General features: G+C 44.1%; 4 protein-coding genes and 1 non-coding gene across 9 annotated transcripts; all 5 read left to right on the plus strand.

Moving 5' to 3' along the window:
* Window positions 1-744: 744 nt before the first annotated feature.
* On the plus strand, window positions 745-9,933 carry LOC124998366. Of its 2 annotated transcripts, XM_047572714.1 has the most exons (4): window positions 745-989; window positions 6,860-6,884; window positions 7,966-8,053; window positions 8,518-9,933. In XM_047572714.1, the coding sequence occupies exons 3-4, from the start codon at window positions 8,008-8,010 to the stop codon at window positions 9,354-9,356; spliced, it is 885 nt and encodes a 294-aa protein (XP_047428670.1). In that variant the 5' UTR covers window positions 745-989; window positions 6,860-6,884; window positions 7,966-8,007; the 3' UTR covers window positions 9,357-9,933. The 2 variants fall into 2 exon arrangements, with proteins under 2 accessions (XP_047428670.1, XP_047428671.1); XM_047572715.1 differs by lacking the exon at window positions 6,860-6,884.
* Window positions 9,934-11,045: 1,112 nt separating this feature from the next.
* Window positions 11,046-18,981, plus strand: LOC124997383. Of its 3 annotated transcripts, XM_047571045.1 has the most exons (4): window positions 11,047-11,490; window positions 13,437-15,966; window positions 17,255-17,340; window positions 17,509-18,981. In XM_047571045.1, the coding sequence occupies exons 2-4, from the start codon at window positions 13,482-13,484 to the stop codon at window positions 17,611-17,613; spliced, it is 2,676 nt and encodes an 891-aa protein (XP_047427001.1). In that variant the 5' UTR covers window positions 11,047-11,490; window positions 13,437-13,481; the 3' UTR covers window positions 17,614-18,981. The 3 variants fall into 3 exon arrangements, with proteins under 3 accessions (XP_047427002.1, XP_047427001.1, XP_047427000.1); XM_047571046.1 differs by having other exon boundaries at window positions 11,046-15,966; window positions 17,512-18,981; XM_047571044.1 differs by having other exon boundaries at window positions 11,047-15,966.
* Window positions 18,982-23,827: 4,846 nt separating this feature from the next.
* On the plus strand, window positions 23,828-23,899 carry trnat-ugu. The gene has a single exon. It is a non-coding gene; the product is annotated as a tRNA-Thr (tRNA).
* Window positions 23,900-38,963: 15,064 nt separating this feature from the next.
* On the plus strand, window positions 38,964-41,980 carry nfil3-6 (nuclear factor, interleukin 3 regulated, member 6). Its single transcript, XM_047571602.1, has 2 exons — window positions 38,964-39,271; window positions 40,042-41,980. Exon 2 carries the CDS (start codon window positions 40,130-40,132, stop codon window positions 41,267-41,269), a length of 1,140 nt encoding a protein of 379 aa, XP_047427558.1. The 5' UTR covers window positions 38,964-39,271; window positions 40,042-40,129; the 3' UTR covers window positions 41,270-41,980.
* A 4,779-nt stretch (window positions 41,981-46,759) lies between these two features.
* Window positions 46,760-57,427, plus strand: LOC124997684 (nuclear factor interleukin-3-regulated protein-like). Of its 2 annotated transcripts, none has more exons than XM_047571599.1 (2): window positions 46,760-47,099; window positions 53,125-57,427. In XM_047571599.1, the coding sequence occupies exon 2, from the start codon at window positions 53,630-53,632 to the stop codon at window positions 55,454-55,456; it is 1,827 nt and encodes a 608-aa protein (XP_047427555.1). In that variant the 5' UTR covers window positions 46,760-47,099; window positions 53,125-53,629; the 3' UTR covers window positions 55,457-57,427. The 2 variants fall into 2 exon arrangements, with proteins under 2 accessions (XP_047427555.1, XP_047427557.1); XM_047571601.1 differs by lacking the exon at window positions 46,760-47,099 and adding an exon at window positions 47,106-48,138.
* Window positions 57,428-71,220: the final 13,793 nt, after the last annotated feature.

The raw sequence follows: 71,220 nt of genomic DNA on the forward strand, positions 1-71,220 counted from the left end.
AGCATCCACACTAATGAATATCAGGCTCAGAAGTTTCCCAGCAGAACATTGAATGGCGAGTGTTATTTACTTCTTCTGTCGTGGTTTTAATTTTGTGGCTGATCGGTGCAATTCATCCCCCTCATATTCTCTTGAATCATCATTTTCCGACAAATCAGGGATGGGTCAGGGCCACAGCAGTGAGTGTTTTTTTTCTCTATCTGTCCGCTCCAATCTGCTTTAAACCAACATGACCTTTCACCCCATGTCAAAACAACCTCGGTGCACCAACATTGTTTAATGTCACTTCAGCCGAACGCTCTCACTTGATCTGAATCGCCCCAAGAGATCACACACCCACACACACACACACACACACACACTCACAAAACAAAACAAAACAAAAAAAACATTCCCCGGTTAACGTTCTGCCTGATGATCACTGGTCTGTGAAATGAAATGTTTTTTTTGGGGGGGCCCCCGAGTGGAGCCCGAACACCAAGTGACCCACTTCACCGGAGACAGAGAACGGGCCGGGAGTGGACCTCAGCTCATCTACAGCCTCCTTTAACAGTTCAGATACAGTGTCAGCCTGCATGCAATGCACTGTGTCACTGAACTATTTCTTTCGGCATCCCTGCACCCTGCCCAGCTGTACTTTAATCTCTAGGTCGCGTATCCTAAAAATACCACCCCCCCTCCTTCTCTTTCTCTCTGACAGTCCCACTCTCTCTGTAGTACACGTTCATACAGAAGAAGTACTTATCTGTCGGGGCCATGACAGCAAAGAAGGCGTTACCAAAACAAATATATTAAAAAAAATGGGTGTAACCCACGGTCATGAGTGCAGCGCTCTCGGATCAAGTACTCTTTTGGCGTTAGAAGAAAGTACAGGCAGTTCCTGGTGGACACAATAACCAGCTTTATTTGGACTAATTTTTTTTTAGTTTTAGGACATTTGGCTGTTGAAGAAACTATCAGGAGTTTTTCTTTTCAAGAGTATGTGAGGGGTAAGTCATGCATGTTTAAACCTACAGGAATTGTCTATACGTTTCAGAGTATTTACATTTCTTTGATAGCTCGGCAGAGAAAAGTGATCAGAGTTACGGCTACAAATTCGTTTTCCTGAAGATGCGCAAGCAAATAGAGTGTTTGAAACACTTTAAAACACTTCAACATCCAGGAAAAGACAGAGCAGAGCAGACGCTTTTCTTTCAAACTTCTGTTTGCTTTCAAAGACTTGACCTGTCACCAGCAGGGACGTTGGCAGCGGGAGGAGAGGGAGGAAGACTGAGGAGGAGTGTTGGAAGACAGTTCAGAAAAAAAAAGAAAAAAGAAAAACATGTCTTCATCTATCACACCTCAGATAAGATAGAACAGGCCACGGAGAAATGTGAGATGTTACACATCTCTCGTATTTGTACGTCATGTAACATGGCTCAGATGGAGCTAATTTAAACCACCTTTGTCTTATCTGAAATTGGAGAATCCCTCCGTTTACATTATTTTGAACTTAGTGTCTGTGAAGAATTTCCCACCCAAATCAAAAACAGTGCAAAGTTGGTGTCGCATGCGACCGGCAGTTATCCTTTTGTTCAACATTCAAGTGAAACCAACACAGGTGGCACTCGAAAACTGCAGTTACCACTTTCTGCCATAGGTGTCGCCAAAGAGAACAGAAGCAAGATCCTACGTATTGCTATTTTTTAATGTCTGGGAGGACAAATATTCCTACAGGTTATCGAGAAAATAGTCATAAAAGTGGTCAATTGGGTGAAATTAGCTTTGAAATAGACTAAGATGAGACACATACCCCAAATAATTATTATGCCAAATGTGTTCTTCGAACCGAAAAACATGTAAAACAGTTTTAACTGTGTTGCAAAATGTTCTTATTAACACTGATAAGAAAGCTTTATCATTTCATATTAACAATAAAAACACAAGAACGGCATCTATCCTTCCACCTCGAAGTGGATCTCCGCAAAATGAACTATCCCTCGAGAGATTTCACTCAAAACGCGATGGAAAGTATGTGCAGGGCTGCACAGCTCTTGTTTTCACTGGCCTCCCTCCCTTCCAGCTGCTTCATGTTAAAAAGTGACCACCCCTCACTTCATGTGTTGTGGCTGCCAAGAGTAGCTGCTCGCGTGCTGACGTACAGCTCAGATGTTTTGGGTGGGGTCCCTTCATCACGGCTCTGATTTAATCCCAGCAGCACACTAGGAAGGAGGTCACATGGTGCATGTCATTTCCTTGTTTCTGTGTTAACTCGGCCAAAGAGGAGGAAACGCGTTGCACTAAAGCTGAGAAAAACAGAAAAATGAAAAGAGTTTTGGCACTGAACTGGAATTCTTTGCTCTGAGCTGCGGCGCATACCATTAACTACTTGAGCGTTGCCTGTGGGATAAGCCCTTCTGAAAATACACAACACATAACAACCTACATTATCTATGCCGCCAGTATTCCCCCGCTGCATCACGAACGCTGTCAAAAGCCTCGCACATTTCTGCTTTCTCCAACCATCCGCTGCCTCAGGCGTGTGCGCTGCCAGCGGCATGGACACCCCATCCCCTCTGCAGTTGAATGAGTTTACCCTGAAGGTGCAACAGCGGCTCCCTTCATCGTCATGGCAGCTAAATGTGAGGCAGGATTTGCCTTTTTTCTATTATTTACCACAAGAAGATGAAGGTGTTTTATACTTTTACTATATATATATTTTTTTTCTTTTCTGAAACGCCCGGAGAGTTGAATCAATGAATCATGTCGTTTACTGATAAATTTTGGAGTAACTTAAATCAAGAGTCAGACATTTTAGGAAATGCTTTTCTTTGTTTTCTTGCCAAGGGCTAGAGAAGAGGATCAACATGACTCTAATATCTGCACAGTAAATGTGAAGCTATACAGCCTGCAGTTAGTTAGCTTAAGTTAGATTAGCTGTCCTGGATGTCACAAAGAAACATGCATACCAGCCGATCTGTAGTAATTACATACCACAGCATGTTAATTTTACCCTTCAATTAAATCGAATATCGCATGTCAGTGACATGCTAAGACAAACTAGCAAGTTGTTGTACTGTACATTAAACATATTAATCATGCAAGTATTTCCCAAATCCTTGGCATTTCTAAAATAACATTTTAATTATTACAGGTACTTAAAGGTCCCACGACACTCCCAATAGCTGGCGTAAGAGCTAAGTAGGCCGTCCCCTCATGAAAAGTCCAGTCCGGTCTAATGGACTTAGGAGGCAATGGGCACGCATTAGTGCACGCCCCCAAGTACAGGATGAGTCATCAACATTTTCAAAGCAAAAACCTGGATTGAACTAAGCAAATAGGCAGGAGCCGATTACCGCATGGGTGATTATCTTTCAGCTGACCCCAGCTAATGCAATGAGTAGCTTCTCATTTCTTAAACAACCATGAGGAAAGACACATCCTGGCGTCGTGGAGAATGTGTTAGTCTGTTTGAGAAGGGTTAAATCATAGGCGTGCATCAAGCAGAGAAAACAGCTAAGGAGACTGAAGCAGAAATTACTAAAACTTGAGTTAAGAGCTTATAAGAAATATTAGAGTGTGTGACTTCTTCTTTGGTGGAAGAAGGCAGTGCATGAACTTTAATAAACCATTACAAATACTTTAAAGCTGACTTTTTCTTACTCTTGGGACACATAGTGGTAGTGTTCATATAATGTCACTTAAATATCAAATTTGATCCCATGTGGATGTTGTGCTTGACAACAGGTGTTTCGGGCTGTCGCTCCCACCGCAGCCTTGAAAGAGTGACAGGTCGCATTGAGCGAGATGTCTGGTTCAAAGCGATACCTTTTCACTCTGTCACTCTCAGACAACAAGCAGTCTGTTGGACTTACTCATCCTCAGAGAGATTCAAAATGGCAGCGCCATGGCAGCACCAGTGAGCATAAATCAGTCTGAAACAGAGCAAAAATGGCAGGGGACTGCTGCCAGGTGGCTGACTGTTTGTCTTGATCCCTTGAACGAATGTTTGTCTGGTCTGTGAACGCAGACAGACGGTCTCATTGTGCAACGTGTTTGTTTTGGTCAAAACAGAAGTGACCAGTGAACCCCTTCATCCAACCACAAATTGTCCAGTCGTAGGTTTGCAGCCACAACTAGAATACAGAAGAAGCATGAAGCCTGGCTTAAAATTAACCTGTTGTTAGGTGCATCTGGCGGTTTCAGCCACCTGCAGCTAACGTTAGCTTAAGTTAGCTAGCACGCTGCAGCTGCCATTTCTGCAGTGAGGTTCTAGAAATAGTAGAAAATGCCAGACATGCGTTCTACTTTTGGATGTCTAATGAAAGAGCTGCCCAAAAAAACAAGAAACAGAGAGTAGCATTTCACACGTGGGAGGAGTTCTTGGGATATTTTGCCATTTAAAATATGTTGAGGCCAACATGGAGGAATGAAAGTGACTCTTAATACGTTTAGCCAATTTAGGAAGTAAGAAAAAAGAAAAACATTTTTATTTTTAAGTAACATTTAATTTCTTTGGGGGTTTTATGTTCAGTGGTACTATATAATTAAAAACTGAATTGTGATTTAAAAAAAATGCATGATGCCAGAACACTGACTTTAATCTTTTGGCATCGAAACTAAAGTTTGTTTAGTTTCACTGGTTTTTGGTTTCTATATTTGTTTTTTTCAGTTTCAGTGTTTTGTTTTTCAGTTTCAACTTAGTGGCAGGATTTTGGCACGGAGGGGAGGGGACGAGTGAAAGCGCCTCCAGGTTATAAAACGGGGCTGAGACCGATGACCGTGGCCTCTGCTGCTGCTGCTGCTGCCTGTTCCTACTGAAAGATGATATGGATGCCAATGCCAAATTCTTCTTTCAATGCCAAATTCTTCTTTCAGTGCCAAAGATTAAAGTCGGAACTCTGGCCCCGTAAAAGCGGAATTCATTTGCAAAATGCACGGAAAACAAATCCGCTATATGCTTTAACTGCATGGTAAAAGCCCATGTTAAAAATCCAATTACTTTCAAACATTATTAATTGTGCGCCATTATTACATGCAATACAAAGTGCGCCCCACCTTCATCAATATGGCAGTTGTGCTGATGCATCACTGCTGTGAATGGCTAATGAGATATATATCTAATTTATGGCTCCAATTGGCACCAACAGCGGCCATTTAACTGTGAAAATCAATGTCCACCGATTACTTAAGCAACGCCCGTATATTATATAAAGCTTGTCCCTCATCGTTCCAGGCTCTGAGTTCATGATACCCTTCTAGTATAGTTCTCACCACTCCAAGTATTTCCAAGTGAAACAAGCTGAGCATAAAAATATTGCCAGCTGAAGGAGCTCTAGTATCTTTGTATTTTTCCTTTGCGTTTAGTGCTCAAAGTAAAGGTCTGGGGAACATTTCCCTACATTTTATGTCAGTTAACCGCACCAGTCGCTCCTGCTGGACGTCAACTCGGTCCGAGTTCAGATTTTGTGCCAACTCTCCGCAACTGCATTAAGACTCACTTTCATTCCTTGTCACGACATCGCATCCAGTCCCCTTCTTGTGTTTACGCCCCTTTAGCGCACAGTCTGTTGAGATGGCAAGAAGACGAGGTCACGCATTTAGAATTTAGCCCAGAGCGCTAAAACATCACTTTATGAATAATGTCGTCCTCTTGGGTGAAAAGAAAAAAAGAAAAGAAAAAAGAAAAACATTCCGTCTGGTCTCTTGTCAGACACCGCCCTCGCTGTGTCTCTCCCGGCTGTCTGTCCCTCTGTATCGTCCTCTTGAACTTTTCTTGACTCGCCTTTTAAAATGCAGCCTCAGACACATTTCAACAGCTCCTTTTATGATGATTTAATAACAGATTTTACAGAGACATCCATAACATTATGACCACTGCTAGTTGAAGTAAATGGCTTTGACCACATCAGGACAATCCAATGTTCTCTTGGGAAATTTTTGGACCTGGCATTCATTCATGTGGAAGTTACTTAGACATGTAGCAGCCACCTAGACCAGACCAGGCACCCCCACCCCATAGCAATGATACCCCTTGACCCTTGACCTTAACCCTAACCACTCAAAAAACAACCCTAACAGCACCTGGACTCCAAATTCACTAGATCCCAAACTGATTAAATATCTGTGGTCCACAGAGGCCCCTCCCCTCAACCCATAGGACCCAAAGCCCCTCACCCCCCACTAACAACATCCTGTTATCCTGTCAAAATCTCATGCGTAATACTCACAGGAAGTACAGTATCCCCGTCACAGACTTTACCGTAACAAGTCGATGTGATGCAGCCTATACGTCTAAGACATAAACGCTGCTCTGAACCATTTCTGTCACGAGCTCTGACGTGCGTCTCGTTGCGTTGACACACATTATTTCGGCGTGTGTGTGCGTGTGTGTGTCGGGGAACAAACCAAAAGTCAAAAGACGCCTGAGGAGGAGACAGAGGAGGCAGCTGCTGCCAGAAAAGAGGCCTCTCAAGAAGAACAACACAAAGCGAATCAACTGTGCAGCTGCAGCCAGAGCACGATCTGTAATGTAAACCCAAAGACAAACCAGACGTAGGACACGTGTTATTGAAACCAAATTTGAAAGCACACCAGAACTAAGGTGAATAACTGATGCTTATTTGTCCCAGACATGTATTGCACAGACAGTACAGGCCACATTCAGCTGAAAATAATCTCAGTGCCTCTTAACATGATGACTAAACTCAGTTCAACTCATCTCTGATGTTGACACTGAAATATTCATAGCAGAGCAGAGGAAAAAAAAAATAAAAAAAACGGGCTAGAAATTAGTTAAATGTTACAGGCTCTGTGTCGGTTTTAAGTGTCCGACCGTGGAGAGCACTTCAAAATCTTCCTCTTTTCATTTTCCCCACAGGCCGGCACTGACAAGGACGTACAAGGTAAGAAGTCAGCTGCACAGTAGTCGACATTAGCTCGACGTCGGCCTCCGTCCCCACATTGTCACTCTCATCACTACGCCTGGTTTGAATATATTCTCTCATGGCTGAGGATAATTTGCCATAACTAAGTCTTTGCTGCAAGAATAATCATTTAAAATCGCTGTGACAGAATGGAGCCGTGGCTGGGAAACAGCTTTTCTTTGACTGTAAGGACATTACTGAGACTGTTCCTGCATGCATGCATGCATGCATGTGACCCTCTCTGATTATCACCACCCTGACCACAAGCATCTGATTGCATCCCCTAAATAAAGTATTTGCTTTGTGTCAAACATTTCAATAAACAGACTTACATTCAATTAAAGAAAACTAAGGCAAGGTCTTCAGGAAATCTGAAAAAGTCCTTTGTTTTAGCTTTTTGTTTAAGAAATGCCATTGTGTTTTTAAAAGAGATGGTCCTCTTGTTGTCATCAAGCAGCTCTTCAGGCTCTTTGTCTGTAGAGACATCTAGTGGCCACTAAGAAGTATGACAAGGTTATTGCCCACTCATCAAAAGAGATGTCAAACATCCCTCGTCTTAACCTATTATCTGTTATACCAATCGGCCACAACATTAAATCCAGTGACAGTAAATAGCATTGACTAATTGAGTATCTGTGGGATGATCCACAGAGGTCCCTCCCTGACATTGTATAATATAAAACACTCTTCTTCTCATGGTAGAAGTGAATTTGCTAGGAGGTACTAGCATCGGTTTACGTACCATTAGCATTAGCAGTAAACGTCCACTGGTCATTTAACTTTTTTGAGGTTTGTTTTACACTGAAAAGCTAAATCTGGCTTAGAAATCTGGTCAAACTCACCTCAGCATGGCACCTTGTCACCTTTGCACTCTGTTAGTTATGTTTTAAATCGTAAGAGGCAGTAAGGTGCATCTTATACAGAACTGAGGAAGAGGAATGTACAAGGCGCTATCATGGAATAAGAATCCATAACTGGCCTACAATTAGGCTCAAGTGTCCTGTGATCATATGAATCTTTCTCCTCATCCTAATTTCAACTGATGTGTTTTCTTTTTCAGTGAATTAAAAAAAGAAAAGCTGTGGATCACTTCTCCTTACAAATGGCACAAAGGACGTTTCATGAAACTGGCCAAGATGGCCGATCAGGTGAGACGCATGAATAGATTTTGTCACGAGTAGCCATACATTTGTAGATTTATGTGCTATTGTAGGCCTTTAGCAATGGCCAAAATGTTCATAGCTAAATACAAGTTGACAAACAGAAACGTAGGCAAAAGACTAGTCTCAGTTATTTGCATTAGTCTCCGTTCAAGTTCGCCCCCTCGGGGTCCGACTTAACGACGGGGCCTGACAACGTTGTTATATTTAGCCCACTTGTTATTTCTGTTCGTTAATTTTTCAAGCTCACTGGAGGGCTGTGTTAGGAGAAAGCATTTTGTTCACTTTATTCCTGTAATTTTTGTTGTGTGGGGTCACATTAGTCACACAAAGCTCTGTTTCTGACCTGGCATTAACCTATGGACCTTTCCACTTTTAATTATACCGATGCTAGCCATGGTATCGATGCTATCGATACGCCCGTCCTTATTCTTTGCCTCTTTTGATTGCAGTCCTGGGAATGTTGGCGGTGCAGGTGGAGAGAGACCCCAAGACGGGCGCCACCGTTGTCAGGTCAGTGGCCCCCGTGTCCACGCCGACCAGCGGGCCACAGGCCACCACCATCTTTGATGACGGCAGGAAGAGCATCCACACATTCGGCGGATCGCCAGGTCAACCTTCAAGCGAGGAACTCGGTCAGATCTTGAGCGCAATCGACGGGGTCGGCCTGAAAGTTCTGCTGGATGAGGCCTCGGTCGTACCAAAGACGCCAGAGACGAAGACACACAGTGTAGAAGCCGGGAGAGCTCCAGAGGAAATAATCCTGACTTCCACCTCCCACTACGCCGTGTCAAAGGATGACGGGCTCTTAGACGGGTTTAGAAGCAGCCCCTCGGAAGTTACCGTGGAGAAGTGCGCTGTAAGCGTGGGAAACACCGATGATAAAACCATGCAGGCGGTTCCAGACGTAGCAGAAAACGTCGATGAAATAGACGCTGAAAGGTTGGAGGACGGTCCCGTCACGCTCATGTTCCTGGGATACGCCGACGCTTCGACCGACCAAGACGACCAAGACGGCATGATCACGGTGGAGCGAGTGATAATCACTGAGGACGGGGAAGAGCACGTCGTGGGACCTGAGACGCCTGCTTCGCTTCAGTCACCGTTGGGTCAGGTAGTGGAGCGAGAGGATGGGAAAGACCCCGGAGCGTTTCAGGACATTCCCCTAAATGAAAGTGCAGTTAAAGCCCAGGGAGCGGAAGGTGATAACGGGCAGCACAATACATCTTCACCCACTACAGAAAAGGAAAAAGGCAAGCGTAAGACCTGCCAGTGTTGCTCCGTCATGTAAGAAATGACTGAAGAAGGAGACTCTTTAATTTCATGTTCTAAATTTGCATCATTTGTTTCATACGGTGATTTTCATTAGATGTTAGAACACCTGCTTCACTGCCGCCTTAGTGACTGGTTTGAGAGCACACCACATGGCTGTTAGCTCCACCACTTGACCTCACTTTGGCAAAGACAGCGACATTTATTGAGCTGTGTGTCTTTTACAGCAACTGAGACTGCCGGTAGCTCTTAAAGGCTATTAAACTCCACTTCTACCCCCTGGTGGACAAAGCTGAGAGCTTCAACATGCCCCCGCCCAAGCATTCATCTCATTCTCGTCTTTCTCTCGATACTGTATGTTTAGCAGTGTGTTATCCTACAGGAACACAATGAACCAAATACCTAAAGAGGCTCATTATCCAGCTTTGGTGTGATTCATTGTGTCTACTTCAGTTTTTATTTGGAAGAGTACACGAAAATGAGTTAGAACTGTAACAGCTTTGGATAATTTTTTAAATTCTTCCCAATTTGGCTGTAGCTACCACTCAGGACAATGAGGACTTTGTATTGGACAATTAAACACAAGTTTTACATGGCTCTGGTGTGAAAATATTTTTACATTCGATAATTAAAATACATTTGGGGAATTATCCCTGTGAATTTGGTGTAGCCAGTGAATACCTATTATACATGTTGTATATTAAACTCTGTACTTTTTGCATTCAGTATTAAGTGATTCAAATAATACAGGTTCAAATTGCAACAGTAGAGTGGCTGTGCAACTACTGTAAACATAAACATACCTGAAATAAATATAACGATAAGCGGCTTTAACATATAAAGATAATGTCTTCTGTGCATTCTCAGAGCACTTTTAAATATTTTAAAGAAGCACATTAAATCGATACGCTTACAAATAAACACAAACCTGATATAAAGATGATGTAAATTCTGCTCGGGGCTAGCCAGATATTCAATCAGTTCATTTCAATTCAATTTAAGCAAAAGCAATAATATCGAAGAAACAAATTTAATTGGCTTTTTCCTTTTAACCTCCTGAGACCCCGTGTCCTCATATGGGGACACTAAGTGTTATGTTTTATCGCAGCTTGTTCTGCTTCATTTAAGCCCGTTGTCCTCATTAGTGGATGCTCTAGTCTGCCATCTAGTGGTAGTAAAGCGTCAATACACTACTCAGTGTAAAAACGTAATAGCGGATTCATTCTACAGATGATCATCACTGAAATTTACGGTATTTATTAAGGTTTCTATTTTGATATGACGTGCAAATTTACCAAGTTTTATCAACAGCAACGAGCTACAACTTCGCTAATTGGCAAGTACGTCGTTTGAGGACGTTGGAACTTCATTTTGTTCTGTTCTGTCTTTGCTCAGCCATGTTCAGGTATTAAAATAAACTGTTTTTTATTACACATTAGGTGACTTTATTATAATACAAATAATGAAATAATCCCAGTATCCACATGAGGATTTTTCCTTCAAAAACTACTAATCCTGTTCAGAAATGGTGCTTAGTTTTTATACATCTTAGGTCCTACTAATACCAAATACTGTGGCGAAATTAAAAACACAGAATACAATAAAGGCTCGGGTCTCAGGAGGTTAGGGTTAGGGTTAGGGTTAGGGTTAGGGTTAACCCTAACCCTAACCCTAACACAACCAAAACCCAAAAATCAAATCAAATGATTTGGCGGCCCACTTGCAGTACTCCCCAGTGGGCCCCGGCCCACAGGTTGGGAATCACTGGTCTATACATATCTGAAGCTCACATACTGTAGTACATGTGCATATGTATTAAGGTCAAGAATATAGATTTCAGTGTTGCAAAGCATCACTTTCTACTGTTTATTAGTGACGTCATCAGACACTCACATTTGTTAGAAACTGACTATTCATCATGTCAAACCAAGTTTTTAAAGTACATCACTCTTTAGGCTCGTTCTCTTATTTATGTTTTATTTTACTTTGGTCGTGTTGCAAGTTATCACAGCGGAGGAGGATTTTGTTTTGCTCACGTGACACGGAGGACAGGACGTGAGGATACAGGTGCTAAGCAGATCATCTGTTTGGTTTATATTTCCATTGAGGTTCGTACGATCACGCACAGGTGATGACCGCAGCGCTGCAATCAGGTGGGTGCCGTCCTTAAAAGCTCCTGCATGATGCATAAACCTTTACGCTTCTTTTTGTGCTTGTTTTTGTAGACAAAGACAGAGACTCCTCAAAACTTATTAGATATGAGTGAGAATGATGCAGCGTGTTTGTAAACTATTAGCACACAAACGTTTATAACATGTGTTCACAAGTATAGGACAGTAGCATGCTAAAAGTACATTTAAATATCTTTTTATGCATTTTCTGAGTAGAGATACATGACTATAATATATATTTATCATATATCTATAATAGTAAAGCATTGAAATAACAATACAATAATCTTGAAAGCTGTGTGTAGCAGAGTAAACAGGTTTAAGCTCATTAAGACATATTAATATGTCCTGTTGCTTGAGCTCTATATACAGTGTGATGCTACTGCTGCTGTTGATAATCCGTCATTGTGACTGGCATTAAGCCTCTGAATGCATGTGTAAATATAGACTAACAGATTTTAAACCTCGCAGCTCAGGAAACCAGATTTTGCACGGGCAACATTTCCATTAGGGAGAACGTATCTGTAAAAAGTATTCACTGACACAGCAGAGTTGCTACAGGGGTAATTATTTCGAACAGGGGCCCGTAGAGGATAGTCTGGTGAGGCTGTTATATCAATAAGAATGACAGAAAATCATAATTCTCAGCAGGCAAACTGGTGATGTGATAAGAGTCTCTGATCGGGCTGGTGAACACTGTACACAGTGGCAGGACAGACAGAGGAAAGCCGATTACTCTTTCCCTTTGTCAGCAGAACTGACTGCTCTAGCAGTGGGAGGGAACAGTCACCAGAACAACATAGCAGCTACATAGTCTGATTAAAATAATAATAAAAAAAAAAAGAGCTGCAGTTACAGACTGCTTTCGTGCTTTAAACCATACATATTCTATTTTTATCTCCATATTCTACCATTATGATCACTTCAAGCCGGAGACGGGCATCTTGAGATATCTCGCAGGATATCGTAAAACGATCCAGTTTTACTGGTTTGTCTTTACTAATTTAAAATACTATTTCTTCATAAATGTAAATGACATGTAAAGTATTTCTTTTTCATTTGAAACTAGCATGACATGTTTACGTGCGGTTTTCCGTTTTGTGTGTTTCGTGTTTATCATGTCACCTACCTACACATGTGGGAGCACACACCATGCTGTACCCTGCCCAACCGGACGCGTCTTTGAGCAGAGCGTCTACTGAGGATTCAAAAATCGCGCAATAATCGATGTTAATCGGCATCATGGGTATTTAAAAAGAACGCAGGAACCTGACCTGACTGGCAAGTGTGAAGAGCAATAAAGAAATAGATGGAGAAAAAAAGAACTACCTGCAGGAGCCATTTAGTTCCTTTTAGTTTAAGATGTTTGCTTTAATATTTGGAAGCCAAGTTAAACCGAGTTGAAGTCAACACGTCATATTGACGTTTCAAAGTGAAAATCGCCCGGATCCATTATGTTTTTCAACAATAGATTTCCTCCCTGAATGATTCGATCTACTCGTATTGATGCGGTTTCCCAGAGTCAAGTGGGAAAAATAGAACAGCTGCATATTTTTAGCAGCGCGGCGTGGAACCACGCTTCTGGGAACACTGGTTGGTAACACTCACATTGATATGAATTGCTGCAATCTACTGTGGAGCTGTGACCACGCTGCGTACGCACCACAGACGCGTCCGGTGGAAATCCGACCTTATTGTCTGGCATACATGGGGGTAGATAGTGATAGAGCATAGACAGGCTCTAGACACTGGACATGCGAGGTTATCAGAAACCCAACTGATTGTTTTTGCCAGAATAGAAGTAAATCATAACCTTTATCTCCTTGTTTTGTAACAGTGACATTCTAAATGTACTACTTCACTTTTAAAAAGACAGAGTAGTAAGATTGTTAACCTCAGTGACACTTTCTAATGTGTTTTCTATTTAGGGACTTGAGGACAATACACAAGAAATACATCAAAAGCCTGTAAGCATGGAAACAAGAGATCTTAGACCCAACTCTGAAAGTCTGGTCTCCCAGGATGAAGGTGATCTGCCGGTGAATATGAACTCCCACCATGTGAGCAGCCACACAGAGAGTCCACCAGCGGCCTCTGGTGAGAGGCTCCGAGATGAAACCAAAGTTATCCCCGCCGCTCCTGCCGCGGTCAAAAAGTACTACGGCGTGATGGACGATGAAGGTGCAGATGATGTCTTCATCCCACACCTACTTCGCCCTCCTCCATGCGCTGTGAGTCCTTTGTCGCCGGCAGAGGAAAGCACAGGTGCAACAGCCAGTAATTCTGGTGTGACCCCTTCAAACGGGGCCGCTGACGCCACAGAGGCTAAAGCTAATCCCAGCAGCTTAGACCGGCATCATAGCGAGAAGCAGTTAATGGCAGCGCGGACTGAGAGGGATGAAGTGAAAGCAGGTATAGTGCAGACCTCAAAAGAGTCTTTGGATAACGTATTACTGTCCGATGAAAAGGATGCTGCTCCAACAACTTGCGAGGACCAAACCCACGTGGATGAAACAAGCCGTCTGAGGGAAATATGCCAAGAAGAAACTGGAATACAATGTCACGATGAATCAAATGCAAAACCTGAGGATACCACAATCTTAAGTGAGGGACGAGGAAACTACGGAGAAACGCATGCAGAGAAGGACAACTATCCAAAACAAATACATTCAAACTACGAGGACACTTCTGAAAATGAGACATGTTTGAGTGAAAAGGTGCACAAATCAAAATACGAAGACATACCTGGTCTCAATTTGAGAGACTCAAGCATGGCAGAAAATCTGGACAGAGAAAGTCTGGAGACAAACGCTCCACCACAGCCTGGTCTCAGTGCGAATGATGATGATTCTGAATCCTCCGACTCGTCAGAGCTCTGCAAATACAACCAAATCAGGATGGAAGAAGAAACCAATCAGCCACAGGTACCTGACTTCTCAGCGGGTGTGACCGGTGACGACGAAGAGCACGTCGACAGCAGATCTTTAGACTATAACCTCACGAGGCATGACTGGGTGAGGAGGGAGAGTGGCTCTGCAGACATGCAGGTGGCACAGGTGACAGGCGAAGAGGTGGAAGACAGAAGCAGGAGAATATCTAATGACATCCTACAAGGAGAGCAACTGCTTCAGCGTCTGCAGCTACTGCAGCAAAGGCAAGATGTACATTTGCCGGAGGACTCTCAAACCACCGAGCAGGTTGTCAAAGAGACGAGAGGTGAGGGAATGGGTGGGATTGAAGTGGAAGATTTGACAGTGAGAGGAAGGAATTCAACAGATGAAGAAGGAAAGGAAGAACATAGATTTCACACTGTTGAGAAAGAGAAAGAAAATCTGACAGAAAAGGAAGAGAATGAGTTTAAAGATATTCAAACTAAAGTAAGAATGTCTTCCTCCTCAACACTAGGGCAGTCAGAGCACCAGAGAAAAGCTAGGACAGAAATAAGTGACTCTGATGAAGAGGAGCGGGACAGATGGATACCTGCAGATTTGTCTCTCAATAAACCCCTTGAAAAAGCGTCTTCTGAAATTGAATTTCTGCCCAGCGGGCACAGATTCTCAACTGCTGAGACCTCCATTGAGAAGCAGATGCATGAGGCAGTGCAGCCAAAGCAGAACTTGCAGAGAGCTGGTGGGGTTTTCAATCTCACGGAGAATCCAGATGTGCTGGAGATTCCCTTCAGGATAAACGTCTCTCTTGAATCCCTCACTAATAAGGATGGAGCCAGCCAGAGCACTGATCGACAGTTCTCAGAACAGAAGATGAAAAAGGAGATAAGTCAGGAGGCTCAGAGAGAGCTGGTGCTGGTCAACCAGGGTAAGATCCCAGGAGGGTACAGCAAAGGGGAGATCCGCGAGTTAAAGGAGACAAAACTGCTGTTTGAAGCTTTCCAGCTGGATAACGCTGAAGGTCTGACAAGGCCCTCGAAACTCCCAACACCAGTGGTGAAAGGTCCGGTTTACCCCTCAGTGTTGGAACGCACCCGGAGCCTCGAGATGCTAACTCTCAAGAGTTGTCCTGTTTCCAGGGCACATTCCTTCAGGCAGTACAAATCCCCAACCCCAGAGAGGGAGAAAAGTCCTGAAAACTTCAGATCTAAAAGCCCAATTGTTCCCTCACGGGACAAAACGCGCTTATCCCCTTACTCCAAGCAAGACAAACACCTGCGTCTGCACAGAAGCATGGACTCTATAAGCGGCAACATGTCCACGTTAGCTGTGGACGTCAGGGGCAAAGTAAGGGACGGGAAAGCAAGCAAGGAATCGCCCATCCTCCAACACAACCCCTTCTTTAAGTTGCGTCCAGCTCTGGCACTGCAGCCGGAGGTGGAGAAGGACATCCGGGAGGCCAAGGAAAGAGAGGACGAGCTACGCCAACAGAGATGCACTCTGTATGGACTCAGCACTCAGCAGAGTGAAGACGAAGACAAGACATGGTGCACGCAAACACTCATGCCAGGTTAGTACGGAGGGATGGACTCAGTCTCAGGTACATTTAAGCTTATTAATCATTTCCATTCCACCGATCAGCCACAACATTAAAACCACTACCATTGACCATCTATTCACAACCCAATGCTCTGCTGAGCATTGCTGTACCACCCACCTAGACCAGACCAGGCACCCCCACCCCTTAGCAATGGCGATACCTTGATGGGACAGCCATTCCCAACAGGATGCATCCTGCACCTGCACACACATGATTTAGGAACAACTAAAAAACATGAAAAAGGTGTTGACCTGGCCTTTAAAGTCACTAGATTCCAAACTGATCAAGTACCTGTGGGATGATCCTCAGAAGGACCATGTCCATTCTCTGATGAGTCACAACTGTCTTGGAGACACAAGGGAGACTTAGACAATATCAGGAAGGTGGTCATAATGTTATGTATGATCGGTGTATGTTTGCACCTTTAAATATTTCTGTGCTTTTATTAAGATACGACAAGCGTTCACGGCTTTTACATTCTGTGCACGAACCATTTTCCAAAATATGAATATTTGAGTGAAAACAAATTAAGATGAAACATTATTATTGACCATTTTACATGACAAAGCCTGAAAGGGGTCTAAAATATTTCCTCAAAAGGCCGCCATGACTCTAAATATTAACGTGTCTGAAAGCCTGTTAAAGTGAACCGCATAAATAAGACTCACTTATTAGATCCTTATTCATTCCACATCCCGGCCCTCCGACTCTCAGTCTGTGCACTTTAATGAATGCCTCTCTACATTAGCATCACATAGCGTTATCCAACGAGTCTTATCGACAACTTAGTGTCATGCCTGTCACCGGCGGTTAAGGGCACATCATTCCAACGGCTGCCTGATCCGAGTCAGCGGTTGCCAGCGGGCTGAGTGACAACATGAAGGCTACTATCTGCACTTGAGTTTGAGCCGTTGGGGGGGGCAGGGCTGGTTTTGTTTGTTGTGTAAACACCAACGGCTTCAGACAGTTGATATGTCTGGTTGAAAGAAATACTGTTATGTGTGCATTTTTTAAATATTTTTTAGGCCTATGCATGGCAGCTAGGAAGGTGGTGTGACTAAGTAGCACCATGTTCGCATTTTCAGCCAAACTTGCTGGATGAGTTTTTGGATTTAAGACGTAACTAATGATACAACGCTGGTCTTGGATGTTACTAGTGTTTTAAGTAAGCCGGTTCAGTCCAGTTTAACGCTTGTCCGTAATAAATTCATGGAAATGCTGCATACGATCCTGCTCTTTTCTTCCTCCTGACCTTTAGACGTCAGGAAGCTGTCACGGGGGAAACTGGAACGTGTTTGGCCGCCGCCCTCCAAGAAAGATCAGATGAAATCGGAGCAGACGCAGGTGATGCAAAAAGAGTGACTAAAAAAACTGGATGTACTTTTTTCGGTGTCTGCAAATGCTTGGATTAGCACAATTGGTTCTGAGAGTGATCTCAAATTGAGAGGATCTCGCAAGGAGTAGCTAATCTCCCTTTGTAAATCCCGTTCTTTTGTCCGTCTTATCTCGCAGCAGGAGGCAAAAGTTCACAGAGCGGGAGGTCAGAAGGCTGCGCTGTGGCAACGCTGGGAGTCTGGTCAGATCAACGGGCAGCCGTCGAAGGAGAAGCCTTCCTAACTCTTCAACGAACGGAATATCAACCGTCTGCTAACGCTAGAATCACAAGCAAAGATTAATCCTGTGCGACAGAAATCCTTGTGTTAGTTCCAGCTTGTAACTCTGCTTTTCTCTGTGTGAAATATGCTTATTTTTGATATCTTCAAAAACTAGTTTCATCTAGCCGACTAATAAAGCAAAGGGATCCCTTCAATGATTCGCTTTATCTTTATCAATATTTATGTATTTAAACAATAATTTCTTAAGTAAAATTTCTTTAGTAAAATTAGTATCTGTGTAGTGCACTGTTTGGTTTGGAAACGTTTACCATTTCAATATACAGTTTAACAAAAGTTGATCTTGTGTTTTTGAAAGAATAGTAATTTTTGCTCAAAAGGTTGATTTCAAGTTTTTCTTGCTTTTTTTCATTTTTTAAACTTAATTTTTGTATAGTGTTTTCTAAAGTGTTGACAATGTCGGAGTTATTTCAGAGACTGCAGATTTATAACATAAATTCATCTTTATAAGGCAGGAATGATCTAACGCCTCTGAAGATTACACTGACTCACAAATATAATTATTTGTCATATAAATTAGGGTTCAATGTAAATTCTCTGACAAATCAAAAAGGTCACCCAGGGCAAACTAGAAGTCAAATGGAGATGAGTGACAGGCATACAGAAATACCAAGAGTTGTTTTGGTGCCCTCTACAGGCCATGCCATCACTGAGTTGATCGCATTTTGCAGTAACAGCAGAAATCTGTCTTGCACAAATGAAACAGTAAGTCCATAATGAAAAAGAAAAGATATGTTTCCCCTACTAGACCTGCAGCTACATTTACTAGAGTGCACTTTCTAATCTCCACAGACAGAAGTGCAACAGATTAACCCGTCTAAGAACCATCTGTTGGCCCCATTGACTGTGCCAAGAGGAGCAAGACTTTCACTTAGCCTGTCCTGGCTTGGATGTCCCAATGTCAATTGGCTGCAGTTGTCACAGCTTTAGCTTCAGCTGTGGACATTTTAAAGTGTCTTCGTTAAAAGCTTTTAGAGCAGACCCACACTGTCAGACGTTGGTGGTTGGACAGTTCAACCAGGACGTTCACATGAGCTCTTTGTGATCAAGGATAGGCTGCTCTTGTATGTTTGCATCGGCACTAAAATATGGCACAACTTCTCAATTTGAGCATCAGCGTTTGGTGGTCAGGGCTTCATCCTACAGTACGATAATGACCCAAAACTTAAGTCCAAGATAAACCAGAACTACCTCAGGATAAAAACAAAATTTAAAGCTTGAAAACACGACCGGAGTGCACCATGGCCCAGTCTCTAGACTTTGACCTTATGGAGCTGGTTTGCGATGAACTGGACAGAAGAGTGAAAGCAAAGCACCCTACAAGTGAGACACATTTCTGGGAACGTCTACAACAAATATTGGGAAGAACTCTCTGAAAAATATTTGATTTTCATTTTAGAAAGTGTTTTTTTTTTTTTAAACTTCAGTTGTTTATTTGGTCTATGCTTTCATTTCAGAATAAAATGAGATAATAAACCGCATACATTTCAATAAAAAAAAGTAAGGGAAGTAAAGGGAAGCTCTCTGGCCATACTTTTTAAGCAACTACGGAGAAATTTCACCTCCAGCTGCACCTTTTGGTAAGTGGATATTAAACCTTCTTCTTCAGGTGAAGGCTGAGGATCTTGAGAAACCAAAAGTTGCTTCCATTCTCAACATCATATTTCTCAAACTAGTCCAGTTGCCTTCGTTTTAGCTTTATATTTTTATACACCATGACCTGCTTGAGCAAAACCTTTAAATATTTGCATGCTTTTCTATAGGTCTGTATATTAGATTTTATCAAGGGAAGATTGTTATGTCATGTAATTAATTACTTTCGATGTTCCTATCAGGGGGCAGTGGATTCTTTGTTCAGTTCTTCATCTTGAGTACGAGCTACATTTGTTTCAGTTTGTGCAGAATTGTAGGTGCATCATTCACCAAAGCCTGTAGAGGGCAGTAAAGCCTTAATAAACAGGGGATGACGACGTCAACGTTCAGTCATGAGTCTAGCCATGACGCCGGTTTTTAAATGAAAGTAATGCAACAATTTAAATTGCAAATACATGTAAATGAAGACTTTAAGATGTTAAATAACATCTTACTTCAATGAGACAGATGATGCATTGACAGAAACCTGTCAGAACAGTTTATCCAGACATATATCTGTAGATTTGTTCAAGTTGACGCCTGCACAACAACTTGTGCATTAGTTACGTAACCACCAGCTATCATATTATTATTCTGTGCACATAAATGCCAAGAAAAAAAGTTGCTCAATGGAACATCTGCGTCATTTTCTGCAGCAGCGTGTGGGTGGTCATGTCTTAGGATGTTTGGCTGAGTCATTCACGAGGGCCGTTACAGGCGACTCGTTCCAGAAAAGAAACGAACTGTGAAAACACGCGTCAGTTGGATGAATCTCACAGCCATTTTCGTGTTTTTCAAAGTGCACTCAACTCATCAGGGTGACGACTCCTTCGGAGGAACACGTGGCAGAAACTTTTTCTGAGAATAAACGATTTTGGGAAGAACCGGGCTATTCAGGGGGTGCTCTATTTCCGTTGTAGGGCTGATGCAATCTTCCCACTTTTCTTGTAAACCTAAATTTAATTTTTATACCTCGTTCAGTCCATCTTTAGGCAGTGATGACATGCAAGCCTCCATCCAAGCCAAGAAGAGATCCTAACATAGAGACAGAGACGGGAGGCTAAATGAAGACAGAACACTCGGTGCTATAATTGTACGCCTCCCTGGCCTCGGTGCACAAATGCCAAGTGCTTTGTGAGAGGGTGCTGATGAGAGAGTAGAACAGTGACGGCTCTGACATCACCGCGAGACGGTGCTCGACTCGGATCTGCACCAGCGGCGGCGACCTAACGCGGCGGGCCGGCGAGAGATGACTCATCTTCGCCACCCACGCCACTTCCCACCGTCAGGATCCATCATCAAGGAACTCTCGCTTGGCTCCACGCAGCACTCAGTCTCCCTCAGGAGAGGAGTTTGGAGGCTATAGTAGATGAGAAACTTATATCCAGGAGGCCAAACCATGGGAGGAATTGACATCTCCTTTTATTTTTAACACAGCTGTCCAGTCAGCTGTTCAGACACCGGGACACCCACATTGTATTTGAGAGGATATATATATATATAAAAAATTGTTGCAACAGCAGTGGTAGTAGTAACTAGTATAAAGGAGAAAGAAAGGCTAAAATCGTGCAAATTGTGCAAAACATGATGCGTAAATTACTAAATAAAACTACTGTTAAGAAAGTAAGGGTTGTAGAGACTAGTCCACTAGTCAGTTGTTCCTCTTCACTGCTGTGTCATGACGCTTTAAGCATCAAGTCCACTAGTCACTGATCTTGTGCCATAGCAACATGGACGCCTCTGAGAAGACAGGAAGAGCCCAGTGTTGCAGCAAACTAACAGTGGTTCATGGAGTGTGTGGAAATTAGTGACATTTGATACCAGCATTTCCCTTTCCGATCCAATTCCGAGTAAAATTCAGGCTGGTATCGGTGATACCGATCCGATATCGATACTTTGTGTAAATCTGCCCTAATGTGTCTGGTAAACCTCAAAAAGTAGTGCATTTCAAATCATAGCTCCATAAAGAATAACATATATAAAGACATCAGAGTAATTTATTTATTCATTTTAAACTCAGAAGTATATTGAGGTAGTGGCCTTGTTTACTATACAGCTCAGCCAATACAACAGAAAACCATACGAAAGACACAAATTATATGAAAATGGTGTTTCAAACACTACAAAAGGGAATAAGTAAAATAATAACACTATTAAAATAAATTATTGTTTAACTATATAAATGATTGTTTAAATAACTATGTAAAACTATTATATGTTGTGGTTTAACCTGAAGTCACAAGGTTTGTTGTGTTGCAACAACTCAATAATTTAGTTACTTAACACAGTATTACTACATTGCCTCCAATGACTGAAGTATCGAAAGTATCGATATTTCATCACTAGTTCGCTAAAGACAAAGCCCATACTAGCATGACATGTCAGTCCTGAAATACAGCACAAGTACTAATGCAATGCATCTGAAACAACCTCCGCTAACACTAGCAGAGGAACGGTCCAAATCCTCTTGACCAAAAGCCCTGGTTAACAGAGAAAAGGAGGTTGCTTATCTACAACTATAAAGTTACTATAAAGTTAGTTAAAGTTACTCATGTTAAAATGAACAAAAACATAAAAAAGAGATGAGGTGTGGTATTTGTGGATTTTTACATATTTATTGTTCTCGTAAAATACACATAAATGTTATATCTAAATGTTAAATCTTACATAACACCTAGATACAACATTTACATTTAGATTTAGCATTTAGTTAAATCATTTAACATTTAAATTAAAATTTTAACATTTAGATTTAACACTAAATATTTGGTTATAATATTTAACTTTTACGTTTAGATTTAACATTTAGTAAATGTAATAAAAAATCTTTTTAAACTTTTTTTTTTTTAAAACTATTTATTTTTTTAATGTTTTTGGGGCTACATGTGGGAAAAATTGTGTGATCATTTTAACATGTGCAACTTTATAAACCGTACATGGTATGTAGCACATAAGCTGTCTGTTCTTGACATATCTATTCAGGTCAAGAATAGATAGATTTCATTGATGGCAACCATTACTTTCTTTTTAGTAGTTATGTGATCACTGACTAGAGTTTTGTTGGTCTACCTTCGACCTTAATTACTTATACTCGTTGGACCAAAAAGTTTTCTCTATTTGCTCTTTCGCTCTTTGGGTTCACTCTAAAGTTAGAAATTTCATCTCCTGCCAAGTTTCTAGTGACTGTCATTCATTATTTAGATGTACAAGCTCGACATATATAAATATTTTTTCACATATGCCTTTTGCCCTCTTGAAATCTGCGTGCTCCCACCCACAATGTAGCCAGTATCATGGTAGAGTGTAGCATCTTGAGAGAAGTTGAAAAAACTGAACTTAGACTTGTTGTCTATTGTAATAAATAGTGTTTAAAATCCACTCAATATTTTGTACAAGATGTTTATGCTTACATAAAGTGTGCATATACCGTCCAACACACACACATGCTGGGCCTATTTTATTCATCCGTGCTCCTTCTTGAATTACTGAAGTGAAATGAATGAATAAACAGTGGGCAGTGAGAGTGTGAGGTAAGAACCGAATAAACAGACCTCAGATGGCCCTGTGAGTCGAGCCATTGTCCTCAACAAACCCCTTCTTTTTCGCTTCCACTCTCCTTTGTCTCCTCGCCTCTCACTGTTTCTTTTTCTACAATGAAATTGTCTAATCCCATTATCCCACATTACAGCCGTCAATATACAGAATATAAAGGAGTCACATTCTATCAGATGATGTGTGTTTTTCTTGAATGGCTTCAATTATTCTGTGTCTTTTTCTTAGTGCTTATACTTTCAGAGCGTCTGGGTTAAAGTTCTGAAAAGCTTTTTTTTTTTTTGTTGGATAGTTTTACTCTTGCTGTTGTTTCTCTTACCTCTAACTTATATTGTTGCTCTGTCTTGTCATGCCACTGTAACAACAACACAATTTCCCCTCGGGGATCAGTAAAAACGTATTGTATCATCATATCGTATCGTACAAACTCAATATATATGTATCGTATCGTATCGTATCATATCCGTATAAGCTGAAATCGGATCAGCTGAAATCATATCGTATAAGCTCAAATCACGTCGTAACATATCATATAAGCTCAAATCGTATCATATCAGCTCAAGTTCTATCATATTACATCAGATCGTATCGTATGAAGTCAGACTGTATCGTATCGTATCTTATGAAGTCAGACTGTATCGTATCGTATTGTAACATATCGTATCAGCTCAAATCATATTGTATCAGCTTGAATGGTATCGTATCATATAAGCTCATATCGTATCATATATTGTATCAGCTTAATTTGTATCATATCAGCACAAATTGTATCGTATCAGCTCAAATTGTATCGTATCATATTTTGTCAGCTCAAAACGTATTGTATCGTAGTCATATACACTCAAATCATATCCGTAAGCTCAAAATAGATCGTAACATATCGTATAAGCTCAAAATGTATCATATCAACTCAAATTGTATCGTATCGCACTAGCTCAAGTCGAAGAATATCATATTGCATTATGTCAAAATGTGGCGTGGTGGCCAAGTGGTAAGGCGTTGGTCTTGTAAACCAGAGATCATGGGTTCAATCCCCATCCATGCCTTCATGCATCACTATGCAATGCATTGAGGGGAAAAAAAACTCTGTCTATTGGAGGTTTTCCTTCCTTACAGTATTAGCTGCCTGTTATTGGTCTGACTCAGCTTCAGGTATGGCTTTATTTATTAACATGGTTGAGATTTAATGATATATATTTGATGTACACTAACCAATTTATTGAAGGTTTTCTTAGCGAAACCCTGTAACAAATCTCACTTAGCCTAAACGTTGACAGTCAGCTTACCACCACTGATACGAGGATGCACCAATACCAACAAACAGTAAATGTGTGTTTTTCTACCTTCCTTTGTGTTATGCCTAAGCACCGCTTAATAAGCAATGCATACATGTTACTGTATGCATTGTGTAAGTGCAACATAATGACTCTTAACCTCGGCAAAAATATAAATCAAACATTGTTCACAGAGTAATTTCAGTTAATTTTTACTCCAGTCACACCCTGCCACAAATCCCTATGACTTCAAATGGTCAAGGATCAACACGTTTAATGTCAGTTATTTACAAAAAGCATCGTAAACCAGATAATTAGCACAGGTAACGTGAACTCTTTAAACTCACTCTCACTCACTCAGGCTACGAAGTCACTCAACCTAATTACACTTTTATATTTTAATTTTGAGTATAATTAATCTAGTTCCAGTTAGCGTAGCTCTGTCTGTTAGCAAAATCTTAATTACAACATCTCCAGAAGTCACTCCATACTTTGCTCAACACGGAACCGCATGACATAAATTTCAGTTGCCTAAGTTTGTACCTCTGCCGACATCGGTGAGAAGGTCAAAATTTGTGACCGTGCATAAACTGCAGAAGCTCTGCCGGCTACAACCCAATCCCCAGTAACATTTAAGAAACATTCACGGGAGCCTCGCGTTGCAATCCACCCCCACAATAACACATTCAAAGTCCGTACCGTTTTGCACACGTGGAAACCAACTTGGCCTTCAAGTTCACTAATTAACACAATATATCTATATATCTATAACTGTTTAACCCCTTCCACAATGACGTTCCTTGGACTGTACTCTACTTCTCCCAGCGGTGTTGATGTCATACAAAGATTTATTTATATGAAAGTATAATTGAGGATTTTGCAAAGTACTCAGTCATTGTCATGTAATTAGTTACTTAAGTAGTGAGGTTAGTAGAAAGCATGTGTCGAAAATCAAGACAAACTTTCCGTAAGTTGCCTCTAAACAGTGAGAAGTTGCTGCAGTTGTTTAGTGGTCATGACTTGGATGAGCAGGGTGGTCTGAGGTCAGAGGGACTTCAATGATCTCTGAGGGCACAAATCCCTTTACTGAACAAAGATTCAGATCTTTGATTTTTCTTTTTTTCCCCCCTCCACATCCTGGCTGCTGGCCTGCGTGCCGGGTTTGAGCATCGGGGGAGCAGTTCACTCTGGGTTAAGCCCTTTCAAGCAACTGTTCAAAGCCCTTTTTGCATGGTTCGCCTCTCTAGCGGCTGCCTCCGATTCTATTTTCGGATTTAGAGGAACGACGATATTCTCGCTCGACTCTCAAGAAAAAAAAAAACCCTTTCTATCCGCTGTATGGAACACCACCGGGATTAGGATGCAGTTACATAAAAGAGTAGATCACATCCTCTGTGAGTGTTAAACCAAAAAAAAAGGAAGCCTCTCATAAGAACGACAATGGCCTCTCTCAGAGCTTTCATTGTGCTGGAGGCCAGGGTGGGAATTAATCCAATAACATAAATAGTTTCAATTTTAAGAGCCTGAATGGCATCTGAATGGGAGTTAGATTTGTATGAACTGTGGACATTATATGAGCCTTTAAGGTTCCGTTTTTAAAAGAAAATTAAATAAATACAACCAATCTCTGAATGTCCTTGTTGTGTAAATCTAAATCCTTCAAATAGGATTAATTTTGAAAATGCATTCAGCGTGGTGCCTGAATCGGGATTAAGTTGATACTGTATGAAAGAATGAACAGTACGAGGAGGGCAAAAATATTTGGTTTCTAGGATTGACCGAAACAAAAAAGGACGCACCGCACTGCTACCATTGAGTTCACGTGTATGGCTGTACGTTTCAAGATAAGTCCAGGAGATGCCTGGTAATCTAACCGTGCACTCTGCGTAATCTTCCGTCATGTACGCTCTGCTGTGTTCACAATGTTCCGGCTTTGAAAAGCTGCAAAAGAGGCTAGAAAACATGACCTTAGTTGGTCATGGGAATGTGAAACCGTGCAAGGCTGAGATCTTGTTATGAAAGTCAAGACTTTCCTCAAGTAATAACTTCTGCTTCTTCTTGTAGCAACTTAATGCTGCAACCCCGAAAACTCTAAATGTCACAGTACACAGAAAAACACACCGCTTCCTTGACAGTGACATTTTGACATGATATATGCAAGTCATGCATTTTAGCATGTAGCATGTACAAGCTATCGAAGGTGAGATTAGCGTTGTTTACGTCAGCAAAGATACCCCAGAGATGTATCCCTTATCCCATTACTAAAATATGTTAGATTCAAGTTAAAGTGTATTTAAATATCGTGGGGGGAAATTAAAAATATATATATAAAATGTGTAATCAACCAAAGATTTTGAGATCCCCTTGCTGTACTTCTGCAGACCTCCTAGGGTTCACGGACCCCCTGTTAAAAACCTGCGCACTAGAGGAAGTAGAAAGCGTATGTTTAAAACAGCTTTCTGTTTCGTTAGCAGGGCTGCACAGCACCTGGGTCTCAAGTCTGGGGCAGAACAGCCATTCCTTTGATGTAGCTCTAAATGAATACGGGTCTGAGGCGGCTTCTGATTTTAATCGCACATGGTCGAGATGCATCTGATAAGCAGTGGGACTACTTTGATGCCAAAGAAAAAAAAAAACCTAATTCCAATTATCTACGTCCTTGAAGATTACCTGGTCGTTCAGGTCACGGTATATCTAATCATTTATATCAAAGCAACTGGACTTGCCTGAGTGTCTTGGAGGAGTTTCAGCTCTCATTCAAAATGCTTCGACTGTTCTAAACAAGACCCAGGATTTTTAACCTCTTGTGGGGTTGAAAATCTGGTAAACAACTTAGATGACTTTCAGCAACCCCACAAGAAGTGAAACAGCTTCAGACTCCCGGGAGTTTGTTTAGAACTGACTTTTGGATGAGAGGCGAAACCTACTCAAGCAGGACCAGCTGCTTTGTATCTCGGATGAATACTACTTTGTATTTATTGCCTCAATCCGAATTTAACTGGACAACTTAAATGCATGTAAACACATTACTCCAACTAAAATCTTCTTGTAATATTATCCATCTTCTTGTTGTTTGAAATACTGGTCTGCTGTATGAGCAACTCTTGTTTCTTATATGATGTAATGGGTCAACTGGGAAGGGGGACTTATTAACCCACTGACAAAACACATATCGCCACCTAGCGTGGAGGAGGACTACGTGTTCCCGTCAGTTATTCGATTTTCTCCGTTGCATGTAAACTGAAACAAGGACTGTGGTCAGAAAGTCGAATATCGAGCATGGCTAGATTAAGTTGTGGATGTAAATGCACTGTGTGGTCACATTATACTGTTAAACCAATCAGGCATTACATCAAAGCCACTTGCAGAAGAAGTAAATAACATTGACCATCTTGTGACAGTTCAGTGTTCTGCTGGGAAACTTCCGAGCCTGGCATTCATTTGTGTGGATGTTACTTTGACCAGACCAGACAGCCCTACCCCACAGCAATGACACTCCTTGACGGAAGCAGACATCCCAAGCAAGATGCACACAACAACGCTTTAGGAACAACTCAAGAACACAAAAAACAGCGCAAGGTTTTGACCTGGGCTCCAAATTCACTAGATTCCAAACTAATCAAGTGGTATGAGCCACAGAGGCCCCTCCCCTCAACCCATAGGATACAAAGGCCTCCCAGTTAACCAGTTAACAACATCCTGTAGCCACATGACACCCTCAGAAGGCCCAAGTCCATTCTCTGATGAGTCACAACTGTTTTGGAGGCACAACGTAGACCTACACAGTATTAATGATGTCATAATATTACGCCTGATTGGTGTAAACACTGTGTAAGGTCATGAATAAGGGGATCAGAGAGTGGAGAGATTATCAGACAAACAAAGTGTGACTCACGCCACGCGCACCTTCAACATCTGCTCACATAATAGTGGAGTAAATAGGGGCAGCATTAACTGTCGCCTCACGGGAAGTCGAGCACGGCTGCAACGGATGAAGCTCAAGTGGAGGAGAGCTTTGCTCGGGGCTGCCTCCGGTGAACATGACCGCTGAGGACACTGTGTCACTGTCATGCTCGAATGAACCAGATAGAAACTGGGCCATCTATATCTGTACTACCCTCCGATTATGAACGGATTATGCAACTGCACAGCATGCTTTACGTAACCAGTCATAGCACTCCCTCTCTAAACCCCTTTGTCTGCAATTAAAATTTACTTTAATTCCAAGCCCTAACCTCCTCTTTTAAAACTAAACCACCTGCCCCACCCGATACCTAACCAAACATCTGATGCACGCTTGGCACCTAAACTCCTCCGTGCCGTTTGTTGTGAAATGAAGCTCTCTGAACTTTCAGCCACATTATGACGTAAATTAGTAGGTCACCGGGAACGAAGACGTGTTTGCATGTGTAAAACGGCAGCTTACTGTAAATACGCGTAGAAAACACATCTTTTAATCCTCTAGAGCTTCAATTTCACTTCTTAGGAGCCATGCAAAAATTATTATAAGGGAAAAAGAAGATGGAATATTTAAAAAATAAATGAAAAAAAAAATCTCAACCCTGACTCACTCTTAACATTTGAGATTTATTTTATTTATTTTTTTAAAAAAATGGTTCAAGTGTCCATTAGCAACTTGACAAAAAAAGCTTTCATTTTGGTATTATGTAAGTTGTGACTATGCATTATGCGTCTGACCTGACTAACAGGCGGATGCCAGATCTCATGAATACAGAGCTATTTTCTGCTCGGGTTGGAAATATTGCAGTTTATTCATGAGGGAATGAAGCGTTAGATCGCAGGTCTTCAACAGGGGGTCCGCGACCCCTAGGGGATCTGTGGAGGCACTGCAGGGCGTTGCAAAATCTTCGGTTGATTAGACATTTCTCATATATATATATACATATATATATATATATATATACATATATATATATATATATATAGAGAGAGAGATTTTTATTTCTTTAAAAGCACATTAACATTAATCCAACATACTGAATGCAAAATGATAATAATAATGTATATTTATAAATAGCACTCGGTTGAATTTAATACAGAACCTTGACTTGACTTTAATTTCATCTGAAACAAACCAAATCAGCAATATTCAAAATAAAATCCAATGTTTTTTTTGGCTAATATTTTGTCATGTTGAGTACAGGAAAAGCATCAGAACAAAACACGGCGACGTGGCAGCTCAGAAAAAGAAAACTTATCATCGTTACGTCCCACTGAGCTCAACACTGCTCTGGTGTCACTTATTGTGACAGATGTGAGAAGACGTCTGCGTGCAGGGGAGAAGCCCTCCGGTAACTTTATATTCACTTTATTACATTCTAAATTTTTTTTTTCTTTTAAAAATATTAATGTTGTCATTCTTTCTACAGCTGCGTGTCATTCTGATGATGAATCCCCACCATCTCCCCCAGAGACCCGTCCCCTCTAATATATGTAATTTCTTTTCATGAGCATTTCATAAGCAGCACCCTCACCCCCTTTCTCTACCCCCCTCAAACGGTCAGAAGTGGTTGCTCTGGAAACAGCGTGACGTATTTCGGAGCCCGAGAATAGAAGCACGGGGAGGAATGTGGGTCTGAGACTCTTGGCTTCTGCCTCACAGCTGGTCTGAGCGCCTTTCAAAATGTTTTTGTCGGGTGTGTTGGGTATGTGTCGGGTCAAATGATGTTGAAATGTCTGATTACAGAGCAGACGGCGGGGGCTCTGGTGAGGCTGCGTCGGAGGGGGTCACCCATTTGTGGCTTTCCCCCCACATTTAAAAAAAAAAAAAAGAAAAAATCCAAAAACATCACCTTGATGCTGGTGGAGTTTAGGGATGACTTAGGTCACGGCTGATGCAGAAATCAGAGGCTGAAACATTAGGAGCGCGTAAACAACAATTCATCAATAGGCATCGATACCCACATGAGCACAGACACACACTCCGGCTGTTATGAAACAGCCCCCCCAAGTCAAACAAAATGAGTCATGGCCTATTTATAGCTGCTGCAATACATCTCTCATGTGTATGAGCCTCGGATATATCTGAGGTATAGACAAGCTGTTACATAAACGGCTTCCTGCACACAGGGCTCTCAGTTCAACCGCATTTTTCTTAGTCATCGGACAGACCGTAAATAATTATCAGGACAGCTAAATTTGGCAGACATCTTGCAGGAAGCTTTTACACGTGTTTCTTGAGAGAAATTTGAAGGGGAAAAAAAAGCATGACAGAGGAAAAACAGGAGATGAGTATTTTCGAATACGCAGAAATTCAGTTTCACAGGCAGCAGTTGAATGATGCCGCCACCACCACCACCACCACCACCACCATCAGCAGCAGCAGTAGCTAATTAGCAGCCCAGTTTAGCATTAAAAATAGTAGCAAGGGTTAAAAGATAGATTGGCTCTGTCTGAATATGACAAATAGTTGTGACCATAGACTGTATGAAATATGGACGATGGTGAAACTGACGCTGAAAGTCCAGGGATATGGGCGGGGCCATCTCTTACAAGTATGGAGCCGGAGTCTGAGTCCCAGAGTGGAGTGGAGACTCCCATTTTCTTTTGGTTAACACTATAAATGATCATTAACAGTAACTGATGTGTACTTTAGTGTTTTACTACACTAACATGACCTACAGGGCTTGAATGGGTGACGTAGAGGATAAAAAACGCAATGCACTGTGGGCTTAGAGGGCAATTCGAAAGTCTGTTTACCTTGCGCTACGTTGCACAGCGGGATAGCTAGGTCCATTCCCTCGTTGGCCAGACTCTCTCCACTCTCAGTAGCTTCATTGTCATCTAGAACGACAATAAAGAAATCAGCTCTACTGCCACCTGCTGGTATGAAGAGTTATTTCTTTTTAGAACACTAGCCAGCCAGCTGTTGGTTGTAGACTTTGCGGCGTGTTCAGGTGCATCTTTCCAATCCTGACACAAGTAACAATAAGATGCTTTCATTCATTCATTTCATTCATTCCTTAACCTCTCGAGACCCTGTGTCCTCATATGGGGACGTTAAGTTTTAAATTTAATTGCAGCTTACTCTGCTTCATTTAAACCCGATGTCCACTTCGGTCTGCCATCTAGTGGTGGCAAAGGTGAAAACTTATTTATTTATGCTTATTAACGTTTCTATTTTGGTATGATGTGCAAATTTAACAGACTAGCAATTTTTGCTAATTACCAGTACTCGTTTGAGGACGTTGGGACTTATAACTTTGCAATTCTGTCATTACCATGTACAGGTATTAAAATAGAAAGTTTTATATTTCGTCACTTCTTTATAACATAAATAATGAAATATTCCCAGTGTCCACATATGAGGACAGCGTTTTTTATTTTGTTTTTTTGTTTTGTTTTGTTTTTTCCCAAAACTACTACTTCCTGTTCAAAGATGGTGCTTAGTTTTTATAGATCTTAGGTTCTACTAATCCCAAATACCTCAAAGAAAAGCTTTGGTCTCAGGAAGTTAAAGCTAAAAATACATTATGTTTGTTTCACCCTCTAAGTCCTAAGCCTCAAAAATGTTGACTTATTTACTTATTTTAACTACAAAAAGGCCAGAAAACCTCCTGTTAGTAAGTGGCTTTGCCTATTACTTCCCAGACTACCTGCCATATCTGGCAGTTACTTACAATTTACTGCACGTTATAAGAGTTTAATGACTTCTGGGAAAGGTGCCAGATTGGCTGTAAAGCGCAATGTCTCACCTTACAGAAATGGAATTGGAATTTTTACAATAGCGCAAACTGTGATGTAATTACAATAACCTGAACCCTTCGTAACTCTGAAGTGTTACAGCCTCAGATAACTGACTACAAGTGGACACAGATGCAGAACCTTTTCCTTTAAGTGCAATGCTACAGACGCTCTTAGTTTGGCAGTCAGAGGCTCCGAATATGTGACAACAGGAATGAGTATATTACAAAATGTGCTCGTGTAGAGAGAATGTGTGGAGAAGGAAAACAGCAAGGAGTTATTTGGTTGGACGAGGAGGTCAGAAAGGGAGGCTTTGATTATGAAACTCCATTTCTACTTGTTGATCTCTAATATTACAACAATGTAGAATGTGGGTGCCCTTATCTTTCGTAATACCAACTGACTGGTGGTGAGTGCTAATGAGAATCGCATTAGATAACGTTATATACGAGGTAAAATGAGGACAAGCCTGCATGACACTGTGTCACCGCAGAGAGAGTTTATTCGGAGCCACTCCGTGACAAACACCAACAAAGGCTTATTTTAAAGAGGTAGAAAGAGAAAGGGGATATTCGGAAGTAAAAGGAAGCATAGGAGAGAAAGGATCAGATGAAGCTGTAGTGAAAGGTGATGCTCGGCTAAAGTGGCTGATGGTTATCCACATGATGTCAGTGTAGTGACGGCCTCCTCCAATTCCTGTCCTTTTCCTCCTCCTCGGACTTCCCTTGTGGTCTGAGTATTTAAAGCTTGTCCTCGCCACCTCCAGTGAGGCATTTTACGTAACGTGCCTTTCCCCCGTCATCTCTGGCTAACACCTCCCAGCTCATCTGTCTGACCCTCAGTAGCTGTTTTCGTAAAGCCGGTCAGCCGGTGTAAACAGTCTTGCTGGGAGCCTTGTCTGTGCCACCCACTTGGCAACAACTGGGCACGGATATTTATATCCTCCCCGCTGCCCACAACTGCTGCAGATAGCATCACCACCGGAGCAGATGAATTACAAAGGAAGTCAGCGTAATATAACTCTGAAAGGCCTTTTTTGTGTGATACATGCTTTTTCTTGGTTTTTCCCTGGTTTTACGAGCTCTGTTATCCGTTATTCTTCTGAACAAGGCTAATCTGATTTCCAAATAATTTCAAGAGGTTTCCTGGAAAGAGTTATGTAACGCCATACTAATTATAGATCCAGAGGCAAATACATTCTTTTTTAACATTATAGGCGATATTGCGCAATGTCTATATCTGTTCTGGCAGTGGGAGTAATTACACCGAATTACATAAACACTATTGATACAATGAGGCAATGAGGCAACTCTCCAATGCTATGTTTACACTGTTTTCCAGTTCATTCAGTACGTTGCACTTGAAAAAATTTGAAAATTGAAACAACTTAAGTGCATGTTACTCCAACTATGGAGGCTGGAGTGGTTTAACCGTTAGTTAAGTCCAACGGAGTTCACCTTATCCGTTAAGACACAGAGATAAATTTTTTGCGCTATGTATACGCCCTAATCAGACTTTAACTGCACAACGTGTGTGCGCGTGGTCCACAACCACTGCATTGGCGTATGGCGTCCGTACCCCGGAACAAAAACATCCAAGAAAGTCAGTTGCAGAAGAAGAAGAAGGTAAACAGTGCCGGTAAGAAGAACCACCTGAGGGTTAGCACATATCTTACATGTCTCGTTGCTGTTTGAAATGCTGTTCTGCCAATTTAACGGCTGCAGTTGTTTATTATATGACGTAATAGGTCAAATGGAAAGGGCGCCATATTAACCAGCTCAAATAACACATATCTTCACCTAGTGTGGAGGAGGAGGATATGTTCCCGTCAGTTATTCAATTTTCTCCATTGCATGTGAACTGGAACAAGGACCCCATTCAGAAAGTCGAATTTTGACACAAAAACGTACCACAGTAGGCTAGCCAGAAGTTTACCTTAATCAACATTGTGTGAACTCATTTACCAAAGGACCTAAATGTAAGTTTCACGAGTGTCTTTCAAGCTTTATTTTGTTTTTGTTTTGATATTTTGGAGCACCGGCAGGAGGTTTTCACCTTGGTGTCCATTTGTGTAGCTCCGCTTCTACCCAGAATGAATGATTGTGGGAATTGATCCAACGCAAATGCTACGAAACAACACAGCAACACTAGGTGATGTCTTGATGTGCAAGTCAAATCCTGGTTGGTTGACAAGACCACAACGGAAGAACAAAAAATCTAAAGAAACCAGTGCAGTTGTCCAATTTCAGAAAAAAAAAAATCAAAGAAAACAGCTAACGCAGTCTACATTAATTAACTGTAACCCCATGGACCAATGTAGTATTGAGTGAACCAAATAAACGCCAACCACTCTTGTAGCTTTGTAAATAAATAACCTTCCCCGCTACACATACAAGAGTTCTTTTCTTATTGGAGCCACATGACTGTCCTGCTGCCTGATGTTCAAGGGAGGGTTTTATGGTACCATCATTGCTGTTTACGTTTTATGAAAAGTATAACATGGACAAGAAGCATAACCCCTTGTCTTCTCTGAGCCATCATCCTCTTCACAGACTTTGGTTTATCTCTGTGAGCAAAAGTCCGCCCTGGAAATGTTTACACGTCCCCCTCCCCGAGACGTGAGACGTTGTTTTTGCAGTTGAGACAACATGCTCTGTTTGCAGAGTTATCTGACCTCTTCCCCCCTGCAGGTCAAAGCTACAAGGTGAGCTGGTCCATAAGAGGCTCTGCTACAATGTCAAGAATGTCAACTTGAACTTGCTGCACTCCTGGGCTCCCTCCTCTACTAATGTTGTTTTCCTTCTAAGTGGGCTGATTGCGACACAGTCCTGACTGACCTGCTGATACTTGTATGACTTCATTTTGAAGTAAAACAAAAGACTTACAGATAAATGGTTCCAATAACTGCAAAATCTAAATTTAAAAATGATAACTTGTGTAATTTGTGAACATGTTACCAAAGAAATCAGAAAGAAGTCAGGTTTTGTTCCTACAGGCTAGAGGCTGATATTTGGTAATGTTTGAGCTGAGATATTTTTCTTTCTTTCTTCTTTTCCAAAGAAGTCCAAGGTGAACCAATTTTCTTAAGCAGCACATTGCATACATGTATTTCAAAAGCTTAGCTGTTAATCAGATGTATGGTGTAACTCACTGCCTGTTGCATAAATGAAACAGACTTTGCAGTTTTGTGCAAATGTACTTGCATTAAATGCCCTTTAAATCCTTTATAAATGAATGGATCGCTGGTGATCTGTTAAAGCTCACAGTTTTTGAATTACCGTAAACGCTACTGACTCACCAATTCAAAGTGTGCCTGGACGCTGGGAAGTTGTGCTTTCGTCTGGAAGGCCTTTGTGACAGCTCAAGGGTATACTGTATTTCCTCAAATAGTGCCCGGGGCCTTTATTTAGTCAACCGTCTAGAACAACCGGACATTATTGTCCGGCAGGCTTTTATTTCTAATGCCCTTTGCTTCATACCGGTATGTATCGGTATATTTACTTTTTAGTTTTACTTTTAGTTTTAAGTTACCATTTACTCTGCTATCTTTTTTCACTTTAGCAGGTCCTCCTCCTGTATTATACTTGCAAAACCTTGTCCTTAAAGTTCATCTCAAATTTTCTTATCTGCGAAATTTGAGAATCCTGAGTTTCACCTTCTTAGAGATATTCTATGGTTGTGGTTGCACAGGTTGTACAACAGATTAAATGGACAATCTGACTGAGCCAGGCATTGATTTCCCATCCTCCTCCACAGTGACGTTGCTAAGCCGCTATGTGCTCTGCCGCTAGTCCTCCAACCACAATGCCTTTCAGGATCAGATAAGTATGGATGTATTTTGTAAATGGCATAAGCTGGACTCACAGCGGAGTGGCAGGCTGTCTGAAAAATCTCAAAAATGTCTAAGTATAAGCTGTGAAATGATTGTGATAATGGAAGCTGCTCCTTTATTTGAGAATGTGCCTACGCTTACAATTACATAGTAAGTAGCCTTAGGTGTCGGTAGATACATTTTGTCATTAGATAGAGCCAGGAAAGCTGTTTCTCCCAATATCCAGTCTTTGTGCTAAGCTAAGCTAAGCTAATGGGCAATTATCGATCATTTTAGATGTACCACGCAGAGATGTGTCGGTCAACAGCTTTTGGAATCCAACCACCCACAAGGGAACCCAAAATATTGCATTTGCACAAATTGACGTCAAATTACGTCAAATATAGGGTCGCTTAAGCCTGAATGCTAACGTTAAAGTTTCATCAGTGTCTAGGTATCTTTGTAGTTGCCACTGCCGGTTCTGCATTCATATGTTTAATCGACCAACGCACACTTACGCCACTCAAGTTTCCTCTTGTAATTGGAAACACTTTGAAACATGGCCTAAAATTGGAATTCTAGGAACCACAATTGGTCTTGGGGGCTGGGGTAGTTTAACCGTTAGTTAGCTCCAACGGTTAGAGGAACTATGTCAAAGTTCCTGTGGTTCATGTGGCCTTAACTCTCGGCAAAAAGGCAGCTAACTCTGCAAGAAATGTTTCCAGGATTTGAAACAATACCTTCAACATACTTGTTCTTGGTACTTTCAGTTTTATATCTGGACTGTTATTGGGATTGCCTACACGGTATCGCATTGCTGTTTTCTGTGATGCAATGATGAAGCGTGATGACGCAACTCTGAGATGGAAATTTCTACAGAAAGCAAGCCCTGTGGCCTCAGACTCTATCAGAAACCACAGGTGGCCAAACAGTAAAGGGCAAAGGGTACAAAGTGTATCTCACGTTCAAGCTGAGTGTGTTTGCTCGTGGAGTTTGCCTATGTGATATGATATAGTACATACAGTTCATTGTCTCCTTTGCGTAAACATATGCACAAGTTTTCACTGTAAAGGCTGAGGTGAGCTCGGGTCTTTGGCCAAAGCCGCCATGGTGCGCTCACACTCGGCACACAAATCCACGTATTCCCTGCTGCTCAGCGCACAGGAATAAGTACGAGGATCAATAAACACACGCTCACTTATAGTCTGCTGAGAATCGTACGCCTGGTTAACAGGGAGGAAACAAATCTGATGTAAAGACCCTGAAACCTTTGGTGGGTGCGGTCAAAACCAACAAAATCTGTGACTCTAACTAGTCATATGATTTTTTTATGTGCCGTTAACACATTTATTTTTGTATTTACCTGTATTAAGTGTGAAACACTTAGTTTCAGTCTCCAAATAACTTCCTAGAAAAGGAACTGATGTCACTATACATTATAAATTAGTTCCCTAGTACGATTACTCGACGTTCTCAATGTGACCGCTTTGAAAAGAAAACCGTTTAAATGGCATGCATTCAAGCGCAAAAAATCTTAAAACCTGTTTGTGACATACAGCAGTTAACCAGATGAACTTGCTAACCTGGAAGGGAGTGCACATTCCTACAACACACGACGATGTCACATGTAGGCTCGATAAAGGCTGGACTTCAGTGTCTGTCCGCTTCACTGTGTTTTGTTCCACTTTTCAGGGTTAACACTAAAAGTTGTGGTATGTCCGGTTAATGCTTTACCGATTGTTACGCTTAATTTTTAAATGGATGGACGAATCATTGCAATGGCTTTACACATAGGTCACTAAAGGTTCTGCATGTGCTAAGAAAGCTACGTACACTGGGAGATAAAAAGAACTACAATCGAGTTCTAGGAACATTTGCACAATTAATACTCTTAATAATAAAGAGAACACAATGACAACAAAAGAATTTCTCTCAGAATATAAATAAATAAAGTACCTATCTGTCTAATCTTAAAGATCAAAAGAACACAGTTGGCAAATTCCTTCTACAAAATGTAGAAAAAAGCCCTGAATTCCTATGCCATGATGAAAAGAAAGTACCCGTACCCTTAAAACCAATAGAAAGTCAGCAATTTTACGTTTATGTTCTGTAATATGGTTATTATTTTTCACTTAGACTTCATGTTTCGAAATCCTTGTTCACAAAAAATGAATATTAGTCTTTATTTCTTTATAGCACTAGCCACGATGATGGGAGACTCTGACCACTGCACAAAGCCTTCTCCAGCACATCCCAAGGATTCTCAATGGGGTTCAGGTCTGGACTCGGTGGTGGCCGATCCATCCATGCTCCCTGAACCAGTATATCACAATTTTTTGCCCCATGGATCTTGGCATCTTGGAATACGACCATGCCACGAGGGAAAAAAGTCCATAGATGGACTAACCTGGTCATTCAGTCTGGTAGTCAGCTGACCTCATTCTTCAGTCATAATGTTGCTGAACCTGGACTAGGCATGATGGGGGAATCACTTCATCTGATCCACCCATCACCCTGGAAACAGGGTCAGTCTAGACTCACTGTTAAGTGTTTTTCTTAAGGCTACACAGCTGTTCAGTCCCTTGAGTTCCCTTCACACTGCAGAAATGTGGAAATGCTCTCACTTTCACTATTAAACATAGCCCTGAGTTCCACTGATTCACTGTTTCAGTTCTTCCTGGAAGACGACGGTTCCCCACCATCCTTCCAGTTAAACCAATTTTAGTGGTTTCAGCTTAAATCTCATTGCATGTTTTCTCTGCTTTGTACATCATGCGTTTTGATGTGATCAAACAGACTAACACCGCTTCCACAACCACAGGATGTGTCTTTGCACATGGCTGTTTAAGAAATGAGAAGTCGCTCATTGCGTCATTTGGGGTTAAATAACTTGCTGTCTGCTGAAAGATAATCACCCATGCAGTAATTATCCAATAGGAAGCTCCTAAATAGTTGCATAGTTGAATTCAGGTGGAGAATCTTACTTATTTATTTATTCATTTTGCCAGGAAGTGTATAAACACCTATAAGCAAACGTCGCTCTGCTAAAAATACTGTATAGACTGTGACTGGTATAGTGATGGAGTTTTATGCTTTTCTTGCATACAGTGACTCACACAGACATGCCCTGGAGACAGACAGACGCGCAACATTACCTAATTGTGATGGTGGGATTATCCAGTAAAAGAGGGGGCGGGGCTACGGAGGTCAGATGACGACGACGACGACGGTGCCTCAACTGCTTTGTTATGTGACCAACCATAGGAGCTTTTCTTTGAACGGTGTGGGGAGGCGGGGAGGGAGGCAGGGAGGGGGGGTCACGGAGGGAGGCGGTGCTCAGAGGCGCACACTCAAACAGGGCCCCCGCTGGTTCAAGCGAGGATAGGGACCGTCCTGAGCTGAACTCAACGTTACAAATAGAAGCTGCGGCATTCCAAGTGGAGCAGAGTGGAGGTGCGCCGCGCCGGTGATAATATTAAGTAACAGCGCCGAGTGGGTCCGCGGCATTAGAACCAGAGAGGGAGGCGGAGAGACGCGCTTCTCGGTGAACCGGACGAAAACACGCTCGGACGGAGACGCGGACGGAAAGCATGCGCACCGGCGGAGACGAGTGATCAGTCTATACGAAGGTACTTTTAATTGTTCCATCTTTCTGTGTATTAAATTGGTTGATATTAATTGCATCGTTTAATCCTTTTATGGGATTATCAGGAATGCATTTTATTCGCTCGTTTGTGCATTTTCTACTCAACGACAACAATAAGAAAAAAAACATTTAATTTTAATATAAATAAATGACGTTTCGCTTAAGTCACAAACTTGTCCAAAACGCGCCGTAACAGCTTGCGCAAGTGTCAATCTAAGTGTAATGCATGAAACATGAGTCAGGTCTGATCTCGTAGTTAAAAACAGCCGACTGGGAGAGCAGCAAGTCTCTTGTCAAACATGTGGGTCAGCGCTGATGGGGAAAGTGAAGCGGCAACACCGGAAACCGTTTATAAAATTAGGTTAGTGGAGTCTCACCAGAAGAACAATTTAAAAAATAAAAAACGACAGACGGAGTCAAATTAAAAACGAGCAACGCACCAATCAAAGACAAATGTCTGAGGTTAAATTCAAATGTAGGTCAAACTCTGACAATCGAGGTTCGTTTCGACTTGTTTCTACAGTTTATGGAAAACGCCCCGAGTATAAAGTCAAAGCCAAATGCCTGTTATGGCTCATTTAGTTTGTGTTTATAGCGCAACGACTCATATTGAATGAATGTATGTATGGGGCTCGCAAGGTTGGAGTTGCTCTGGTTTCACTGGAGATGTAATTCGGTTACATAATATTGTGTTGTAATGGCTGTTGCGTAAGCGCTAAACCTCGCTTCTCCCTGATTCTCTTTGGCCGCTAGGTGGCAGTGTTGCTTCGTTCTCAATCCCCAGCGATCTCCAGTGAGCGTGCAGCTCCCCGCAGTGGTTCTCTCTGCTCATCAGTTAGTTATGTTTGAGGAAGACTCCCAGGAGATGAGGGGACAGCAGGACGTGGCTGCGCTCCACAACATGGAGTCACCTGTTGCAGCGGCTTCGAGTGGAGGAGGAGGAGGAACAGGAGGAGGAGGAGGAGGAGGAGCGCCTTTGTCCTTCACAGACGAAGCCGTGTCCATCCTGACCTCCAGCGGCCTGTTGGCGCGCTCCCTGCTGGGTCGCAGCACGGCCATCAAACGCAAAGAGAGTCCGTCGTCCAGCATCCGACGCAAGCGCGAGTTCATCCCCGTCGACAAGAAGGACGAAGGCTACTGGGACAAGAGGAGGAAGAACAACGAGGCGGCCAAGCGCTCGCGGGAGAAGCGCCGCGTCAACGACATGGTCCTGGAGAGCCGCGTGCTGGCCCTGCTGGAGGAAAACGCCCGCCTCCGGGCCGAGCTCCTGGCCCTGAAGTTCCGCTTCGGCCTCGTCAAAGACCCCTCCAACGCCCCGATCCTGCCTCTCACCACGGATCCGCACCACGCCCCTCAACCCATGACTCCTCACTATTATCTCCACAGGGGAGACGGAGGCGCCTCGGCACCACACCCCCACCACAACCACGCGGGCCCGCTGAACGTCAGAGGCACCAGGGACGCCGGGAACATGTCAGAGGACTCCGGGTTCTCCACGCCGGGTGGGTCCAGCGTGGGCAGCCCAGTCTTCTTCGAAGACCGGCTCAGCGACCACGGGAAACTGTCGCCCCACAGGGCGGAGGAGCTGGGCTACGACCTCCACCACTCGCCCGCCGACGTCCACCACGCGTCGGGGCTCAGCGCCGAGAAGCTGGACCAGGCGGAGACCTTGAAGAACCTTCCCCACAAGCTGCGCTTCAAGATGCCGGGGAGCGGCGACGGGGGGGACGACCACAGACGCAGCCCCGCCCACCCCGCCGCGGGACGGGAGGGCCCGAAGGACGCCGGCAAAGGAGCGGGGCGGGCGAAACGGGAGGCGTTCACGCCGGCTCCTGGCTCCAGCACGCGGAGGGGGAGGAAGGCAGCAGGAGAGGGAGGCAGTCGCCTCAGTACAACGCTCCGAGCGGCGCCGGCGGCTACGGCGTCCAGGCTCCGCCCACGCAAGGGCAAACGGAGGTACGGCATGAGAACACTTTCCTGAAGTCGCAGCTCTGCTCTCTCACGGAGGAGGTGGCGCAGCTCAAGAAGCTTTTCACAGAGCAGCTCATGTCCAAAATGAACTGAGGAGCTGGAAGCGAGGCGCCGCCTGGACGTTTAAGGACAAACTCTTAGCGTTAAGAGAACCGAGGAATCGCGCACAAGCGCGGGAACGTGCGCAATGGACATTCAACTGTTGTTTCTATCTCTTACATTGTATTATATTGTAATAAATGTCTTTAAATGCTTATAATCTACTGTCTAACAACTACTTGATCAACACTGCTCAGGCTGGGAGTCTTATCTGTAATAATAGTTTCTTTATTCCCGTACACTGTGACGACTAAAAAACCGCACACACCTGCTCACATCACATCACATCACATCACACCACGGAGACACAACAGGTCCCGGCGTTAAATTCAGCCGGACGTCGGTTTAATTAGAGGAGGTTTGACTTACACCCGCAAACAGAGGCCCAGGTATCAGCTCTCTAAAGGCCACAACAAACATGTTTTATGTGTCACTCGACTCGTGTCCCAGAAAGAAAAAAAAAAAAAAACACTGTAACATGCACTGTGCTTTTCTTTGTCGTCTCGCCCGGTTTGAGTGTATTTTATCACTTACCTGTCGTCTGTACTGAGGTGGTGAATTTAATGTCTGCTGTCTGTCCGTGCGTTTTCATATTAAAAATAAATCTTGGCTCAGCAACGTGGTGGCGGAGTTAATCACTGGATGAAGTTGCAGTCTGACAGTGGCACACATGAACTCTTAAGCTACTAATAGTAGGTGCGTTGATCTGCATCATGGGAACTGTAGTGGCTATTAGCTGCATATTTATGCCTATCCAAACCTGCATAATAGCCAAATATGTTTTAATAATAGAGTAATAATTGCAAATAATTATAATACTTAAAAATGAGGGGGAAAAAAAGAGCAGCTCATATGATTCATGCTTGAGGCTGGACGGGTAAAACGATTAGTAACAAGGATGGAAGCATCTGAATAAAGCATAGACGCAGCATTTAAACGATCACAGGGGAGAGTACACGTGAAAATCTTCGACCGAGTGCACATAAAGTTAATGATATAGGAATAAACCACCTGCAGAAAATTAGTTCAGAGATAATGGCAATCACAGCAGATCACAAGATAGCGTGTGCATAAATGTGCAGACTTTACAGTTTCTGCGTAACACTTAGGTAGGAATGTTACACAAGCGCTCTTTGAACCAACAGATCCTGCGTTGGAGAATGAGAGAGAATGCAAAGACCAGCAAGTGCTGACAAATGCAGGCGGCAGGAGGACAAGGAGGAGGAGGAGGAGGAGGAGGAGAGGAGTCGTGCACTTGGCAGCCTCCTCTCCCACGGTCGCTGCAGGCGGCGAGACGGCCAGCCAGACAGACAGAGACGGTGTCTGCCGTTACTCAACGGCTCAATTAGAGCCCTGAACGACGCGAGGGCTTTAATTACGACGGCTCGAGGAGAAGAGGGGAAAGAATAACGGATGGCGTCAAGTGAGACGGGTCAATGCAGCCCAGCCACAGGCAGGCGGGCCGACGGTTCCCGTGCGGCTTCGCGATCTGGAACCGCACACTTTTCGTCAGCAGGGGGCGACAGAGACAACATTTTCAACCGTTGAGCCACAGAGTATCCGTTTCACCTTTTCACCACAGTATAGTAATCACAGTATGGATTACTGTCACGTTTATCGATCGTGTTTTTTTTAGCCAGTTAGTTGGCATGAGCGGGATGAGTGATGTGCATTCGGAAGAAAGTGTAAGGAAATAAATAATCGGTGCATTAAAGCCATTTCAATTTAAGTCGTTTTTTTTTTTTTTTTTATTTCGTTAACCTTAATGCTCAAAGTATTTATTCTTAGTTGGTATCTATCCTCATCATTGCATCACTAAAATAGCTTTTAAATACAGTGAAAAAGGAGGAGGATCAAACGTAGATGCATCCTGCGTCACAATGACCTCTCTGTAACCTTATGAAAATGCAAGCATAGGTATTCTGGTTTTGCCTCAAACTCTGCCTAAGAAATGAAATAATAATAATAAAATATATATATATATATATCAGTTAGAAACATCAGCCTTTAAACAAGTAAACCGAAGGAGCCCGAGGTGAAACTGAAAGGTAACGAGTTAGAGGAGAAGCAGAGGCTGCAGGTGTGGAGACCAGGAGGGATTTAATGAATCCACTGCAATTGCGGTGCCGTTACTCCATCATCCTCACTCACATCCACTTAACCAGAAAAAAAAACATGTAAATAAATAAATAAATAACTACAAAAAAAAAAAGAGCACAACCCCCTCTTTCGCAGCCCCGTTTTTTTTTTTTCTCCCCCTAGTGAAAGGATAAAGCCTGTTGCTAGGCAGGCAGTGCGACAGTTGCCATGGGAACGCTTGCAGACATAGCTGGAAGTGGAGGGGGGAAAGGTTGGGTTAGGGTGGGGATAAGGATGGGGTGCAAAAAAAAAAAAAAAAAAGAGAGAGGGAGAGTGATGCAGACAGACAGGGAGAGAGAGAGATCCTATTGAGGGAGAGGGAGGGGGAGGGGGACTCAAGTTCACGGCCAAACCTCCTTCAGTTCCTTCGTCTCCTCGAGCTATAGAAGGAAACAAAAGAGGTGCAAGGAAGCAGAGGGCCGTTTATAGGTTAAAACCGAGGATCCGCGCTCGGGGGTTACCCTCCGGACGCGCGGCGCGACAGAAACAACAGCTTCGAGCAAAAACTTGGAAGGAGACAGGGCGTTTCAGAGAAACAGAAGAAGAAGAAGAAGAAACGCTTCAAGGAGACAAGACAGACAAACTGTTACGGGTACGACTCAGAAATGTGACAGCGAAACGTGGATCGCGTCTTTTTCTGAATGTGTGCGCCCAAGAGAGGAGGAGTCAGCCTTCAGGGCTTTCATTGCAACTCCCAGATTTAAATCAGTGAGCAGATAACGTACAGTACGGTACCTTCACTCAGAGACACAGCGAACAGACCTGAAGCATCACAGTGTCTGACAGCTCTCTGACAAACAGTTCCCTCACTTACAACCCAAACTGTAACGTGTGCGCCGTGTGCCTTCGTTCCCTCCTCGTCAGCTTTTATTAAAGCGAACGGCATTCTCCCATAGGCGGCCGTCGGAGTGTTTTTATTCGAAAGCAGCGGGACGGCGTTTTAAATCAGAGATTAACAATACCAGCTCAATGCCAGCCCCCCTCCCCTTTTAGCTCTTTGTGCGTTCTCCAGACTCCATGCCTGGCAGCGCGACACGCGTTCCTGTCTGTGATCGACGTGAATCAAAAACACGCGCCTCGATTACACAACGTGTCCCGTCCAGAGGAGCTGGCTCAGGAAACCGGCTCCATTCAACCAGGAGGAGATGAGGAGATGTGGGATTCTGCGGCAACACAAGAGGCAGACGCTGTGAGGCCTGTGAGGCCTGTTACCCTTAAACCCCGTTGAAAATGCCACTTGAGTTCATGCAGCAATCACAAAACTCTCTCCATGTTTTGCCTCCATTACATTTACTTGACAACTGTTTTGCAAAAACAGTGCATCTTTGTCATTTAACTCTTAAATCTGGACCATAATTAGGAGTTTGTGGTGGTAAAGCACTCGAGGATATTTACCACTAAGGCCTCAGAGCTGAGATGTTCTGGGTTTGAAGCTACCGAGGGTATGAAAATGTGGAGTTTGCCATGTGTCCTCTCACATGCACGTTAGGGGTTTATCTGTGATTCTAAATTAGCCGTCCAGGACGTGCCCCACCTCTGGCCGACGGGCCGCTCCTGAGACCCTCTACGACAGGGGCGTAACGCTCATTTTTAGTTCAGGGGCCACACAGCCCAGTTTGAGACCGGTGACACAATACAGTATTAACCAACTCAGAATGTTTCCCTTTGTTTTAGTGGAAAAGTGTACATTATAAAAGTGTTTACATTTAACCAACTGCACTATTACAAAGAATTTATTAAACAAATGTTCACAACTCTTACTAAAACTTTGTGAACCCTAGGAATAGCCGTCACCTTTATTGGAAAATAGCAGTTAATGTCTTCTATGTAATTTTTGCACTTTGCAAATTCATCGCACAGGCCAGATTAGACCCTAATCAGGTTGTAGGACACCTGTGCTCTACAAGATGAGGGGTTATAGAAAGCGCAGGGATGGGGATTTTTTCTTATAAAACTGGTAGAAGAATATCATAATTAACATGACTTACTAGCTCTCAAGTTCATCTTGTGTTTACTTTTTTGTATCTTGATTAGATGCTTCTTGTTTGATGTTGCTTCCTGTTAAAAGCAAGTTTTTACTTCGCCACTGCTTCATTTCACAATAAATAAAAAGAAATTTGTGGCAGCAGGAGCTATTTTATATTTATCCCAGGCGGCGGTGGCGGCGGATCTATGATTTCATACTTTATTTAATCTCAATCTTCGTTCGTATGCAAAGTCTTTATCTGTGATGTAACTGCCAGCTCCAACGGTCAGACAAATGAAGTGGTGGACGGTGACGCTTTTCTTCGATGGTGCTCAGAGAGCGTTACACATTCACTCATTCACCTGTCGGTAATATGCTTAGAAAACAGACAGAAAAGACCTGCAATCTCTAGGTCAGGGCTGCATTAACACAACGAACTCATGTCCACCTGTCGTACTCATCCACTTCCACTTGGTGTCCAACGTCCACTGAAAACACCTCTACGTCAATGAATTTCGATACCACCGATTTCCTTTCCGACCCGATACGAGGTAAAATTCAGGCTGGTATCAGCGATACCGATCCGATGGTAAACTTTTTTGGTAAAGTAGCGTATTTCAAATCATAGCTTCATAAAGAATACAAGACATCACAGAGTATAAAGACATGGTATCGGAAGTATCGATATCGATACATGCTCTACCTACGAGCATCGATTGAAACGTCACATTTTTACATATTTAACCTGCACAAAAGACAAGTGCAGAAGCTAAGCTAAGTTACATCTGGACACCGTTTGCCACTGTTTGCCGTCGCTGTGCTTCTGTTTATCAGTGGATTCGTCTAACTACAGGCTGGAACGCAAACAAGGATCAACCGAAATGTCAAACTGCTCCTCGGACTCCTTAAAGCTCGTCAAACAACAGAGGAAACACACAAGAGGCGGCACGCTCTGAAAGTCACACGGGCCTGTTGGACAAAATTTGACATCTGACTTCCCCCGTATCACAAGTGAAATTTAAAACAGGTTCTTTTTTTTCTTGTGTCATTGCTAGAGGCTTGGTTTCTGTGACTGTTTCCACTCTGTGCTGCGTTGTTTTTATTTTTTTTATGTCTAGTAACCTTGTTAAGGCTGTCACGGGCCTCCATCTGACTGAGACCGGCCCTGAACGCGGAGCCCCGCCCACTCCGGCCCCGGCTCCTCCCCCTGCGCTCCCCTGCATCTCCTCTCCTGCAACTGGATTTGAAGGCGAGGAGAGAGGGAGGGGGCAGAGGCGAGAGAGAAACAAAAAAAACGTGACTAGGCACCCAAAGCGTCCTGTTATGCAACAACTGACCTACTAACATACATTTAGAGACTCGGAGAGAAGAAGGAGGGAGAGAGGGTAGAGAGAGAGAGAGAAAGAGAGAGAGAGAGAGGGATTGGAGCTAACATGACATGAGGAGCGGACTAAAAACAAGGCACCGTGTTCACACTCGCGCATTTACCTGCACTAATCGCAGAGCAGCCGTTTGGAAAGTGACGGACTGTGCGTGTGACAGCAAACACACGGCGGATGCGTAAAAAAGCAACACTGTTGGGACGAGATCAGCAGCACTGTGTGCGGATTCAGTATTTTTTCACAAAACAAAAGAGGTGAGTCATTATTAATAACATTATTAACAACGCTTTCGCTGCTCGAATATCACTGAATGTGACATGGCACGCGCGCATTTTGGGTGTGATTCTCGCATTTTCTGCTTGGAGTGTTCCTGCTCCGCGAGCGTTTTGTTTTGGTGCCTCAATGTCAAGGCGAGGCTGCCTGCCTGCCTGCCTGCCTGTGTGAGGGTCTCTGTGTGAGCGCGGAAAGGGGATGGGTGGGTGGGTGGGTGGGAGGAAGTCGTGGTGGGTGGGTGTTGGGGAGGGGGTAGCCAGAGGTTACGGGATTCCTTCAGAAGGGGAAAAAAAAATAAAAAATTAAAACAAGGTGCGGTTGTGGCGCTGTTGGAGGAGAAGGTGAATGTGGATTGTTGCGCGGTGCCAAACGCTGGAGCGAGGCAGGGTCTGCGCGTCATCCCCCGCTGCCAGGTTGTGGCGTTATGGTGCATTCCCCTGATTATATATTCACGGATTGTTGTGGTGCATTCAGGGACCGGTGTGGTCTGTTTACCCCCCTACACTCACACCTGCTTTCATAACACACGTGGCTGATGAGAATGTTCAAATTAAATGCTTTAGGGATTCAAATCATTATAATTATTATTATTTCAGTTCTGTTAATGTGCCGCTTTAAAAATACTCAGTGCCTTATTTAAATGTTGCAGGGACTCTGTGTGCGCGGACTATTTATACCCGGGTTCTTTTGGGTTAGTAGGCTACTTCATGCAGACAACTGAAAAAAAAAAAAAAAAAAATCCCATGCAGGCTCCGCGGACACACTTCTCTCCGTCACGTGTAGCAGCTCTTTGTAAAGGTTAACGCGGCTGTGCAGCCCTCAGGGTTAACCCTTTAGTGGCCCGGCAGTCCCTGAAGGAGCACAACACAAACCAGGAGTGAGAGCGCGAGGCATGATCATCTGGATACGCGCGGACACTTCTATTGCTTGTTTTTTTTTTCCTCCTTATTCTACCTTTTTTGTTTACGGCTCGCACTGAGCGAAGAATGGTGAAGTCCCGATGGCTCCGATGAGTGCGAGGTGAGGTGTGGATCAGAACATCTGGATTAAAAAAAAAAAAAAAAAACAAATGTGGGTCAAACGCTCCCACGTGTAACCCAGTAGACAGCTAAAAGAAAAACAGTATTTTCAATTTAAAATAAGAATAATATAAGTGTGAACAATGTTTGTTGAGATTTTTTTTATTTATTTATTTTTTTATTATTTTTTCCGCTGTTGTTGAGGCGTTTGGTGAATTTCGTGGCACAGTTGGGATGCGCGTAATAGTCTCCTCGGATGACTGAGGATCCGATTAAATATGCATGATCGCCGATTTGTTAGACAGTGCAACAAAGGAGTCGTGCGGGGTAACATATTTCTCGCAATGTGCCTCTTGCCTGGTGAGATTTATCCGCGGACCTGTCTTGTGCGCCCTCTCCGTACACGGGCGCGCTACGACAATAAATTTCAACCTGTTATTGACCTTCCAGCAGCTGGAATATCTCTGTGCGTGGCCGCGGGTCGCTGGTGTAAAAAATCATTAACCTGCTCGCAGGATTTTATGCAACGTTTTACTCCTCTTGGCTGCATTTTTACGCACAGCTTTGTGGTTTATATGGCACTGCACGTGTGCGCCGTAGCCCTTATTTTCTTGCAGTTTTCTTCAGAGAAAGGCCTTTGTGTAATGTCCACATGATATTATGAAAAGACTATTCAGAGGCTGAAAGGTGCGTGAGGCGTCTCCTCGCCGGAGCAACTTGTAAACATTTTACGCGTAGCGAGTTGCGCATGTGCCGCGTCCGCGCGCATGTATAGGAAACATAGGTTGCATAATAAACGAATTAAATAATTAAAATGGAATTAAAGAATGGTGGGGGGAGATTATGCAATAGGCGGAAACCCGTAGTCTGCGGCTATGCGGCGCTGCGCTTTGCTGCCAATTGGTTTGCGTACGCACACACACACACACACACTGGGTCTCTATGCCAGCTATGAATGTAGGTCACATCAGTGCTGAGGGAGGGGAGGGATTGGGGGGGGTGCGTGAGGCGCACAACCACCGCTGACTAGAAAGGCAGAATCAGAACCCCACCAAAAATAAATCCTCACCCTGTCATAACAAAGGGAGGCACGCAGACGTATGGAAGCCAAACTAAATAAATTAATAAGCAACTTCGCAGACTGCTGACCCACTGGGACATCTGTAAACAAAATGGTGTGTGTTCTCGGTCAGGTTTCCATCCTACTTTGCGGCCTCTTGACTTTCTCGGGGTTTCCTGGCACATGCGAGATGATAAAAGACGAGGGCCTGGCTTTGTTATTGTGCTGCGGTTTGGAGGCAGCAGAGAGGCGAATTACGGCATTTAGTAGGCCAAGGGAGCACATGTGACTGGTGCAACACATGGACTGAGTCACCGCTTTCCTTTTTTTTTTTTTTTTTCTTCTTTCCTCTTTGAGAGACGGGTTGATATGGCCTGTGTTCGTGGAACAAGGATCTGGCTTGAACAGGACTCCGCCTTGCCACGCTGCCCTCCTTGACTTATTTTTCTTGGGAAGAAAAAGTCAGGTCAACCCCCCCGCGCCCCACCCCCACCCACCCCCAACTCCCCTCAACCCTTGGAAATCAAGCACACCCCACCCATGACCCCTAACTCTGCACCACGTGCCATACATTGCATTCTTGGAGGGTTCAGTGGGGAGAGGGGAGAGGGGAGGGGGGGCGACAAGGCAGCAATTTCATCATTCTCCCTTGCCCCCCCCCCCCCCCCTCCTCCTCCTCTTACTTTTATGTTAGACCTGCTCCCATTTCCTGAAACGCTCCACGGAAACACGTGCATGGGGTTTGGAACCCTGTCCACCGTTTCCCAAAGCTCGCTGCCACATTTAGACTCCTGCGGTGTGGGCCCTGCGGCCGTGTGTGTGGGGGGGGAGTGGATTCTTTTACTGTGCTATCATTCCACAAGTGCCACAGAGACCCGGCGCTGACACGTGGAGGATAAATGATAAATGGCAGGAGTAATGTAGGCCAAGGGTGCGCGGAGCGGCGTCGGCGGGGGAACGAATTTGTAAATCTGTAAATTTGTGAATTCGGAATCCGTGACCTGCGGATGGGTTGTAATTTCGAGAGGGTGAATGAAATCAGAAGCGGTAGCTGCGAAATAGAGTAGCAACACCTTATTATGTGATTCATTCACAGCTGAATATCGAGGGAGAGACAAATAGATGCAAAAAAAAATAAATAAATGAAATAAATAAAAAAAAACAGCCGCCTCGCTTGCCAGTTAATTAAACGCGAGAGCTGATTCAGAGATACTTGGAGATGTGCAAAAGACGCACGGCGTGACGTCAATCAAGCCCTTTGTTACCGAACGTTGTTTTCTCACCGTCTGCATGTTAAGCCACTGGTTCAGAAGAAAGGGAGACAGAGTCCGATATGATTGGCTGCCCCTTCTGTTTCCCCCCTTTTTGTTGCTAGGGGTGACACATTCTTTCTTTTGATGCAATACCAACACTGTCGCAATTGCCACTGCCCCCCCCCCCCCCCCCTCATCCAGCCACTGCTCTATCTCCATCCCTTTCTTTGTTTTAACAGCCATTGATTCCCTTCCATTTCTTTGTCTCCACTCCACTTGATTTCCACACGAGTCTATATTTAGGCGATGCTCTAATTCCGCGCACCTCCTTTTCTACTTTCCTTCTTTTCCTCTTTGCACTCCCTGACACTTTTTTTTTTGTGCGCGTGTTTGTTTTACTCTTTCCGATCTTTCCCTCGTCTCCCTCCGCTTCACCTCTCCGCCGCTGGGCTGACCTATATTCCAGCGAGCCGTACAGCGAGAGGCAGCGAGACTTGTGTTTACAGAGTGCGGTCGGTCCCCAGTTTCTGGGTCAGTGGGACAAGCGGAGGAGAAAAAAAAAGAGAAGAAAAGTCTTTCCCCCTCGTTATTTTTCACTTGTGCCCCGACAGCCACATGTCAGAGGCTCACGAGGACGACTGTAAGCCCTTCAGCCAAGGGAGGAAATGCAACACCCCGTCTTTACTTTATTACAAATGTGGCTCAAATGTGATGAGGAGTTAAGATTCAGAAAAACAAACACAAACCCAAATCTGGCCTGAAATCTACGTTCATTGTGAGGAATTACGTAATGGGCGTCACATCCACGGGGGAAAAGCAGAGTACAATCAGTCCAAACACCTCGTCAGATTATGGGATTACAGATTCAGACAGTGGTGTTGCGGTCGTTACGTAGCTCAGCATAGGAGTGAAGAGGTGGAGTGACACCACCTATTTAATGTATGAGGTCAGTTACGCTCTGTTACTATGGATACATTTAAAAACACACATCGTCACGTGTGTGTGAGAAGTTGGGATAGTGTATAAATAGCATACCGTTTAAGGTGCGGTCAGGGTTTTAAGCTTTTCAGGTGTTATTTTAGGGAAACATGACACACAAGACAGAGGTAAGGGCAGAGGACAACAATAAAATGATATGCAGCATTACTTGTCGGCACGTTGGATGGTTCCAGGCTTATGTCCTTAAAAATAAACAACAGGAAGTCAATGTGATTTAAAGAAATCACATCACATCTCTATAGTTTGATATGTAGTTCATTATAGACCATTCCTAATTTCTATATTAGCATGCCAGCATTGGTTAATTAGCTCTAAGTAGGAGACAAAGCTGGAACTGATTTCAGGTCTATTAGTTTTGCCGGTCATACACGCAACACAAACCATTGAGCGAATTCAAAATTTGACTCGCAAGTCATCATCAAAGTTATTACAGTTCATCCTCGGGGGGATATGAATGGTTTCACCAAATTTCACAGCGATCCACTCAGCTGTTGTCAAGACTTTGTGCTCTGAAATATAAAACTCATGTTGGCGATTGAGAGAAAGTCAAAAAACCTCTTTGGAGGTAACAGGGATTTGAACGTAGAAGGATTAATTATCTTTTAGCTTGTTTTTGTTGATTTGCTCTAATTTAAATACTTTAGTGTAAAGCCACACCCGTTCAGCTCATTATCGAGGTCTCCCTGCTGCCTTTGGAGCTCTGGGGCACCCATGGCTACGACGCTGTCTGGCCACCCAAATGTAACAGTCCCTCCGTCCCACCTCCCGCCTCCCTTTTCCTCCTGGGGCCCTTGACCTATATTTATCAATGCCCCACCTCCCAGCCACAAATCTCTCACCCGAGCCTCAGCTTCTTTATCCTTGACCTGCATTAGCGGATGCCTTTGTCTGCCTTATCTGCTCACTCTGCATCATTGATTTGGCATCGAGTTGTTTTGGCGAAGGCTTTGGAAAAGGCTGCTACATTCCTCTGCGGATGAATGCACGGGGGGATAGCGGTGTTTCAGCAGTGTTTTTGTGGATGGGATTTCTCAAGGGGAAACTAGCCTCTGGGGGAGCTTTTTTTTTTTCCAAAGAGTAAACCAGAGAGCTGCTCTGCTAACTGAGTCACCATTTGTTCTCCGTCTGGCCCAAATAGTCATAAGGCAAAACTAATAAGCCAACAAAGTCTAGGTTTCATGCCCTCAACGTGTCTCAGACTAATGTTATTTCTGTGGTGGTATCTGACAAAAATGCGACATGTTTGACATTAGGCGCCCTTTTTTTAAGCCACGGGTGACAAGATGAAACGGGATCATCAGCCTTGCAATGAACTCATTGCCCGCATTACATCACAAAAGTCAACATCAACATGCCAGGCAAAAAGGTCAGGGGTCATAGGCTGCAGACAGAGCAGATCAATGGCGGGGCCAAAAGGTCAGACAGTGAGGTCTAGCAACCATTCATCGGTTGCCAGGAGCAACACAGTCATTAAAGACTGACAAGGCCCCCCCCTCCCCAAAAAAATGCAGAGGAAAGCTATGCAGGCAATGTGTGTGTTGGAAAACAGGAGGAGAAATGACAAAAATGCCTTAAAAGTAACAATGTCAGTCTTATACAAGTGTGCATAATGGAACACCAGCCGTCCGTGTGGATTAACATATCTTTTTCTTCTGTTTTTTTTCTATCTCCACAGCCTTTCATCTTGCAGTCGACTGCAGAGAGAACCGAGGCAGACAGAGCGCAAGGCTCCCCAAGAGACTGACATGCTGAGGTAGACAGGCCGACCTACATCCTGCTGTTTGTGTGGAGATCTAGGACACTTCTGCGCCAGCATAGCTCAGTGTGCTGCTCTTATGCCAAACCTTTAGCAACCAACAAAAGCAAGAGTGAAAAAGAGGAAATCTGAGGACAGATTCAATCCACTTACAGTCTGTGATACTTTAAGGAGTCCGGACACCAAGAACTCTTCCAGCGGATAAATGAGGGTGGCTAATGCTGAGCTCCAGCTGTTCTTCATCTTCCTGGCCAATTTGGACACTTGAGTCCCCTCTTGGTGTAACTACACAGAACTTGCAATAAATAGACGACCTTTGGGAGACGGGCTGTTCATCACCTCCCCTACATCCCCCCCGACCTCTGTTCTAGTTCTTTCCTCAGTCACACGAGCAAATTTTCAAGCTGGCTGCCAGCGGAAAAGAATGGAAAATCTGACTTCGGCTCTTAAAACAATAAACAAAAGCTCAGGGAATAACCTAAACTGCCTTGATACCTACAACACGTATGAAGAGTCTCATCCCGCTATTCCAGGGACTCCAACTCGTATAGGAAGACTCATCAAACCCAAACCCAACATGACCTGCAGGAGAAAGCGTGAGTTCATCTCCGATGAGAAGAAAGACGCCTCGTACTGGGAGAAACGGCGCAAGAACAACGAGGCCGCCAAGCGCTCCCGAGAGAAGCGACGTCTCAATGACATGGTTTTGGAAAACCGTGTCATTGCACTGAATGACGAGAATGTGAGGCTCAAGACCGAGCTGCTCCAGCTGAAGCTGCGCTTTGGCCTCATAAGCACTGCCTCCTACATTGAGAAGAGCCAACAGATTGGCGGTGGAAACAACACAAGTAGTGGCAGTTCAACCTCCTCCTCCACTCAGTACTACTCCAGTGGTTATTCTAGTGGTTCTCAGGTGATGATGAACTCTGACTCCTCTGAAACAGAGCAGTCGGGACGTAGCGAGGGCCATAGACAGCTGGTGAAATACTCCCCACGTGGCTCCCTCTCTGACATGTCCGATGGATCCTCCAGGGACAGCCCTGAACCGATGCCCTTTGAGATCAAGCAGGAAGGTGACAGGCTGGAGATGGACATCGCCAATGGCACCACCACCCAGATCATGTTCAATGTCCACCGTGGCTTGGCCTCTGTGCCCACACACCATCAGATTCAGCAGCATAATCAGGAGATTGAGGCTGCTTATCACAGTCAACAGCAGCAGCACCTTCAGCAACAAGTGCAACCCCACCAGGAGCCCGGTACCTCTGTCAACCAGGCTGCCCCACATCCACCTGCTGCCCAGAGGAGCGTAATTCTGTACGGTGCCAGCAGTGCCTCCTATCCTGTGGACGCCCTGACGAGGTCCCAGGACACTGATCTGCAGAGCAGCGGCAGCAGCCCGATGTGTGTCAACCAAATGCCCCAGTCCTTCACAGAGGGCTCCACAGACACACTGGCTGAGGTGACAAAGCAGCTGGAGAGGAAGACACTAGACTCCCCTTCCTGCGAGCTTTCAGACAGCCGCAACGAGGCCATAGAGAGGCAGGTGTACAGAGTTTGCCAACTTTCCCAGCAGCAGGACCAGCATCAGCAACAGCAGGAGAGCGATTCCCCCGCAGAGCGCCTCCATAAACACCTGGAGGGGGTCAGCCACTCGCACCTGTACCACCATCTCCAGCAGCCTCATCATTCATACCTCAGTGCACAAGACGAGGAGCCACCTGTGCTTACCTACGAGGGGGGGCCTAGGAGTGAGGTTCACTACCAAGGCCAATCAACATCCTCTAGAAAGGATGCCACATCTAGCGAAGGAGATCCCTGCAGCCCCGACAAGGAGGCCTCCACGGATGACGACGAGTCCACGCCTTCGTCCTGCTCAGACATGGGCAGCTTCCACAACCAACATGTTCCCGGTGTCCTCCAACCACCCTCGCCTCTACCCCCCTCCCAGGGCTGTGCTCAGGCCCAGGGGTGGGATCCTCAGGGGGAGGTGAGGGGAACAGCACTGCCCCACAAACTGAGACTCAAACACCGGGCCATGAGCACCGGAAGCGCCGGCAACTGCTCCGGCCACGAGTCCCCGACCACTCCTCCCTCTGCCACGCCACCCCCTCTCCCCCAGCATCCCTACTTGTCCCTCACGCCTCCACAGAACATTAAGCGTGAGAGCCAAGGGGGCGCTGGGGAGGGGGCCAGAAAAGAGAGCGGGAAAAAGGAGACGGGTGGACGACGGAACAAGAGGAGAGATTAGGGTGACATTTTTTTTGTCAAATGACAATTTCTCCTCTGAGAACTACCCTGCCATCATGCCTTTGCCCCTTCCTCAAGCCCTTGGGACAGAAAACTGGGCTTTTCTACTCCCCCTATCCCGCCCCAGTATCACCAAAAAGACTGGAAAACTTGTGGGGCTGTAATATATTTGTATATGTTGTACAGACTTGTCATTTCTTACATCTTCTCCATACTTAACAGAAGCACTTTTGTTTATGTGATGAGAGGAGGAATGGAACTGCCGGCTTTTCTACTTTTGTCGTCCACCAGTAAAACAGCAGAGTACATCAACGAAAGCACACTTCGATAACTCACAAAAAGGAATGTAGAGAAATAAAAATGTCAAGCTTTATCAGTACTAGAAATTTGGTACATATCTGACTGTAGACGAACATACACACATGTATGGCTGATTGCCTTAACTAGAATCAAATGCAAACGTACACCGGGGACAATCCCGCAACCAAAGAAGCACCAACGCCAACGACACTACAAAAGTTCCATACCTCTTCCCAGACCCTACCTCTACCAACCCATGCTCTACCTAACCATCTCCATCATTTCCTCAAAAGATTGCCATCACCTTTATTTTTTAAAGCACTTGGTTTGTATATTACTGTGATATATGAACATATGTATCTATTATAAACATATATTTTGGAAAAGAAAATTGAATACAAATTCGCACAAAAATAACGAGGGTTCTGAACGTGACCACTCAATTACAAAAATTGCCGTACAACCACATCGTCTGCCGTCGATGCAGGAACCATACAAATTTAAAAACAGATCTCCTGATTGTCAAGCTTAAGCATTAATTGTTATTTAATGCCCTGTTTACACGGAGATGGCCGTCCAGATTGGAGCGCCAGCAGCACTGAATGGAAGTTGTTTCTTGAGGCGAAATGTTTGGATTTATTAACCTTTAACCAGCCTTTAAATAATCGGTGGACGTCACCAGCTGCAGGCTATAACAAGCCTTTAGTTTATTTGAGCTTTATTAAACCATATCTTGTTGTTGTTACCGCTCACCAGCCCCATGTATTTATTTCCCAACCCTTTTTCCACACGCCCATCACTGTAGAAAAGCCCACGGGAACATAGACTGGGAATGTGTACAGACCTTATTAGATGCATACATCTATCTCAGCCCTGGTTGTGAACGTTAATGTAGGCATGGGACGCAAGAAACAGGAGGAAATGAGGCTCACGTTAACACACTACAGCGCACTGAGTTCTGGAAAACAAAAAAAAAAGCTCCTCCTGTTTAAAGAGTAGCAGAGCCATCCATGGCTATTGATTACTTTGGTTTTGTAGTGTGACCAAACAGATCTGATCCCAGATTTATCAAGTTACGGTGGAGTAAAATCTAATGCGATACCAAATTTGTCTATGAATTGGAGTTAATGAAGAAAGTTGCCTTCCCTTTGTCTCCCATGTGCCTCCATTGTTCACTTTCAGGGGTTGTTCATCCCTCTCTTGTGGTTGTTCTACTACTACTGGGCAGTGATGAATTGCCTTCACTGGATCCTAGTTTAACAAATGTCTATGTACCATGTTTGGCTTTTTGGTGCTTGTGTATAAATGTAAAGTCCCCACCCCACCCTTGAACAACACTGTAATGTTTGTTTCATTGGTTTTGTATCCTCTTTTTAGTCAAGGTGATGTTCTGTTTTCTTCTCTACTGTGTCTTTGCTCCTCCTACTGACTGTGATGACATGTATTTTTGCCTCATTCCTCCTCACCCCCGCGCCCCCACCCCCATCCCCTCCTCCTCCTTTTTTTCCAGCGTGTATTAATCAGTAATGTTTGTGGTTTTGCTGATGGTTTTATGAAAAAAGACATAAATGGTGTTTAGAGATGGGTGGTGGTTGGTCAGGTCGGTCATTACCATCGCTTCCTTTTGACATGTATGTAAAGACACTAATGTTCATTGTGGAAGATGGGAGCATTTCAAGGAAAAATAAAAAAATGTTGTTGACCTTTCAACATATCATGAAAAAAAAAAGAAGCTGTTGTTCTGGTGTTTCTTTGCGTGGCTCAGCGCAATTAAACTAGTTTAGCCGTTACCCACGTGTTTGTTACTGAATCATCCGCAGCCCACGCCGAGGGACTGACACCGTCTAAGATGCTTTTAGGCAGCAGTTACTGTGCAGATACAAATCACAGTCTGTGGGCAGCTTGTGCAAAAGCTTATCAGACTTACTGATCGCCAGTTAGGTAATACATTACGCACCAACTGACATAAGAGAACCAAACTCAAATAGCAACCTCGCAGAATTTCATCTCTCCCTCCTTTATTCCTTGAGCACAATAAAAAAGTTTCGAGATATAATATCAAAATTCAAGGCGAAAGACGAAGCTCAACACGCACGCCCTGTGTTCTCCTTTGTGCGTAGAGAAATCCTTGTGTGAAGATTACAATTCCCCCGTGAGGGAACTGTAATCACTCCTTTTGGCATCGGAGTTTATGAGAGGAGCTCCACGGCTGACACACTGACACACTTTGCCCGGTGGTGCCTCAAAACTCCCTGGCAAGCTCGTGTGATGTAACACTGGCCTACTTCTACTAACAAGGTTAATGCATTAAAATACCACCAAACGCAGCAGGAAGCGTTCGTGGGCACGAACTTCTCTTATCAGACCCTTAAGCGAGGCTCTTTCCGCTTTAGCTCGGCGAGACCCTTTTATTCCAACAGCTCGGAACAGGTGCGCCCCACTAAAATCCTGAATATTTATAGCAGAGGAGCAGCTCGGGTCGGGCCAAACGCCGCGCGTCTATCTGAACCCGGAGAGTCAGCTGTATGCAGGACAAAGCCAGGCCAGAGCCAGTCTGAGCCTCTGACCCATGCCGCTGCCAGCTCAACTGTCCTGCCAACCTCCTGAATAAGTCCCACTGCATTCTTTGTGTTGACGCAGAAAAGGCGGCCGTGTGATCCCGTTTTAGGCCGGACACATATAGAACAGCGGTCGAATATAAAGCAAAAGCGTCAGGAGGGGAATAATTAGACGCGTGCATTCATAAGGATAGGATAGGATATTAGTTTTTTTTCCCCCTCAGGGGTCAGGTTGATCTTTAATTTTCAAAAAAAAAAACAAAAAACAAACTAAATAATAACAGTGTAATCGCCCGTAAAGTGCGTGTGTTGATTGCAAATCAAAACGAGGCCGTTTACACAACGGCGTAAAGTGCAAAAGGGTGGAGCGGCAAAAGGGAGGAAGGGGAGGGAAGGGGGAAGTTAACCCAGTGCGCTAACTTGATCTAAGTGTGCAAACAAAGCGCCTCTTTGAGGCCGGCGCATCGGTGCCCTTCACAATGCTCCCAGTCACACGCACAGGCAGAAAACATGCACACATGCATGTAACAATATGCAATAAACATTTCAGGATTTAAAGGATTTGCTCATAAAATGGCCACCCCCTACGCCTGGCACCCGCGGGATCGCACCCAAGGTGACACTCCCTGCAGCAAAGCCCGGCCGGCGTTTTTGCTGCGTCCTTTATTTTCCTGATTTGAACGGCGGCTGCTGCTACTACTGCTGCACTGGAGCTTGCATAAACAGGTCAGGAGGAAAGTAGGTCATTGTGCGCGTGGAGGGAGAAGAGAGGGAAAGAAGGACTAAAGAGAAAGAGAGAAGGAGTGGCATCTGTCTGGATAACGGCCGGATCGATGAAGGTTATGGCTCCATCCGTGTCTGCCTTGTTTGTCTCTGGCAGCAGAGATGCTCTTGGCAAACAGAGCAGAAACGGGGCTCTCGTGTTACCTGGTTCCCCTCCGTAGCCCGGAGGAAAAGGGTTAGTGGAGCAGGGAAAAGAAAAGGAAAAAAAAAGAGGTGGGGAGAGCAGACTAGAGCGGAGCAGGGAGTTACCCCAGGACTGCGGAGATCTGGTTTGTTTCCACCGTGACACAGGTTCCAGGAGAAGCCAGGTCAGACTCAGGTGTAAGAATTCCCCCCCGCGCACTGTAAAGCAACAGCTGTGGCCGCAAAGCTTCGCCTGTCATTAACTCGTGTAATCAGGTGTCTCCACGCACAAGAACAGCGTATTCTGAAAGGTGTACGCAAACACACTTATAAGACGCGCCAGCAAACATACAGAGCACACGTACGTGTGATGGTTCACGCGACCTATCAGACACAACCCCAGAGGCACATTTCCCAACGGTCGCCTATACCCGACGGGCCAAGATTACAGGGGCTGTTAAACGCACAGCGCGGGGTCATAAAACACAAACACAACCGCTCCGGGTACTTATAACTGGAAACGTACGCCTGCATCCGAAGGCGGTTGAAAGAGAAAGCGAAGATCAAAACCATTTTCTTCTTACGTAACCGTGGCTCGAGGCCGAGCGCGCACCTCATTCACGACTACGCCGAGGCTGTTGTCTGATCGGAGGTGGCAACCGTGAAGACGGAAAGATACGAGGAACCAGCGGCTGGATGGAAACGCTAGAGGTGGAGTGACACGGAGGTTTTGAAAACGACAAAGGGGTTTCAAGTGTTTATGTTTCGAGGTCGGGTTTTCGGAACTGTTCAGCGAGAGCCGAGGCTCCCCGCCGGCTCTTCATCCAAACTGGTCTGAGGCGGCTGCCGGAGCCTGGACCCGATTTAGCTCCGAGCCCCCTCGTCCCCTCCTCTCTTTTTTTGGTCTTCATCACACTCTCTGGGTCACGCACGGTCGCGTGAAAAAAATAAATGAAAATCTTGAGCTGCAGCTCGGGCTGCATTTAGAAAAGCGCGTCTCGAATGAGAACTATTACGCTCTCTAAACCTCCCATCACTCTCGTAGGTGTGGACACACTAAAAGCAAAGTGTAAAGCTCTTTAGGCATATCATTATTCATTCCCAATTAGAGATGGCTACTTCTCGAATACATTTGCACATGCAGCTACAGGCCTGTATCCAATGTCATTAAGGTTGCGCTCCAAGTTAGCAACACTATGCTGCATTAATATGCTAGCGGAACGTCAGAAACAGCACACAGAATAAATCCAAATGTTGGTGACGGATATTATATGTTAAAAGTCATAGAGTTCATGAACATGAGAAGATATTTGGATAAATGTTGTAGAAAATTCGCTCGTGGGCAGGATTTCAAATAAAATGTCAACACTATGGCAGCCTGCCAGGGTCTAATTTACTCCAGCATAGTCTCATATGGATGTCTCAAACAAACCTTCTATGCGTGTCAGTCGCTCACCTACTCAACTCACGTAACATGTGACACGTTAATAATTATTTTACGTTACCACCACTTTTTAAAACACGATGCTTGTGCTCTTGGCTTTTATATCATGAAGATTTACCATTATTTAAAGAGAGTTGTGCAAAACTATAGACTGTATGAACATGGTTGGTGGACCAGCTCCTAAAAAGTGAAGCTAAAGCAAGTAGAGCTCCCCCTAGTGTCTGGAGGCTGCAGTATAGGTCATAAGCTCCACCTCCTCCATGTTAGTGGACTTGGGCCAAACTAAAATACCTCAATTATTTTTTTTCAAGCCATTTTAGGTAGTTAATATAGTGTTGATGAATGTTCAAGTGTCAAATTGTTGGAAAAGTTTAAGTTAGTTAAGTTAAGTTCGTTATTGGACGCTACAGAAACGGGATGTGGCACAGAGTCGACTACTAGTTGCCATGCCAACCGCTACGTACAACGTCCCGTTGGGTCGCGAGAGTTGTAAAAACTAAATAAATGAATAAGCACAATGTTACAATCTAACATTTCCTTGTAGCTGGTGGAGGTAGAGCAGAGCGTAGAGTTAATGAATCCAAATCGCGAGTGAGTCTGGAAGAAGTGTGGTCGGGTCACCGATATCGTGGCTCCACGTGGCTGAAACTCGCAAGATGGCGCCACCCGTATCGCCAGGAAAATAGCGCCAATTTGGCCAACGTAAGGAAGTGGCAACACATTGTCCATATCGTAACAGCCTATGGGAGGAACCGGGAGGAAATGACTCCAGATGTAATGTGAACTAGCTTAACTTAGATTTACAGCTAACTGCTAATTTACTATAAATCTTAGTTTTTATTTAACCTTACACACATTTGTGCATATAATGCCACATTTCAAAAGCACTTTGGTTGATTTCCATGTATATGGAGTGCACAGGCTGCTGATATTTGTCGCTAGAAATCCAAAATCTGCATTATTACGGTAAGTTACAGATGGACTGACCAAAAAAAAACAAAAAAACAACAACTTTCTTTCTTTACGTGCCATTAATAGTTGGAATTGCATCACAATTATGGGCTTTTATTAGGAAAAACAAAACTGCAGTTGAATAAACTTTTGTGAGAAACACTGATGCAGGTCATTGCTTAGAAATTCAAATTTAAAAAATGTTCCCATGGGGCGTGTGTGTATGTGTGTGTGTGAACCGTCATGTAAAAGGAAATGGGAGCAGCAAAAGAAAACAGCAATACCTGACTCATCTATCAAGTTAATCCTCCGCTACTTACCATCCATCACTCCGTCCGCATAACCCATTTAGACATGTGTAGTCACGATGTCTGGACCGGGAGGCGGAGGAGGGGTCAGGGAGTGGGGGGGGGGGATCCTACAAGTGCTGCATCAATTACTTCTCACCACCTACACCTGCAGTGCAGCGAGATTCCCCGCCGCTCGTCCTCCCCCCTCGGCAGAGGAAAAAATGCAAATGCAGCAGTGAGTCCTTGTGCCAGCCCCCCCCCCCCCGAAACCTGGGCGAGAGCTTCATCTGCAGCTCCAGGTTCTGCCAGCTCACGTTTGAATCTGGGCCGAAGCAGCTTGGAGGGGGAGGGAGGAAAAGAAAAACGTGAATCCGCGAGAGTGATTCGGGGAATGAATGAACGTCGGAGGAGGAGGAGGAGGAGGAGGAGGCCTACGGGGAGGGAGTGCAGGGAAGACGTTGCGGGGAGCGAGAGCACAAAGAGACGCGTTGTGTCACTTGCCCCCGCGGACTTCCTTCCTGTACGGCCGGCAAGTGACTGCAGAAAAATCTGCTCAGCGTGCCACCTCTCTGCAGCCCCACCCGAACACACACACACACACACACACAAAGGGAGCAGCCACACCTGCGCCTCTTCGCCAAAACACTGGGTTAAGTCACGGGAGTGATGTAAGAGGCGAGGGCGACGCGAAACACCACGAAATTCTCTTGTTTGTGCGTGGACTGCGGCTCCGCCCGAGACCTCCGCGCACACACACTCGGCGTGAGGCGGCACCGCCGCCGCCGCCGCCCAGCGAGACACTTTCTCAGGTGGAGATGCCTGGACTCGCAGGGCGATGCAAACAAGAGCCCTCTGTTAATCCGCAGCTCATTGTACGTCGTTGTGTTTTGAAAGCGCTCCGTTGTGCAACATTTAGCAAATGTAAAAACACTTATAATCCAAATGAGTCTCCAGACCGGCTATCCAGAGCAGTCGCGACAAAAGGCCGGGGCAATAAATCAATGAGGGAAAAACACTCATTGACAGTAGTAGGGCAACATTGTTTTATTAAGATTACTCAATGGCAACAAGCCTCAGATAAGCTCGATGAGTGTGGCATAATAAAAAAAATGGCTTTTACTGTCACTGCACGTGCAGCTTTTTTTTTTCCCTCCTCTCAATTTAATCTCTTATCACCCTTATCACCTACCTTTGAGGTGAGGCCATGAGCAAGAATTGCTTGTCCGACTCGGACTCATCACCTCCCGCTCTGCTTCACCCCGCGTGGAGGTTTTGGGACATTAATCACCTCGAGAGCGTTGCGGTTTAACGGAGCAAAGTTTCGCAAAGAAACATTGCAAAACGCCGCCGGGGACGCTGCGAACACACGAGGCCCGGAGACGAGCGCGGCCACCGCCAGCGGAGCGCTGACCTACAAAGCAAAGCGAAGAGTCATAAATGAAACTGTGCTAATCTCATCTAAATATTGACTCGATGGTTATCGAGGGTTTTACGACACCCCGTCACGTTGAACCTTTTACTGGCAACTTGTAAAAAAAGCTTCTACAATACGCTGGAAGTGCAAGCAATAACATGTTTACGTTTTATCATGAGTGGGTGGAATAAGAAAAATAACTTCAGCTTTCAAACAAAAAAAAAAGAAAAAAGAAAAACAGTTTAGCTACGATAAAAATCTTGACACTTACGTTGTGGTTTTTAGGGGTTGACGTATTTTTTATCAGTGTTGTGGCGAGAGTTAGAAAGCATTTGGGGGTGGAAGGGAGGGGGGTGGGGGGTTGGAGGCACAATGGGGTTACACAATACGAACCTGCTGCTTGTAGATATAGTTGAGTAACATACAGCTGCCTGTGTTACTGTGGGATCCAGGCAGCGTGTGGAATGTTTGCTTTGATTTTAAATGGCTCGGTTAGGGGCCGCGGGGACCGTGGAAAGAGCGCGCGCGTGCGCATGCAGGCTAACTCACGGCAAATTACTCTCACTCGCCTAGCCCCTGTTTTTTTTTGTTTTCAATTCCCCATCCATGCTTGAAATTTAGGTCAGCAGTCACATGTGATGTTTTCCAGCCAGAGAAGCAACACACACACACACACACACACAAAAAAAAAAAGAACTTAACCTTCTTAACAGATATTTCTATGAAAACCACCTCATCAGGTAACTGGACATTTTGAGGTCAAACCTTCCTCATCCGAGACAAAAAACAAAAACAAAAAAAAAAAGTGGAGTTTGTGAGGACCCCCACGGAAATGGCAGTTGGCCATGTGTTATGATCACTGTTGACTTTGGAAGGGCTCCAGCCCGACTGACCTTGTGGAAAGTCACAGGTGTCGGGAGAGCGTGCACGCAGGCTAAACGTCCGATACGAGTGTTTACAGGGAGTGGAGAGGAACGAGGAAACAAAGGGGGAACACGCAGAGTGTCGCGGAGATAAAGTAACCCACCGACGGTGGAAGAACAAAACCAGTGTTTGTGCCCGGCTCAGATTTGCGGCTCAGATTGGAACGCGCCGTCTCGATTCAGGACGGATATGAGAGAATCTGAGCGAGCTGGCATCCTTTCTGAAAAGAGCACAAAAGTATTTAAGAGCATTTTACCTTTTAAAATCAGCCACCATAAACATCAACATTAAAAGCAGGAGTAGTAAGAGTAGCAAAGAGTGGATGAGACTGCATTTTCAGACTGACCACCTTTATCAAAATGTCACCTTTAGCTGTACAACTGAATATAGCCGTCTCATGTCTAGTAATTATTTAATATTTTATTATAACGCCGTTATCTCGTGATTGCGAGTTAATTGTTTTGTTATCAGGGTGACAAGGCAAATTTTTTTCCGGTGAAGGTCAGCAGCAACCGCATCAAAGCAGTTTCACTGGCTCGAAATGAAACCATTTCCTGCCAAGTGCAGTTCCACAAACGGCCACTCGAGGCCTCTCTGCAAAAAAGTGGGTCAATCTCCACAGAACTTCCCATTAAAAAAGTCCGACTTTACGGCAGAAATAAACATGTTTACAGCCTGTTACAGCAGTGTGAGATTATATTTTTATCCTGAGCCTATAAAACCGAACATGTTCGCACGAGTGCCCTTTGGGTTACTGTAACTACATCACAGTTTACCCTATCGTTAAAATTCCAACAGTTTGTGGAAGCTGAGAAGTTGCACTTTGCAGCCAGTGTGAGAGTCATTGCGGTAATTTCACTGTGCCACTCCTGGAAGGTTATGACACACTTATAACATGCAGTGAATGATACATAACTGCAAGATATTTAAGGTTTTAGGTTTTCTGGGCCAAAAATAAGCAAAATAAAATGTTAAAATAAGCAAAGACAAACAAAAAAAGTCCAGGCAGGTCATTTTGAGGCTCTAAGGGTTATAAATAGTTCTGGAGATTTAAGGGCATAGCAACATTGAGTGACAGACGGCTAGCAGTCAGATTGCTAGCTGTCTGCGTTAGCATCACCAGCTAAGCTCCGTTAACGCTCCAACTATTTGTTCGTTTTTTAATTAGTTGTTAGAGTTAAGTGGAGTTAGACGTTACGGACAAAGACACAACACTAAGAAATAAATTATAGCCTATTGACCCTTTGTAGGTGACGTCACATTCCACTTGAGTGATATATGGACGCCATTACGGATGGCGGAAGAACAGTGGACGTCAAATATAAAACAAGCACGACATTTCGCCTCCAAGGCCTGACAGTGGCCACACAAGGGACTGGTTATGCATTATGTAGCCGCTGCTGCCATAGCTATAATGCTAACATTATAGGTTAGCAAGGTTATCAAGGTGAAATGAAGGAACAGGGACAGTTTTGGTTTAATTTACTTCGATTTGCTGCGTCTATAATGTCATATAACAGCGCGACTGGCTGTTAGTAACAGTTGAAGTCTGCACACGCTAATAAAAACACTAATGTCGGTGACATTTTTGGGGACAGCTCATCCCACTCTACATCATGAGGTGCATCCCCCTGCTGTTAGCATTCGCTAAGCTAGCCAGCTAAAAAGAACTGATCAGCGTCCATGTTGTTAAATGCTTTTAGACCAGCAGCTGTACGGAGACAGACCGCGAGGACTGAACTCGGGCAGACTGGACGTTTAGCCAGATCCGTGAAGAAGGTACGGGTCAGTAGCTAACCACGCTATCGCTACCTTCTCCAAATATCGCTCTTTGCGCCGTCCTACAAGGTGACTCACTTCCCGCGACAACTCCGCGACATCACTCTGACGATTGGTGGCCATCACTTAAATTTAAAATAGAATAGCTACTCATCCGTTGCAACATTGTGTTTGTTTTTGTTGCTGACGTGTCTGCAAACGGTCAGTATTACCAAAGACCATAATCACGTCTCTGTACGCTAGCTGTACGATAGTCACGCCTCGGTTCAGGTCTAGTTTCTCTTAAATCACTCATCTAGGCAGTGTGGTTTTGTGGACCAGTTTCTCATTGTTGTTCTGCACCGCCGGATCAGGCGCAGGTAGGTGACGTATCCGTTGGTTTCACTTTCTTAACGTTTAAAACGTGTTATTCCTGTTGACTCGCAACAACCTGTTTTCATGTGTTCCTGTTCCTGTGGTGATTTATATGGCAATAATTTCAAGGTCTGCAACCACAACGGAACATGCATGTCTAAGGTTTGTGGTGCAGGAGTGGCATGCGCCGTTTGAGCCAGAAGTACTTTTCAACATTTCACTAAATCTTCAGATAATTAGGTGTTTGAATATTCTGGCTGGAAAAAGACAAACGTGTGATCTGATTATTATTAACTTCATATGGACGTCTTTATTGAGACCTGTTACATATTAAACGGCTTTCACAAGTCACCATCTGGCGTAATCTTCTGATGCCTGACAGCCAGTTAGTTTGAACCAAAATAGATCATTAGTCAATCGGTCCTTTGTGGGTGCGTGCCACTTCAGCCTGCACGCTGGAAGCGGCAGGCGAAATGTAGGTCAGCTCCTCCCACGCTCCTCGACGCGGCCCCACCTTGCTTTTACCCTTCCGCCGAAAAAGTTTGCAAGCCGCCGAGCCTCGGATGAACCCACGGCACAGAGGCTGAAGCCGTGTGGTAACGTTATTGGGGCGGAGGGGTATGGGGGGAGGGAAGGGGGGGGAACTCCAGCAAAGAAAGGTTGCTACATATTCTGATTTTGGCCCTCCCCTACATGGCTCTGCGTCGCGGTGATCCCCCTCCTCTCGTTTTTCCTCGTGGACTTCTGAGGAAATATCTTCCTACTTCCAAGAACTCTGACCATATACAGCAGCCAGTGGGATCACGAGCCAGCAGACTAAACTGCAGTCACGTGTCTCAGCTGGCTTTGATTCTGCCTCGGTGGCGGGCTGCAGGAATGTCTCTGTCGTGACCCCCCCCTCCCCTCCACAACCCCTCCCCTCTCTCATGACCGTTATCTATCAACAGGTTCAGTTAGTCCCCCTCCCCAGCCCCCCGTCAGTGTTAACGCTTAGACTGTTTGTATTTGGGATGGAAACAAGGCCACCTTTTAAGGAAGAAACAAAGGTGCTATTTTATCTCTGAGAAGGGTTCGGGGGGGGAGGATGATGGGGTGATTCTTATTTTTCTCTCCTGAGGCAGGAATGCGAGCGGAGAGTCACTTCGGGGGCCCCCGCCCCGGCAGCAGCTGACGGCGCGGCTGTGGATGGATGACCGCAGCCTTCGGTTATGAGTCCGCTCTCGGGGGCCAGTGTGTCACACACTGGGAAAAATATCTCCGCATCACACCGCCAACACATGTAGGTCTGAGAGGAACACTCAGAATAACAGACAAGTTAAATCATAGGTTATGCATCAGTGACTGAGCGGTATAAAAAAAAAGAAAACTATTAAGGAGAAGGAAAATGGCACCGAGCCACTGGCTACGCCTACGTGGACGTTAGTGTTCCGGTTATAACGAGAACAGACTGACAAGGATCAGATGGGGAGGGGGGAGGGAGGGGGGTAACCGTGAGAACAGCTCAAGAAAAGTTGATTGGGTAAATTAGTGAACACCAAAGTCGTCTAGACGTAACGTTAAAACCACTGACCACTGAGAAGTAAGTAACATCTTGTGACAATTCAACCTTCTTCTGGGAAACTTTTGAACCTGCCATTCATTCGTGTGGATGTTACGTAGACACCTGGATGAGACCAGGCAGCCCCACCCCGTAAGCAATGACACTCCTTGATGGTAACAGCCATCACCGGCACAAAACCTGCTAAGGAGCAACTAAAAAAAAAAAAAAATGGCACAATGGCCTCCAAATTAACTAGATCCCAAACTGATCACGTATCTGTGGGACGATCCACAGATACCCCTCCACTCAACCCGTAGTACCCCACTAACAACATCCTGTTACCAGGCACCACAGGACACCCTCAGAAGGCCCATGTCCATTCTCTGATGAGTCCCAACTGTTTTGGAGGCAACAAGGGAGACCTACACAATGCTAGGAAGGTGGTCATAATGTTATGCCTGATTGGTGCAAATGTCCTGCACTAGCTTCGTGATCGGTATAATGTTCCGTTTATAAAAAAAATATCAGAAACCTCTCGGTAGAACAACAAAATAAGCATTTGTGTACCTGATGAACTGGCGAGTGTGTGTCTTTTCAGATATTTCGACGTGAAGTTTAGTTGGAATCTCTAACCTGGATTTAATTAGATTGGAGAAGTGTTGCAACTGAAGAAGAAGAAGAAAAAGAAGAGGAAGAACACTGCAAAAACAGCAAAATATTGTTATATTCAATCAAATCATCTTGTATTAAGAAAACATGGGTTAAGCTTTTTTTTTTGCTGGACAAAAAAAACTTATAATAAGCACAAGGTTCTTGTGTCTGAACAAAATAAGATGTACGTCTTTGATACAAGGATCTTTTGCCTTCTTGAAATTCCTTTTTTTGCAGTGAAGAAGGAGAAGAGGGAACTTCAAGATCATTTTATTGATCCCAGCAGGGAAATTATTTTCTCACATATATGAACAAGACATAGACATGAGAATAAAACAATAAAATAAAATAAGAGTAAGAACGAGGTAGAAGTAAAACAAAAAATTACAAATACTGTACCAGTTTAAATTACTTGGGATATACAGACATTTTAGTGTCCAAGCATGTGTTTTTAAGGTACTCTATGTTCTCATCCGCCCATCACAAAGCCAAAAGCTTGCAACACGGGCAGTAAAAAAAAAAAAAAAGGCATGAATCGCAAACTGGAAGCAGTGACAGACGTGTGTTGCAAGCAGCGTCGCACCAGTTTACACAGGAAAGAGGATATTGTGGGAGGAAAGAGGAGATAAATAAGAAAAAAAAAGAAAAAAAACCCTCCGAGAAGAAGGGTCTCCCTGTGAGATAACTAAAATATGATCTGAAAGCAGAGAAGCCGAACGGCGCGTTACGCAACCCTGCACAAAGGGGGCCTTTTGTGCCGGACTGCCTGCGCAGAATGGAGCTATCTAATCCTCTGCGGCCGCTGCGAAAGAAAAGGCAGAACAGACAAACAAATGCAAGAATTCGGAGGGATTGTTTACATTGTGTTCGACCGGTCGGGCAGCGGTCGCGCAGCTCGTCCGACGGTTCGATCTGCTGGAGCATTACGTGTTTTTTTCTGCGGCGTCTTATTTAAATCCTCCATCCAGTTACTCCATCGCAGCCGCGCTGACACACATCCCTCCAGCTCACGTCGTTGTCAGTCACACACACAAGCTCCAGAGAGTGTGTCACGGTGTAACCGATGCTTCTTCCCACACACACACACACACAGAGAGAAGAGGCTGAACCTAGTTTCTTATCCGGCTCAATCTAGTTTTTGTCACAAAGCAGCGAGCCTCAGGTGAGGGAGACATGAGAAGATGGTGAGCGGAAATTCCAGAGAGCCTCTCGCCAGATTATTTCTGGGATCAGGTGACAGGAGAGAGAAAAAAATAACTGAAAAACACTTGGCCTGGTTCTGGGGTCAAAGCTACACAAACATGACTGGAGCCACAACTGGAGGCAAATTCAAGTTCAAAAAAGAACAAAAACACGCAGCACGACTCTCACGGGAACCGTTTTAAAGTTTTAGAAGTTATTGTAGCGTCTTTGGAGCCGTTGGTTCAGTTATACTGTGATTTAACCCTTTCCACACTAACAAATGCAATTAATCACAATTAAATATCATTCTTTTTTAATGTATGTTTAAAACTTTATTTTGATAAGAAAAAATTTCTTAAATATATAAAATCCACCAAGTTGTCAGACGAAGTATTAATCATAAGTCGTGTGACCAAACTGCATTCTTTACAGTCAGAGAATATGAACTCAGTCTGGGTTCAGGGATCCTGTGTAGGTTCATTGTTTAGGTTCATTGTGTAGGTTTCAACCTCGGCAACTCGCCAAACAGGACGTAATTCAAAAACGATTTCCTGCTCGTGGACGGACAGAAAAATACAAAACGCCAATTTAATTTCACCCACAGTGTTGACGCGTGTTATTAGCTAGCTTAATGCGTGAGGGCCGAGGTGACAACGTGAGCTGACGATCGCCATTTTTTCTCGGCCGAGCCATGCGGAGGTGAAGGTTTGCGATTCCTGGTGCATCCCTGCGGCCTTGACACTGGTCTCCGACCGCCTGTCTGCAGTTTTTCATCTTCTTGAATCAGGGTGGAGCGCGTCATTGAAAGAAAGCCTCTTTCAGTACTTCCCCCTTTGCACTAGCTCCGTTTCAATTACAGTTTTTCACAAAAAAATAAAAGCGATATTTCTGAAAATTTGATAAAGTACAATTACATATTTCCATTGAAAGGTGTTTTGCAAATAACTCTCTTACAGTCCAGTCTTTTGATATCATATAATTCTTTAAGGAAGATGGACGCCAAACCATCTGATCACATGACCCCCTGTGTCGTTTCTTAACTTTATTTTATCGATACGTCTGAAAAATCATTTTCATGAGAGCGTAAAAGTGTTCCGGGGATATTTGAGTTTTTTTTTTTTTTTTTTTTTTAAATGTAGATGTTTCCATTATCAATTTTTACTGCGATATTTAGCTTTTGTGCATTTCTAGGGGGAATGGAAACGCAGTAAGCGACGGATACTAATGCAACCTGCTGGCATCAAGGGTTATTTCCTTTCACTCGAGTGCGGTCCTTGCTGGGTGTTCAAGTGCAACGTTTTGGTTCAGACATGTCGCTGGCAGTCCTTTGGCTTCGGTTTGGTGTGTCTATCTAAGTATTAAGACTCACAGTCATAATAGCCATATTTACTTTGGCAGACTATTTTTTTTCCCTAATCTATTTATTTATTTTTAACCCAAGAGTGTCTGGACCCCAAACATGGTGGATATGG

Source organism: Mugil cephalus, chromosome 20 (assembly GCF_022458985.1).
Source record: "Mugil cephalus isolate CIBA_MC_2020 chromosome 20, CIBA_Mcephalus_1.1, whole genome shotgun sequence".
In the NCBI taxonomy this organism is placed as follows: domain Eukaryota; kingdom Metazoa; phylum Chordata; class Actinopteri; order Mugiliformes; family Mugilidae; genus Mugil; species Mugil cephalus.

Bases quoted from the DNA above. Each gene is read 5' to 3' on its own strand.
- LOC124998366 (XM_047572714.1), top strand. From the start codon at position 8,008: ATGGCACAAAGGACGTTTCATGAAACTGGCCAAGATGGCCGATCAG. The intron at 8,054-8,517 runs GTGAGACGCATG...TTTTGATTGCAG, and splicing joins TGGCCAAGATGGCCGATCAG to TCCTGGGAATGTTGGCGGTG.
- LOC124997383 (XM_047571044.1), top strand. From the start codon at position 13,482: ATGGAAACAAGAGATCTTAGACCCAACTCTGAAAGTCTGGTCTCCCAG. The intron at 15,967-17,254 runs GTTAGTACGGAG...CCTGACCTTTAG, and splicing joins CACGCAAACACTCATGCCAG to ACGTCAGGAAGCTGTCACGG. The intron at 17,341-17,508 runs GTGATGCAAAAA...CTTATCTCGCAG, and splicing joins TGAAATCGGAGCAGACGCAG to CAGGAGGCAAAAGTTCACAG.
- nfil3-6 (XM_047571602.1), top strand. From the start codon at position 40,130: ATGTTTGAGGAAGACTCCCAGGAGATGAGGGGACAGCAGGACGTGGCT.
- LOC124997684 (XM_047571599.1), top strand. From the start codon at position 53,630: ATGGAAAATCTGACTTCGGCTCTTAAAACAATAAACAAAAGCTCAGGG.